Genomic DNA, 72,089 nt, shown 5'->3' with positions numbered 1-72,089 from the left:
CCATTGCAAAGCCGATTACTCAGTTGACCCAGAAGAATGCACCGTTTGTTTGGTCCGAACAGTGTAAGGCTAGTTTCATTGAGCTGAAGAAGAGATTGACCAGCGCTCCGATCTTGTCTATTCCATCAGGTACTGGAGGTTTCTCTGTGTACTGCGATGCTTCTCACTGTGGTCTTGGATGCATTCTCATGCAGAGGAAGCACGTCATAGCTTATGATTTGAGGCAGCTGAAGGCTCACGAGACTCGTTATCCGATCCATGATCTCGAGCTAGCTGCAATCATGTTTGCTTTGAAGACTTGGCGCCATTACCTGTATGGCGAGTCGTTTGAGATATTTTATGACCACAAGAGCCTGAAATACTTGTTTTCCCAGTCCGAGCTGAATATGAGACAGAGGAGATGGATGGATTTGCTAAAGGACTTCGACTGCGAGATCAAGTATTATCCTGGAAAGTCGAATGCAGCTGCAGATGCTCTTAGTCGGAAGCTTTGTTCTTTGTCTCTTGCTACTATGGGTGTCTCTCAATTGATTGAAGACTGTTGTATTTTTGGTTTGGAGTTTGAGACCGATAGGAGATCTATCAGAGTTTTTGCGGTTCAGGCCGAGCCAGAGTTGTTTCAGTTGATCAGAGAGGCACAGAGGTCCGATCCGAGCATTCAGAGTTCGATAGAGAAGGTCAGATCAGGTCACCAGTCAGAGTTTCAGGTCAGGGATGATGTGTTATTTGTGAATAGCCATATTGTTGTGCCCGATGTTTCTGAGTTGAGACAGCGCATTCTTCGAGAGGTGCATTGCAGTCGGTTCAGTGTTCATCCAGGAGGCCGAAAGATGTATAATTACTTGAAGACTCAGTTCTGGTGGAAACAGTTGAAAGGAGACGTCACGAGGTTTGTATCCCGTTGTCTGAACTGTCAACAGGTGAAAGTTGAGAAGAAGAAGCCCGGGGGATTATTGCACAGTTTGCCTGTCCCAGAATGGAAATGGGATCATATCTCAATGGATTTTGTCACGAAGCTACTGCGTTCAGTCAGAGGTTGTGATGCGATTTGGGTTGTGATTGACCGGTTGACGAAATCTGCTTGTTTCATTCCTTACCATATGACATACCGTCATGATCAGATGGCCGAGTTGTATGTCAGAGAGGTTGTGAGATTGCACGGCGTGCCAAAGTCGATAGTATCAGACAGAGATCCGAGATTCACTTCTCACTTTTGGCACAGTTTGCAGGAGGCATTGGGTACTCATTTGCACTTGAGCACAGCGTATCACCCTCAGATCGACGGTCAGTCCGAGCGTACGATCCAGACTTTGGAGGATATGCTTCGCGCTGTAGTGCTTGATTTTGGATCAGATTGGCAGGAGTCCTTGCCTCGAGTGGAGTTTTTGTATAATAACAGCTTCCAGGCGAGTATTGGAATGACACCTTTTGAAGCTTTGTACGGAAAGAAGTGCAGATCCCCGTTATTTTGGGATGAGATTTCAGAATCACCTGAGTTGGGTCCAGATATGACTCGTGATATGGCAGAGCAGGTGAAGCTGATTTGTGAAACCTCGGTTCTAAACAACAATTAAAGGAGTAATTCAATAAGTAATCAATTAAAAGCCAAGAGCATTTTTTTTAAAGGGAGGCGCGGGTGCACATGGCATCCTGCCCAATCCCTCGCGCGGGCGCGCCACCCGAGGCCCGGGCGCGCCTGAAGCTCTGCCCAAAACTTTTGAAACGAAGTGCGGGACGCGCGGGCGCTTCACCCGAGGCGCGGGCGCGCATGGCCTGCTGAATTGGCTCAAAACAAGCCTCCAAAAGTGCAATAACATAACCAAAAGAACTCTAACATGATCCAACTAATATATATCCAACAACATAGCATTTAAATACATAAAAGTGAAGAACACGCATCGACGCTAGCTATTACAAGCCGAATACAGAATATAAGAGTTCTAACCACAATCAAGACCACTTCCAATCCAAGTTCCAGTTCTTAACATGCTTCAAAACATAAACTAGATTGTCAAGCTAACAAGACTTCTAAACCGAGTCTCACTTCTACATCATTCCCTCAAAGCTAACCATGCCTCTTCTGAATTGATCCTGCCCCACCTGTTGCCAAGTACACATACAAAACAAAGCAACAGCCGGATAACCGGTGAGAATGATAATCCCAGTAAAAGCAATATACAAGTAATACAACAACAAACATGCTTTCAAAATAACAACGAAATCAATAACAACGTAATGAAATGCATGTCTTTAAACCGGGATATCAAATCTGATAAACGAGGGATTTCTGCTGTGCTTTTGGGATCCCGAGGATGAGATCACGTAACCACTCACCGACTCTCCCAATCGAGGTGGTGCCACGTATCCCACTCCTCTAGAATTTGAGCAACTATAATGAGTATGCTAGCACTAGGCGAAATGACTACGACCTAGGCCACTCGATTATAGTTCCCAAACGTCTAAACAAAAAGGGCTATTCTGCCCGCTGAAATCAAAGTTGGCTCAAGATGAATGCATAACAGAATATCAAACATAGCCATATAATAAAAGCTCAAGCAATTCAACAAGACACAAGTTCCTCATGCTAGAACAAGTGTAGATGCAAGTATGTGCTTTTAAGGGAAACTCGAGAACCAACTGTCCCGAGTATGCTATCCCGCTATCGATGAATGCTTTTACCTTTCAAGGCAGTAGTTCCAACTTCTGGGAAGCTACAACAAAAGATTGTATCAAAGTCTAACCAATCTAAACAACAACAAGGCTCAAGGTAATTATCTATACCGTTCTTCGTCCAAATCTCTGAAACGAATAAATGCTGTTAACCCTGGGCTTGACAAACTCCAAACGAATCTATTCAGATACAAATCAAAGATCAATAACCATGATCAACTTACAAGCCAAGTTCAACAACTCAAAAACGGTTCGAAATCCCGAAACTCAAACCGGCGGCATAACGGCTATAAACTGAACAAACCGAAAACGCAGACAGCATTTCAATACCGATATAATCTCATAACAATGCTAATACAACAACAACAAGGCAATCCCAACAAATCTCAAAACTCAAACTTTCGAAAATGGCTTCCAAAAATCACAACAAATCCGAACATCGCTCTAATTCAAAACCGACAGATAATAAACGATCAGAACTCTGCCAAGAAAAACATACTAGAATCTAGATCGATTCTAACAACCTCCGAAAAACAAAACATAACTAATCGGAGAAATACTTACGGTATAACGGAGCTCTCACTGCAGTGATCACTAATCTGCCTTCAGAAATAAATTCCAACGGCCGGATCGAGCTCGGACTGAAATCAGAAATCTTGGAAGCTCAATGGGGCGTCTTCAATGGAGGATGCGTGTAAGGGGAAGGAGAGGGAGAGAATGTACCAAGTCAAACTAGACAAGATAATATATAAAATCTATTAATTGTGTTTTAGTCCCTGAAAAATCCAATTTTTGCAAAAAGGACCCTGATCAAAATCAAGTCGGCTCGCGAACTCTGCAATCTCTGATTAACTCAAATAAACTCATTTAAGATAAAAACGGGGCGTTAAAATTCTTCCCCACTAAGAAGAGATTTCGTCCTCGAAATCAACGCGAACCACAACTCATAAGATAGAATAAAGAACTAAAGACAGTAAGAAGAACTCACGTCATCCGAATAACTCCGGAAATCGCTGTCTCATGTCAGACTCTGTCTCCCAAGTCGCTTCCTCGACGCCGTGATGGCTCCACTGCACTTTCACCAACAGAATCGACTTGGTCCTAAGTTGTTTCTCCTTCCGATCAAGGATCTAAATCGGTCGCTCAAAGTAGCTCCGAGTCTCGTCTAACTCGGTTTCGTCAGGCTGAAGGATATGAGAAGGATCTAGATGATACTTTTGCAGCATAGAGACGTGAAAAACGTCATGAATACCAGATAAAGACGGAGAAAGTGCCAGCCTGTAGGCAAGATCTCCTATCTTCTCGAGAATCTCGTACGGCCCGATGAATCTCGGAGATAATTTCCCTCTCTTACCAAATCTGACAGTGCCTCTGAACGGAGAAATCTTCAGAAAGACTCGGTCTCCCTGATCAAAACTCAGAGGTCTACGCCTGACATTCGCATACTTTGCCTGTCTATCTTGAGCTGACTTCATTCTGGTCTGAATGATCTTAACCTGCTCTGCCATATCTCTAAGCATATTCGGTCCCAAATCTGGTGACTCGGACAAGTCATCCCAAAACAATGGAGATCGGCATTTCTTACCGTACAATGCCTCAAAAGGCGCAATACCGATACTCGCTGGAAGCTGTTGTTGTAAGAAAACTCGACAAGAGGCAAAGAATCCTGCCAACTAGTGCCAAAGTCTAGCACTACCGCTCGCAGCATATCCTCTAACGTCTGGAAGTCCGCTCTGACTGTCCATCGGTCTGAGGATGATAAGCTGTACTCAGATGCAATCGAGTACCAAGTGCCCCCTGAAGACTGTGCCAGAAGTGAGAAGTGAATCTAGGATCTCTGTCTGAAACGATCGACTTCGGCACACCATGCAATCTCACAACATTGCTAACATACAACTCAGCCATCTGATCATGACGATACGTCATCCTGTACGGAATAAAACACGCAGACTTCGTCAATCGGTCGATCACTACCCAAATGGCATCGCATCCTCGAACGGATCGTGGTAGCTTCGTGATGAAATCCATGGAAATGTGATCCCACTTCCATTCAGGAACAAATAGAGTGTGCAACAGACCTCTTGGTTGGTTCCGTTCTACTTTCACCTGTTGACAATTCAAACACCGAGATACAAACCTCGCTACATCGCTCTTCATTCTCTTCCACTAGAACTGGTTCTTCAGATCGTTGTACATCTTACGACCTCCAGGATGAATACTAAACCGACTGCAATGAGCCTCTCGGAGAATACGCTGTCTCAACTCCGAAATATCAGGCACAACAATACGGTTATTCACGAACAAAACATCATCTCTAACCTGGAATTCAGACTAATGACCCGATCTGACTTTCTCTACTAAAATCTGGATGCTCGGCTCAGACTTCTGTGCTTCTCTGATTGCAACAAACAACTCTGGCTCGGCTTGAATAGCAAACACTCTGATAGTCTCCCTATCTGTTTCAAACTCTAAACCAGAAGTGCAACAATCATCGATCAACTGAGAAACACCGATAGTAGAAAGAGATAAAGAACAAAGCTTTCGGCTCAAGGCATCTGCAACTGCATTAGACTTCCCTGGATAGTACTTGATTTCACAGTCAAAATCCTTCAACAGATCTAACCATCTTCTCTGTCTCATATTTAGCTCTGCCTGTGAAAACAAGTACTTAAGGCTCTTATGGTCAGAAAAGATCTCGAAAGACTCACCATAAAGATAGTGACGCCAGATCTTCAGAGCAAAGACGATCGCATCTAGTTCAAGATCATGGACCGGATAACGAGTCTCGTGCGGTTTTAGCTGCCTCGATGCATACGCTATCACATGCTTATGCTGCATAAGAACACAACCCAAGCCTCGGTTAGAAGCATCACAATAGACTGTGAAACCTCCAGTACCCTTCGGAATAAAAAGAATTGGAGCACTGGTCAGTCTCCTCTTCAGATCAACAAAGCTAGCCTCACAATCTGGAGTCCAAACAAAAGGCGCATTCTTCTGAGTCAGCTGGGTAATAGGCTTGGCAATAGACGAGAAACCCTCGATGAAGCGACGGTAATAACCAGCTAAACCCATGAAGCTTCGGATCTCCGGCACTGAAGTAGGTCTAGGGAAATTCATAACCGCTTCAATCTTGCTGGGATCGACAGCAATCCCATCTTTTGAAATAATATGACCGAGAAAGACAACTCGATCTAACCAAAATTCGCATTTCGACAGCTTGGCAAACAACTGCTCAACTCGCAAAATCTGCAATACGGTCCTCAAGTGCTCTGCATGGTCAGTACGGTTCTTCGAGTAGATAAGAATATCATCGATAAAGATAATGACGAACTCATCTAAATAACGCTGAAAGATACGGTTCATCAAACTCATAAAAACTGCTGGGGCGTTAGTCAAACCGAACGGCATGACTATAAACTCAAAATGACCATACCTTGTTCTGAATGCGGTCTTAGGAACGTCTTCCTCTCGCTCTCTCAACTGGTGATAACCTGACCTCAGATCAATCTTAGAGTAGACAGAAGAACCCTGGAGTTGATCAAACAAGTCATCTATTCAGGGTAAACGATACCTGTTCTTAACTGTAGCCTGATTCAATTGACGGTAGTCGATACAGAGCCGCATAGAACCATCCTTCTTCCGAACGAATAGAACAGGAGCACCCCAATGCGATACACTAGGTCTGATGTATCCCTTGGCAATCAGATCCTCAAGCTGCTCCTTCAACTCTCTCAATTCAACAAGTGCCATACGATAAGGAGCTTTTGAAATAGGTTGAGTACCTGACACTAAGTCAATGCTGAATTCGATTTCTCGAATAGGTGGCAAACCAGGAACATCTTCCGGGAACACATCAACAAATTCTCTAACCACCGGTAAATCTACCAAAGCTGGGCTAGATTTCAGTACATCAACCGCATAAACCAAAAATCCTTCTGCACCTCTCTGTAGCAAACGGGTCATAGATAACACTGAAATCAAAGGAATTCTAGATCGAGAACCCTTAACAAAGAATTTCCACTTGTCTGCCATTTCAGGTCTGAACCTGACAACTTTCTGGAAACAATCGACTGTCGCCCTGTACTTGGTTAAAGCATCTATCCCGACAATACAATCAAAATCTGACAGTCCAAGTACAATACAGTCGAATTCTAACAAATTTCCTTCAAAACACAGTTCACAGTTCCTGACTAATCTGACAGAAAAAATTCCTCCACCCAAAGGTGAAGTAACAGCTACTACTGTAGGCAACAATTCAGTTGGCAAAGCATGCAATAATACCAATTTCTCAGAGATAAAAGAATGGGAAGCACCTGTATCTATCAAGACATGAGCAGAATAACCAAAAATTGAACAGTTACCTGCTATAACATCGTCAGGTGCTGCTTGATCCTGATCCTCTGTCAGAGCAAAGACTCGTGCTTGCTGTCTCGGAGGCTGATTTGCACTGGTACTACCTCCCTGTCTGTTCTGCTGCTGAGGCTGGAAAGAGTGCACTGCAGAAGACTGCCTCTCATGCTGAGCTGCAGGTCTAGACGAACTCCCACTCTAAGCTCTATCTCTATTACGCTGAGGGCACACCTTAGAGAAGTGTCCCGGTTGATGACATGTGTTACAATTGCCGAAGACTCCCACACACTAATCCGGTGAGTGTCTTCCTCCACACTTGCTGTAGTACAAGGATGATGACCCAGAACTCGGTCCTGAACCGAATTGCTTCGAACCACTGGAACTGGACGAACTGTTCCCCTGCCTCTTGAACTGTTTACCTCTTGCCTTGTACTGATCCTTTCTGTTTCCCCCACTGTTACCACCTTCATACCTCTGCTGCTGGTTCTGATGCTGAGGTGGCTGATTCTGATACTGAGATGGTTGGTTCTGATACTGCCTCTGCTGCTGAGGTGCTACCTGATTACCTCTTTGCCTCCACAAGCCTGCTTCTGCTCCCTTTGCGTGATTCATGGAATCCGCAAAGTTGTTTGGCCTAGCCGTGTTTATCAAAGTGAAGATGTCAGGATTCAAGCCATTTATGAAGTGATCTGCCTTAGCTTCTTCATCTCCGGCAATTAGTGGTGCAAAACGCAACAGACTATCAAACTTGGCAACGTACTCTTCGATGTTCAGATTTCCTTGTCTCAAATTGGCAAATTCTGCTCCCTTGTCCTTACGGTACGAGATAGGGAAAAACCGCTTATAGAATTCAGATTTAAAAAGAGTCCAAGTAACTTCCGTACCTCTATTCTCTATTGCTTTCTTTGTCATGATCCACCAGCTCTTAGCAACCCCGCGTAGCTGATGAATGACTAACCTGATTCTGCGGTCATCTGTGTAATCAATGGAATCGAATAGCTGATCAATATCATCCAACCAACTCTCGCAGTCAACTGGATTTTCTGAACCCATCAATAATGGCGGATTGAACGACTGAAACCTCTTCAACAAGGTTTCCATAGGCGTTGCTGAAGCATCCAACTGATCAACTTCAGTGCTAGCTTGCTCAGTCGCAGGGATAACTGGCGGTGTGTTTATGTTTATCACTCGACGAGGACCCATCTGATAATCAAAGGTTAGGACACGAGATATCTCAATCGCTACAATCAGTGCCCTTACAACAGCTTGGAATACCGGATACCAGTCGATAACAGAAACATTTATATCTCAAGTAGATCATGCTTTATAAATTAAATCACATAACCATGTAATTCAATAATTCTCAATAATAAAGCATGCTCTCATGGAATTAAGTACACAGTTAAAATAATTCAAACACATGCGAGGAGCCAATACACGCAGAATCGATCTACCCGCTCACTCTAGTTCGACCAAGAATCTTAACTCTCTGATACCACTTAATAAGAGACCTCGGTTCTAAACAACAATTAAAGGAGTAATTCAATAAGTAAGCAATTAAAATCCAAGAGCATTTTTTTTTAAAAAGGACGCGCGGGCGCGCTGTTTAAGGCGCGGGCGCACATGGCATCCTGCCCAAGCCCTCGCGCGGGCGCGCCACCCGAGGCACGGGCGCGCCTGAAGCTCTGCCCAAAACTTCCGAAACAAAGTGTGGGATGCGCGGGCACTCCACCCGAGGCGCGGGCGCGCATGGCCTGCTGAATTGGCTCAAAACAAGCCTCCAAAAGTGCAATAACATAACCAAAATAACTCTAACATGATCCAACTAATATATATCCAACAACATAGCATTTAAATATATAAAAGTGAAGAACACGCATCGACGCTATCTATTACAAGCCGAATACAGAATACAAGAGTTCTAACCACAAGCAAGACCACTTCCAATCCAAGTTCCAGTTCTTAACATGCTTCAAAACATAAACTAGATTGTCATGCTAACAAGACTTCTAAACCGAGTCTCACTTCTACATCATTCCCTCAAAGCTAACCATGCCTCTTCTGACTTGATCCTGCCCCACCTGTTGCCAAGTACACATACAAAACAAAGCAACAGCCGGATAACCGGTGAGAATGATAATCCCAGTAAAAGCAACATACAAGTAATACAACAACAAACATGCTTTCAAAACAACAACGAAATCAATAACAACGTAATGAAATGCATGTCTTTAAACCGGGATATCAAATCTGATAAACGAGGGATTTCTGCTGTGCTTTTGGGATCCCGAGGATGAGATCACGTAACCACTCACCGACTCTCCCAATCGAGGTGGTGCCACGTATCCCCTCCTCTAGACTTTGAGCAACTATAATGAGTATGCTAGCACTAGGCGAAATGACTACGACCTAGGCCACTCGATTATAGTTCCCAAACGTCTAAACAAAAAGGGCTATTCTGCCCGCTGAAATCAAAGTTGGCTCAAGATGAATGCATAACAGAATATCAAACATAGCCATATAATAAAAGCTCAAGCAATTCAACAAGACACAAGTTCCTCATGCTAGAACAAGTGTAGATGCAAGTATGTGCTTTTAAGGGAAACTCGAGAACCAACTGTCCCGAGTATGCTATCCCGCTATCGATGACTGCTTTTACCTTTCAAGGCAGTAGTTCCAACTTCTGGGAAGCTACAACAAAAGATTGTATCAAAGTCTAACCAATCTAAACAACAACATGGCTCAAGGTAATTATCTATACCGTTCTTCGTCCAAATCTCTGAAACGAACAAATGCTGTTAACCCTGGGCTTGACAAACTCCAAACGAATCTGTTCAGATACAAATCAAAGATCAATAACCATGATCAACTTACAAGCCAAGTTCAACAACTAAAAAACGGTTCGAAATCCCGAAACTCAAACCGACGGCATAACGGCTAAAAACTGAACAAACCGGAAACGCAGACAGCAGTTCAATACCGATATAATCTCATAACAATGCTAATACAACAACAACAAGGCAATCCCAACAAATCTCAAAACTCAAACTTTCGAAAATGGCTTCCAAAAATCACAACAAATCTGAACGTCGCTCTAATTCAAAACCGACAGATAATAAACGATCAGAACTCTGCCAAGAAACATACTAGAATCTAGATCGATTCTAACAACCTCCGAAAAACAAAACATAACTGATCGGAGAAATACTTACGGTATAACGGAGCTCTCACTGCAGTGATCACTAATCTGCCTTCAGAAATAAATTCCAACGGCCGGATCGAGCTCGGACTGAAATCAGAAAGCTTGGAAGCTCAATGGGGCGTCTTCAATGGAGGATGCGTGTAAGGGGAAGGAGAGGGAGAGAATGGACCAAGTCAAACTAGACAAGATAATATATAAAATCCATTAATTGCGTTTTAGTCCCTGAAAAATCCAATTTTTGCAAAAAGGACCCTGATCAAAATCAAGTCAGCTTGCGAACTCTGCAATCTCCGATTAACTCAAATAAACTCATTTAAGATAAAAACGGGGCGTTACATGATTAGAGTCAGAATGAAGACAGCCCAAAATCGACAGGCCAAGTATGCGAATGTCCGACGCAGACCACTGTCTTTTGATCAGGGAGACCGCGTGTTTTTGAAGATTTCTCCTTTCCGAGGCACTGCCAGATTTGGGAAGAGAGGAAAATTGTCTCCGAGGTTCATTGGTCCGTATGAAATTCTGCAGAAGATAGGTGATCTTGCCTATAGAATTGCTCTTCCTCCGTCTCTTTCAGGCATCCACGATGTGTTTCACGTTTCGATGCTTCGTAAGTACCATCCGGATCCGTCTCACGTTCTTCAGCCGAACGAGGCCGAACTTGATGAGACTTTGAGTTACTTCGAGCGACCGATTCAGATTCTTGACAGAAAAGAGAAGCAGCTCAGAAACAAGTCGATTCCGTTGGTGAATATTCAGTGGAGTCGTCACGGAGTTGAAGAAGCGATTTGGGAGACCGAATCCGATATGAGGCAGCGATTTCCAGAGTTGTTCGATTGAGGTGAGTTCGTCTTCAGTATGGTTCTTTCTTGTTTCAACCTGTGATCCGTTAGATTTCGAGGACGAAATCGAATCTTAGAGGGGGAGAATTGTAATGCCCCGATTTTATTATAATTGAGTTTAATCGAGATAATCAGGGTTTTCAGTAATTGAGGATTGTTTTGTTATTTAGCAGGGGGTTACTTTGCAAGATTGGAGAAATAAAGGACTGAGATGCAAAAAAATGGGATTTTTATATATTATCCTTGCAAGTTGCCATCCCCCCATCACTTCACTCAATTCCTCTCCACCCTCCTCCTCCCATTTCGTACGTACTGAAGCAAGCCATGGGAGACGCCATTTTGAGCTTTTCATCCGTTCGATTCGCTCGATCCGACCGTTAGATTTTATTTCCGAGTTGAGATTCACGATCACCGCGACGAGGGCTCCGTTTAGACGTAATTTTTGCTTCGATCTCTTGAACTTCGATTTTGTTGAGTTGTTAGATTTTGATAATACTCGAGTATGTTGAGATTAGAAGTCGGTATATCGTGTATTCGAAGTCGGTTCGGAGTTTGGAAGTCGTTTGAATTTGTTATGATTTTTGGAGGTGAAATTCGAAGATGGTGATTTTGGTTGAGGTTGAAATTGAGTTGTTTGGATGAGTTGTTATGATTGTTGTTGATGATTTGAGTTTTTTTGGATAGTCGATTTATTGCCGTTATGCCATCGAAATCGATTTTGGACTACCGGTTTTGTTATTCGGTTTGATTTCGAATTATTCGAATTATTGAGTTTGTTTTGAATCCGCATCCGATGTTTTGACAGTTGATTAGAGATTGGAATTGGAGGACTTGGAGATCGGTTACCAATCAAAGAGTTGGAAGACGGTATAGATTGTTTGATTTATCGACTTTGAGTTTCGAATTGTTTAGAGTTTGAATCGAGTTGTCTCTTGTTTGATAGGATTAATTGAATCTTCGAGAAAAGGTAAAAGTCGACATTGAAATGAATGGGAAAGAACACTCGAGATCGACTTATTCTCGAGTTCTCGAAAATCACATACTACATGTTTATTTGCTTGAGTGAATTTGATTGTTATTCTATTTTCACTTGCATTCATATTGAGCCGACTTTCGATTCGTTTTGAAATTAAACGTTTTAGGGAGTTATATTGAAGTGGCTTTGGATTTCGAGTTTTTCCAATTGCCAGAATACTTCTTATAGTTGCTCTGAAGTCTAGGGGATCGAGTTGATTGACTTTCACCCCGAAAGGGTGCATTGGTGAGTTGTCGTGAAGACTTGACCCCGGGATCCCAACCGAGTACCGATCGATTTTATGATTATCTGACTTGATAATCTCGACTTTTAAACTCATGCATTCATTCAATATCATTTCGATGTTATGATTTATGTTGACATATTTCGATTGAAGTGTTTACTTGATATTGCATGCCTGTCTCTTTTACTTAGAAATTATATTTCTAACCGGTTTATCCGGCTGTTGTCTTTGTTTGTATGTGTACTTGGCAAAAGGAGGATCAGGAGCTGGACCAAGTCGTTTGGGTTAGCTCGGGGTGTGATGATAGAAGTGAGACACCGTGTATCTTAGGGTTGTACCTTTTGGAGTTTTACTGTTTTGTTTAGTCGAACGAACCCTTACCGTCAAACTTGTACTGTTAAACATCGTTTTGTTGGTGTTTCAACTCCTTAGATCTCATGTATTTATGATGCTTGAACCTTGGTTGCTTGAGTTTTTGAGTTTAGTTTGTTAGATTTTTCTTTTTTGCCCTGGAGTTCAGCAGTTCAAGAGGGCGGCGCGGGCGCGCTGTTCTTGGCGCGGACACGCTGTTGATTTTCGAAGTGAGGGCGCGGGCGCGCTGTTCTTGGCGCGGGCGCATTGTTGATTTTCGAAGAAAGGGCGCGGGTGCTTGGTTCTTGGCGCGGGCGCGCCGTTGTTTTGCGAAGGCTCGGCGCGGGCGCGCAGTGCTTTTAAAAAAAAAAATTGATTCGTTTTCCGCGATTTATTGTGTCCGATTATATTTAATTATTCGATAATAGAGGATTAGAAACGGGGTCTCACACATCCCATTCAGAATCTTGTTGGTTGCAAATGGGTCTTTCACATCAAACGCAACCCTGATGGGCCAGTGGACCACTTCAAGGATCGTATAGTTGCTAAAGGGTTTCATCAACATCCTGGCATTTACTACAATGATTTCTTTAGCCCTGTCATCAAGCCTATATTGAGTCTGGCCGTACAACAGAGCATGTCATTGCGCCAACTTGATGTTAACAATGCCTTTTTGCAGGGCTCCTTAGATGAAGAGGTTTTCATGGCTCAACCCCACGGGTTCTGTGACAGGAATTTTCCTACTCATGTCTGAAAACGCCTGAAAGCCATCTATGGGCATAAACAGGCATCTCGCACTTGGTATCATGCCCTGCGCACATTCCTCCTGGGTCTTGGCCTCTCCAATTCCCTGTCTGATGCATCACTGTTTATTCTTCGCCGCCAGTCTGACACACTTTATTTCTTGGTATATGTTGATTATTTGATTGTTACAGGTAATTCTGCGTCACTTGTTGATGAAGTGATCATCAAACTGGCCGCCCAGTTCTCTCTCAAGGACCTGGACTCGTTAACCTATTTTTTGGGCGTTGAGGTTATTCCCAGGTCTCGTTCTTTCTCAGCGAAAGTATATTGTTGATCTCCTTGCTCGCTTCAATATGGAGAATGCAAAGTCAGTCCAAACACCGTTGTCTTCGGGCACCACACTCTCTCCACGATGGTGCTCCCTCCACTGATGCTTCTCGCTATAGACAGGTTGTTGGCAGTTTACAGTATATTCTCCAAACACAGGTTGTCTTCGGGCACCAAACTCAGTTCATGCACTCTCCTTCCGAACATCATTGGGGTACCGTCAAATGCTTATTTCGTTATCTCAATGGCACTCTTAACTATGGTCTTCATATCCAGAAGGATACCGTCTTATCCTTACATGGCTTCACTTATGCCGATTGGGCTGGTAATCCTGATGATCTTCGCTCTAATGCCGCCTATGTCATTTTCTTGGGATCCAATCCGATCTCATGGAGCTCCAAGAAGCAACGCTCGCTCGCTTGCTCATCTATTGAAGCCGAATATAGAGCTATTGCCTCGGGTGCATCCAAACTTGGATCAGCTCGCTTCTTCGTCAGCTTGGTGTCTCCCTTCCTTCTGTGCCGATCTTGTATAGTGATAATATTGTGGCAACTTATCTCTGTGCTAATCCTATCTTCCACTCTCGTATGAAACACATTGCGTTGGACTATCACTTTGTTCGAGAGTTGATTCAATGATCGCAATTGCGGATCTTTCATGTTTCATCTCAGGATCAGCTCGCCGATGCGCTCACAAAGCCTTTATCTTATACTCGGCTCTGTGATAAGTGCATTTTGTGCACTTAATTTGTATTGATATTATTGGATAATTGTTTGGTTTCGAGCAGAATTACGTGAAATTTGTTGTTGTTTGTGTTGGATGTAGAAAATAAAGAAAATACTGAATTTATGATGGGTGGAGTCAAGAAAGAGGTAAAACAAGCAACGAAGGTACAAGATTTTGAAGGAAAAATAAAGAAGGACTCGAGCAGTACGCGCGCCCGCGCTTCATGAAGTGTTTTTAGAGTGTTGAAACAGAAAGCTATGCGCGCCCATGCCGGAAATTACGCGTGCCCGCGCGTGTTCGAGATATTTGGAGTTGTGGAACATAGTGTTATGCACGGCCGCGTGACTTATGAAGAGCGCCCGCGCGTCGCGAGATTTCTGCCGAAGTGTTTTTGTAATTATGGAAACTTTGGGATATCTTTGGGCTTATTTTGGACGATTATTAGGGAGTATAAAAGGGAGTTTTTCAGACCTAATAGAGATCATTTAGCCGCCATACACACAACACTTTTGAGAGTTTTATTGGGTGAGATTTTGGATCGTGATTTGAAGAATACTTGGAACAAAGACGGAGCGTTTCAACCGGACACGGAAGAAAGACGACGACTTTTTTATTTCTTCTTTATTTATTTCTTTTGATTGTGGAATTATGTTTAAATTATTAAACATGATTTGGGTTGCTTTGAATTTTGTTATGAACTAAACTTTTTATGTCTAGATGTTGATGTAGCCTGGTCAAGACATGTTTATGAATTTTTGATTTTATTGAATTGAGTTCTTCCAAATTAATTGTGATTCTAGTTTTGAAAGTTTTTTCAATTTACTGGCCATAAATTTATTTGTCATATTTATTTAGAATCTGGCACTCGGGAGAGGGGATTTAGAATAGGATTGATAGAATTCACACTATTAATTATTTATATGACTTGGGAGAGCTTATAACTTTAATAAAACCTAGAAAGAACATTGTATTACACCTATCATTACAAGTAGATTCTTAATAGGGATATTATAATTGATCTGTAATTGATACATTCTATTTGATACTCGGGAGAGGAAAATAGTATAATTTATGTGTTCTTGGTTATTAATTGAAATAAACTCATGAAAATAGATTAATTAGGAATGAATATTGTCGAGACCAGGTGAAATCAAAACCTCTAGAGTATTTCTCTTTGATTGATAATCTCTTAAGGATTGTGTGTGTGCGCGTTTTACAAATTTATTTATTTATTTAATTTGTCAGGAAATCTCTAAAGTTTAATTTTCTAAATAAAATTAAGACTATTTTAATTAAAAGTATTGAATATTTCATTTTAATCCTCGTGGTATCGACACTTTCTTTAACACTATATTAAAATTTGACACTCGTACGCTTGCGAGTATTTTTCACAACAAGTTTTTGGCGCCGTTGCCGGGAAGTAATTTTTGATTTTGTTTAGACTTGTTACCAATTAGTCTAAATTTTAATTCAGATCTTTTATTTATTTTATATTAAGTTACTAATTGAATTCTATTGTTCTTGAATGCAGTTTATGCAAAGATCTCAAAGTGAGAATTCTCTAATTTTTGATCCGGAGATCGAGAGAACTGCACGTGATTTGAGAAAAGCAAGAAGAGAAGAAATTGATAGAATGACTGAAGAGAATGTAAATCAAGCTCCCCTGGTGCCAATTAGAGATCACTTCCGGCCGACGATCCAGGCTCACTATTTTGGAATCGCTCAAGGGACCATTAACGCCAACAATTTTGAACTGAAGCCGGCCTTGATCAACATGGTTTAACAGAACAAATTTCATGGAAGCACCATTGCTGATCCTCACCTACACCTACGCACTTTCTTAGAGATAACCGATACGGTAAAAATTAATGGTGTTTCTGAGGATATTATACTCTTACGCTTGTTTTCATTTTCTCTCAGGGATCAGGCTAGAAGTTGGCTACAATCACTACCGCTGGGTAGTATTACTACATGAGAGGAATTGGCGGTCAAGTTTCTTGGGAAATATTTTCCACCAGTCAAATCCACTCAATTGAAGATTGAGATTAGTACTTCCAGGAAGATGGAATCTGAACAACTGTATAAAGCTTTGGAAAGGTATAAAGATTTGCTTAGACGTTGTCCTAACCACAATTTTTCAGATTACCAGCAGATAGAATGGTTTTACAATGGTCTGAACACACAAACGAGGATGACAGTAGATTCCACCGCTGGAGGGACAATCTTTGCAAAGGATCCAGCTCAAGCATATGATATTCTGAAACAGATGACCATTAACAGCTTTCAATGGCCATCTGAGCGAATGGGAGTGAAGAAAATAGTGTATACAGTGGATCCTCTCACATCAATCACTGCATAGTTATCTGCATTAACCACACAGGTTGCTGCGCTAAACAAGGAGAATGTAGCAGAACCTGCTGGTGTGTCCGTCGCTATCGAGGAATCTTATCCACATAAGGAAGCTCAATATATCAATCCAAGAGGCTATGGAAATTATCGAGGTAACCCTCCACCCAATACTTATCATCTTGGCTTACGTAACCATGAAAATTTTTCCTATGCAAACAATAAAAATGTGTTAAATCCCCCTCCGGGATTCAATACAAACCAAGGTGAAGGGAAAGCATCTTTGGAGGATGTCGTGTCTACATTTGTCACTGAATCTAACAAGAGGATTTCAAGGACTGAAAATCGAATGGACAACATGGAGACACATATGTGCAGTTTGGGGGCTATGATAAAATCCATGTAAAAACAGATTGGGAAACTTTCTACTACTTTGAAGGATCAGAATCGAGGGCAATTTCCCAGCAATACTGAAGTGAATCCAAAAGAGCAGTGCAAGGCGGTGGAGTTACGAAGTGGTAAGAAATTAGAGGTTGAAGAGAGGAGATGATAAGAAAAAAAGACAAATAAGCTGAAAAACCAGTGGTAGAGGAAATTGTTGAGGAGAAAAAGAAAGAATCTGAATCAAAATCGATGTACAAACCACAGCTTCCCTATCCACAGCGGTTCAAGAAGAAAGCACTTGATGAGCAGTTTTTTAAGTTCCTAGACATCTTCAAGAAAATACACATCAACATTTCATTTGCAGATGTCTTGGAACAAATGCTCAATTATATACCAAGTTCATCAAAGATGTAATGTCCAAGAAGAGGAGACTGCAAGGCAATGAAGTGGTGAATTTGAAAGAAGAGTGCAGCGCAATCCTGCAGAAAAATTTGCCACAAAAGCTCAAGGATCCAGGGAGTTTTACTATCCCTTGTTTTATTAGTGGTTCTAAGGTAAACAGAACTTTATGTGATTTAGGAACAAGTATAAATTTAATGTCTTTTTCTGTATACAGGACCTTGGAGCTTGGAGAAGTCAGGGCGACCACCATCACGTTACAACTGGCCGATCGAAGTATCACATACCTACGCGGTATTGTGGAGGATGTTTTAGTGAAAGTTGGCAAGTTAATATTTCCAGCAGACTTCGTGATTTTAGACATGGATGAGGATGAAGAAACTCCCTTGATTTTTGGGAGACCCTTTTTAGCCACTGCACGCGCGCTGATCGACGTCCATAAGGGAGAGCTCACACTTTGAGTTGGTGGTGAAGCTGTGATTTTTAATATTTATCACACCATGAGGGGACCAAACGAGGTAAGTACATGTAAGAGTATTAAAGTTATTGATTCTCAAAATTATTTTTCATGTGCAGGAATTACTGACCCACTAGAAAGATGTCTGGTGGCGGAAGAGGAATTTGATAAGGAAGAAGATTGGGAGCACCATGAACAAAAGGCATTCCTTGAGGGAACTCCAAAAGAAAAAGTGGTGAGTACTAAGGAATTTAAAGCATTGGAACATAGTGCAGCAGAGGTATCTGCTGAAACCTGATCTTAAAGAATCACCTGCACATCTATGTTATGCATTCCTTTATGAGAATTCTACTTGTCCTGTTATTATTTCTTCTCATCTGCCTGCGGTCGAAAAGGATAAGTTGTTGAGAGTCTTGAGAAATTTTAAAACTGCCTTAGGATGGTCAATTTATGATATTAAGGGTATTAGTCCAACAATCTACATGCATAAAATTTTGATGGAAAAGTTTTATACTCCTTATGTTGATCATCAGAGGCGGTTGAATCCCGCCATGAAAGAGGTAGTTAAAAAAGAAGTTTTAAAGTTGTTGAATGCGGGTGTGATTTATGCTATTTCTGACAGTAGTTGGGTATTTCCTGTTCAAGTGGTGCCTAAGAAAGGTGGGATTACTGTGGTTAAAAATGAAAATAATGAGTTAATCTCCACGCGCACAGTAACTGGCTGGCGAGTCTGTATAGATTATCAGAAGTTGAACAAAGCTACTCGTAAGGATCATTTTTCACTTCCTTTCATTGATCAAAAGCTTGATAGACTTGCTGGTTATTGTTATTAATGTTTCTTAGATGGTTATTCAGGGTATAATCAAATTTCTATTGCACCGGAGGATCAGGACAAAACTACTTTTACATGTTCCTATGACACGTTTGCTTTCAGGAGAATGCTTTTTGGCCTGTGTAATGCACCGAAAAATTTTCAGCGAAGTATGATGGATATTTTTGCAGATATGGTGGAGGACGTGATGAAAGTTTTTATGGATGATTTTTCAGTATTTGGTTCCTTTTTTGATCATTTCTTGCATAATCTGTCTCTTATTTTGCAGAGGTGCCAAGAAAAGAATTTAGTTCTTAATTGGGAGAAATGTCACTTTATGGTCCAAGAGGGCATTGTCCTTGGACATAAAGTGTCATCAAATGGGTTAGAGGTGGATCGAGCCAAAGTGGTTGCGATTGAAAAGCTTTCACCTCCGAAAAATATCAAGGGCATTAGAAGCTTCTTAGGCCATGCGGGGTTCTATAGGCGATTCATCAAGGATTTTTCTAAAATTACTCAACCCCTTTGTAATTTGCTTGAAAAAAGATTCTACATTCATATTTGATGATGATTGTTTGCAGGCCTTTGAGAAGATCAAGACGGCATTAATCACAACTCCCATCATGATTGTATCGGATTGGAAGGAGCCCTTTGAGCTGATGTGCGATGCTAGTGACTATGCTGTAGTAGCCCATAACCAAAATCAGTAATTAAGGAATTAATCATAATTACTTGAATAGAGTTCGGAAGCTCCAAAGGTAGGTTCGGAAGTTCCGAACAGGATCGGAAGCTCCGATGCAAGATCAGAAGCTCCGATCATATTACGTCAGGCATGACGATTGGCTAGATCGGAAGCTCCGATAAGGATCGGAAGCTCCGATCACCCCTATCCAAAGTCAACAAGTGATATTTTGACACGTGGCAGATCAGGATCTTCGGAAGCTCCAATGGCAGGATCGGACGTTCCGATCGAGGTTCGGACATTCCAATCGAGGATCGAAAGTTCCGATCATTGTCTATAAATAGAGGGCCGGGGCTTCATTCCTTCCTAGGCTTGACCCGGTGGTCGGCGACCCATTGCTTCGCGATGTTTGTCAAATAATGATCCTGGCAAGGGCTTAGTAAGTGGATCAGCGATATTATCTGCAGAGGCCACTCTTTCGACAGTGATGTCTCCTCTTTCCACAATCTCCCGGATGATGTGGTATTTCCTCAGTACGTGTTTGGATCTTTGATGAGACCTTGGTTCCTTTGCCTGAGCAATGGCACCCATGTTGTCACAGTACACCGGGACTGGACCAACAACTTCAGGAATGACGCCCAACTCTTGGACGAAATTCCTCATCCAAACGGCCTCTTTAGCAGCAGCTGATGCTGCAATGTATTCTGCCTCAGTGGTGGAATCCGCTGTGGTGTCCTGCTTGGAACTCTTCCAAGAGACAGCACCGCCATTGAGCATGAACACAAATCCAGAGGTTGACTTCGAGTCATCCACGTCACTTTGGAAGCTAGAGTCGGTATAGCCTTCCAATTTTAGTTCTCTTCCTCCATATACCATGAACATATTCTTAGTCCTTCGTAAGTACTTAAGAATGTCCTTCACGGCTTTCCAATGCATTTGACCGGGATTAGCTTGATATCTGCTCGTGACACTCAGAGCAAATGCTACATCCGGTCTGGTAGATATCATCCCATACATGATACTACCTATGGCTGACGCATATGGTACATGTGTCATTTTCTCTATCTCTTCATCCATCTTGGGACACATAGACTTGGATAGAGAAACTCCATGACACATGGGTAGATGTCCTCTCTTGGACCCATCCATTGAAAACCGTTTCAATATGGTGTCGATATAGGTTGATTGAGTGAGTCCTATCATTCTCTTAGATCTATCTCTATAGATCTGTATCCCTAGAATATAGGATGCCTCACCCAAATCCTTCATCGAGAATCTACCTGATAACCATATCTTTGTTGACTGCAACATCCCTACGTCATTCCCAATGAGTAGGATGTCATCAACATAAAGTACTAAGAATGTCACAGCATCCTTAACTACTTTCTTGTATACGCATGTTTCCTCCGGGTTCTTGATGAAACCAAAATCCTTTATTGTTTCATCAAATTTCTGGTTCCAACTTCTTGATGCTTGTTTTAGACCATAAATTGATCTCTGAAGCTTGCATACCTTATGCTCGCTTCCCATGGATGTGTACCCCTCAGGCTGCTTCATATAGATTTCTTCCTTAATGTCTCCATTAAGAAAAGCAGTCTTCACATCCATTTGCCATATCTCATAGTCATACCAAGCAGCTATGGCAATAAGGATTCTTATGGACTTGAACATTGCAACCGGTGAAAAGGTTTCATCATAGTCAACTCCTTGTCTTTGAGTATAACCTTTTGCCACCAATCGCGCCTTGTAGGTCAATACCTTACCATCAGGCCCAAGCTTTCTCTTGTCGATCCATTTACACCCTATTGGAACAATTCCGTCGGGAGGATCTACTAAAGACCAAACTTGGTTTGTAAGCATCGAATCTATTTCCGACTGCATAGCTTCAAGCCATAAATTTGAATCCGTATCAAAAATTGCTTCCTTGAAGTTTCTTGGATCACATCCAACATCGGGTTCATCTTGATCCCCTTCAAGAAGAAGACCATATCGAATAGGAGGTCTAGAAGTCCTCTCGGATCTTCTAGGTACAGGCGTGTCTATCAATGATTCCTGAGGTGTAGGATCGTTATTTTGTATTTCAGGTTCTTCTCGAATTTCTTCGAGTTCCATCATCTCGCCTTTCTTATCCAATAAGAACTCCTTCTCCAAGAAGGTGGCATTCCTTGAAACAAACAACTTTGTTTCAGCAGGATAATAGAAATAATATCCGATTGAATTCTTCGGATACCCTACAAAATAACATAAGGTGGATCGACTATCCAACTTATCTCCCACTGTCTGCTTCACGTAAGCAGGACATCCCCAAATCCTCAAGTATGAATACTTAGGAGCTTTGCCATTCCATAACTCGTATGGTGTTTTGTCCACTGCTTTGGTGTGGACGTTGTTCAACAACAACACTGCCGTTTCAAGCGCGTAGCCCCAAAACAAAGGTGGAAGCTCAGTGAAGCTCATCATGGATCGAACCATGTCCAACAAAGTTCGATTACGACGCTCCGATACACCATTCAGCTGAGGTGTCATAGGAGGAGTCCACTGAGAGAGAATCCCATTCTCTTTCAGATAGTCCAAAAACTCGGTACTTAAGTTTTCTCCACCTCGATCCGATCGAAGTGCTTTAATACTTTTACCTAGCTTGTTTTCTACTTCAGACTTGAATTCTTTGAACTTTTCAAATGCTTCAGACTTATATTTCATTAAATATAAATACCCATACCTAGAATAATCATCAGTAAAGGTAATGAAGTAGGTGTGGCCATATTGAGTACCAACTCTAAATGGACCACAAACATCTGTATGGATCAAATCCAACAGATTTTGACTACGCTCAGGTTTCCCCTTAAAAGGAGATTTAGTCATTTTTCCTTTCAGGCAGGATTCACAAGTAGGTAGAGAGTTAATATCAGACATATCAAACATGCCCTCTCCCACTAGCTTGTTCATCCTCCTTAAGGAAATATGACCTAACCTAGCATGCCAAAGGTTTGCCGGGTTTTGGCTATCGATTTTCCTTTTGTTTGTTGTTGCCGGTTTATCAACATAATTTATTGGAACGTCTTTTAGTTTTAAGTTATATAGATCATTTTCAAGTTGTCCATTTCCAATCAAACATTCATTCTTGTAAATATTGCAAATCCCATTCACAAAATTGCAAGAAAAACCATCTCTATCAAGCATAGAAACAGAAATAATTTTTTTAATCAAATCCGGAACAAATAAAACATCTCTCAAAAGTAACTTAAAACCGTTCTGCAAAATTAAATAAATATCTCCCACAGCTTTAGCTTCTACTCTGGAACCATTTCCGAGCCTCAGCTGGGTCTCACCCATTCTAAGCCTGCGACTTCTTGTCATCACCTGCAAATCATTGCAAATGTGAGATCCACATCCGGTATCCAATACCCAAGAAGTAGTATTAAGTGAAACATTTATTTCAATATAGAACATACCCTTCGCAGTTCGCAACTGCTCGAGGTATTCCTTGCAGTTACGTTTCCAATGACCGGGTTTCTTGCAGTGATGGCAAACTTGTTTAGACTTGTCCAATTTTGTATGTAACATTAGGCCTTGAGATCATGGTCCAACCATTTCTCTAGTTCGTCCAACCTTTCGGCAGTTACATCAGCCGGGGCTATTTTCGGAGAAGCCTTTTCTAACACTTAGAAAATCTTTTCCGAACTCAGGACATTCTTAACTTTGTGGAACCATTCCGTATAGTTGCGCCAGAAAGTTTGTTTTGTTCGAGAACATGTGGATTACGAATTCATTGTAATGAAATACTAAGTTGAAACAGACAATAATCGATGATTGTTTAATGAATTTATTAAGACATAAAATAGGCGAAATTTATTTTATGAATCTCACTCCCACTATTTTACCGATTTCACTACCCTCTAGTGAAAACGGGAAACTGTTTTCCTTAGTGAGAACATGGAGTCCAATTGACAAACTATGGTCCCGAATAATATCAGCCAACCATAATTTTCAAAAGGTAGAGCCCAATTGCTTCCAAAGCAACCTCCACGTTTTTTATCTCATGTCCAATAAGGGCCCAATAATATGACGCCGTTTATTGTGACATGTCAAGATGACCCATCAATATTAAGTTGTGATGGACGGTCGCCATGTGGATCCCCAATAATATGAGCCGATCCCATGGGAGTTCCACCCAACTTACAACATGTGTCGATCCAATGTACAGCTTTTCGACGAACGGGCCCCCCCAATAATATGAGTCGGACCGTATCCGCGGGTAGCATCTCATACATTGATCGTTGATGGAAGGTAGGAACATTTAAACAAATTTAAATTTTTTTTATTTATCTTGATATCAATTTTAAATCATATTTAAAATGAGGGATTTTAATTTTGAAAATTTGTCTCATCATTTTTAAAATTTTGTATGCTTGCCGGATTCACACAATTTTGTCTAAAACATGCATACAACAATAATATCACATATTATATAGGATGATCGATTCCATTTCTAATCGACCCGTGGTTGCCAATCACGAGTCTTAGTCCAATCCTAGGTAATATGCAGTATGCAATGCAATCCTATTACATTGTGCTTTCAATTTACATTTCTTCTATCTTTATTGTCTGCTGGGCCCACCTCCGTCTTCAAATCTTCATCTCCCACTAAATCTAATGTATTTACAATAAATAACAATGACAAGTAGGGGATACATTTTTAAGGGGTGGGAACGGGCCATAAACCAAGCCCACTTTTATTACATATGACAATTCATATTGGGCCATAAACCAGGCCCATTAATAAATCCAACAACAATAAAAACAAATGTAAATTCCTAACATACACCTACAAAATTGGTCATGGCAATCGATCATCCTTATCCAATAACATTTAATTCAAAATTAATTTATTGGATAACATGCAATGGCAATTTAAATTTAAAAGGATAAAATCATATTTCATATATAAAATCTTATTTTACATACAAAATCATATTTTATCTTTTTATCAAATAAAATCATATTTTATCTATAAAATCCAATTTTATACATAAAATCATATTTTACTCAATATATCAATAAGATCATATCTTATATCAATTGTACCAAAAATAATTAATTTCAAAATTCAATTTAACGGATAAAATATTTAAATTTTCAAAAAATTCAAATTTATCCAAAAATCAATTTTAAAATTTTCGGACTCGAACAATTCGATCCGACGCCTCGTGGACCAATCAAAAACAATTTTCGATCGGACCAAAAATAGAATTTTAACATATTAAAATTTTAATTTAAAAAATTAAAAATAATTTTTCGCGGGCCGCCCGGGACACTCCCGGGCTGCCCGCGCCCCAAAGGGGCTCGGGCCGGGCAGCCCGGCTGCCCCTAGGGCAGCGACGATCGCTGCCCTGGGCAGCGCCGTGCGCCGCCCTGGCGCTGCGCTGGGCAGCGACCATCGCTGCCCCGCCCCCCCGGGCAGCGATCCAATCGCTGCCCGGGTTTTGCCCGAAAAAAAATTTTTATTTTTAAAATATTTATTTTGTTTCAAAAAACCGAGGCTTAAAAATTTTTGTACAATCGATTAATTTAATCGCTTGATCTGAGCAACCTGTCTCTGATACCACTGTAGGAGAACAGCGATCAGATCAATCAGAATTGATACCCGGTGCAGCGAAAGTTTAAAAAATTTTATATGGAACGATTCCATAATGGGTATCAAAACTTTTACGATTAAATTGTGTGTGTAAAAATTAAATAACAATTATAAATTTTTACCTCCAATCTCGAATCGAGATTATGGACACCAACAGATTGCTCTGCTCTTGTTGTATGTCCCTGGAACTGATGGACGAACTGTTCTTCAATCAGGTCCACGAACAGAGATTTAATCCCTCTGATAGATTGCACTAGAAAATCTATCAGAAGTTTCTACGAAGAGAATTAACGAATTTGATCCGTTAAACCAGACTGTAATTCAAAATTCACAAGCTGGATTTTCCTGAGCAGAGGGGAGGGGGGCGGCCACTGTTAGAGAAAAATACTAGGGTTTTCAAAAATTGTGACCTGTTGTATCTAATTTCTGTACTGCAATAACTTATTTATAATGTAGGCCGCTAACAGCTTAGGGCCCATTAGTCATAAGTTCAAGCCCGACAAGCAAAGCCCGCATGTTCAGAAATTAATATAAAATTCATCATGACTCCGATTGATAAACCGATTTCACCAATGTGTACAGAAACCATTTCTGCACCTTTTAAAGTCAAGATAAATTTTTTTGAATTCGAATTCAGTGGTTTCCAAAAATGCCCATCCCTATGTCATTTTAGGAAATCTTACTCCTCTACTCTTAAATAAGAAGTCCAACTTCTTTGTTCATTAAATTTAACTCTTTAAATTTAACTATCTCAACGGAGATTAAAAATCCATTACTCTGTGTGACCCTCAATGGTTCAGGGATACAGCTAGCCGTGGGCTCACAACTCCTTGTGACTCGGAACAACAATTTCCGACTTTCCCATCGAATCATGGTAAGAGCGCCTAGCAACATCGCCCCATGATTCCCTAGGTATCACTGATAGTGCCTGCAAGAACCAATAGATTTTGGTTAGCGTACAGTACGGTCCCTTCATCCATATATCCCGATCGAATCAACAACCATTGGTAAATCGAGAGTCGTTCGAGATTCGATAACTATGCAATACATCTTGAAGATCAAATAGTGACATCGCATGTGTTACTAAGAAACCATTTCTTAAAACACATCATGTACTCTGGCCAGAGATTCGTCACACTAATATCTCCTCAGATCGCATAGGATATCCACACTCGCAAGTATGTGGTGAATCCTTGACAACAAAGCATCGACTCCTATATGTGTTGTAACTGTACCCAATCCCGACACCTGATGACCCCAATAGAGTCGGTAAACGAGTCAAAGCACAGTACTAGCATATAGAGTCTCAATGATGTTTCAAGTAGTAAGGACTAATGGTGTACAACCAAAACCGCGGACTTTATCCACTCGATAAGTGATAACCACTTGGAAAGTCCAGATAGGGTAGTTCGATCATTCATCGTATGAATATCCATTTGCATGCTTCAAACATCTCTATGTTCCTTACCAATGAAACGTGGTAATCTGCATCGCAAATGCTAGTCTCAAACTCGAGCGATCCTTATCCTTATTATCGGATGGCTCAATCGACTAGGAACAGTTTAGAATACACAGTGACTATAAGATGTGTTTCATGATAGACATCTCCATGTTCTACCACATCTTACATACACTATAGTATATTCAAGGTCTTTATCAAAACAATAATAGTATATCACAATATAACAATATGAAGAAAGATAAAGTCATTGCCATTAATAAAAGTGTAAATTATATTAAACAAAAGATTGTTTATACAAAGAGTCATCAAAGCCCTTAGCCACAAGTTGGCTCACCGGGCACCTACTCTTTCACAACCTTTGGTGCTTCAGACCCTAACCATGATGTTGATGGTGATGCGGGCGGTGACCACTGACTGTCGTCGTCTGAGGTACATGTCCTGTATTATTTCTTTATTAATTCATTGAGGAAAATGAATGTACCAAGTTTGGGGGGGGGGGGGGTGGTTTGTTTAAATCATGTTGGAAATTGTTACTAAATTTTTATTCTTGTTTTTGTTTGTTTTCTTTTAGTATTGTGTTTGTTTTTTTAGGTTTTTCTGTGTTGTGTCGGTAGTTGGATGGCTTACTTTGAAACAAGAATAGTGTTTTGTGTTAGTAAATTGAGAATTGTTGTGTGGATGTGGGATGATTTTGAGTTAAGTTCAAAAACCATGAAAGAAATGAAAAAAATTGGCCAATGATGCAAACTTTTTGCTTTTATCTCAACTCCATGATTGTAACCTACTTAAAAGAATTTTTGTGTTGGTGAATCAATTCGATGAATGAATTCATATATATTTGTGATGTGTGCTTAAGTTTGAGTTAAAACATACAAACATAGAAATGAATGAGGCATTTTTGGATCATTGGGCCTAATTTTCGTTGGAACTTATTATTAGTTGCCCTTTGAGCTTTCACGAGATATATGAGTACTTTAGGTACATGTTCTGAATTTTGTTGAATATCATCGTTTACTGCTGATTATTGATTTTTTTCTGCACTGGTGAAAATTTATGTGATTTACTTGTGAATTGAGATTGTCTAGAACTAGTTCGGACATCCTTTGAGGCGCAATACGGGCATAACTGTGATTAGGGATGATTTAGGAAATTTTTCTTAAAATGTTTGTGACTTTCAAGCTACCTACTGATTCAATTATCCCTAGTACCTTGTTTGAGCTTAATTGAAAAACGAATGACATGCGTGCAAACGTGTGAAAAAATCCCCATTCGGCATCTTTTCAAGGTTTTACATTTACTACCTGATAAATAGCTTATACACTAATTCCTACTTCGAGAGAGTAAGTAATGCATGAAAGTTTTGTATGATCCTAATTTTAGTTTGAATGACGGAATGGTGTAGTGGAAAAAAATTGCAAAAGATGAAGGTAGTAATGAAAAAAAACAAAGAAAAAAAAGAAGAAAATAAGTGATGAAAAAGGGATTGACAAGTTGAGAAAAAAGGAATGAATGAAAAATTAATGGGAGTGTGAAATGTGAATGAAAATGAGTGGAAATTAGAGATTGAACATCACTTACTCTCTCTTTTGAATTCTTAATTCTTCGTTTGTAGCCATGAGCCAGACCTTACGTTACAAGCGAATTAATTCCTATTGACCGAGTCACAATTAATTACTAGTGGAGAAGGGTTGCGAGAATCTAGCCTATGGATGATTGATTGACACTTTTAATGAATATGAATTTTTGGCCGAAACACGCACATACTTTTCTTTTGTTAAAAAACTTGATTGTGAGTGTTTGCAATTGAAGTTTATCCTATTAATTGATCATTTATACCCTATAAAGTCCTCATCATCTATGAATGTTTGAATTGACTTGGATAAGAGTATTTTGAACATGAGTATTTGTAAGTCTTTGAGGTTCACTAGCATTTGTTTGTTTGAAGATAAAGATCGATAGTTTCGATATGATTGGATGAAAAATATTTTTCTGAATGTATTGCTGAGGCCATTGATTCAAATTATTTCTTGGTTGGTCTTGATTTATTTGAGTGAGTAGTCTGTGTTTTGATTTTGATTCTTGTTTGGTTTTTTCTCGGGACTAGCAAACATTTAAGTTTGGAGGAATTTGATAAGTGCATTTTGTGCACTTAATTTGTATTGATATTATTGGATAATTGTTTGGTTTCAAGCGGAATTACGTGAAATTTGTTTTTGTTTGTGTTGGATGTAGGAAATAAAAAAAATATTGAATTTATGATAGGTGGAGTCAAGATAGAGGTAAAATGAGCAACGACGGTCCAAGATTTTGAAAGAAAAATGAAGAAGGACTCGAGAACTACGCACGCCCGCGCTTCCTGAAGTGTTTTTAGAGTGTTGAAACAGAAATTTATGCGCGCCCGCGCGTGTTCGAGATTTTTGGAGTTGTGGAACAGAGTGTTATGCACAGCCACGTGACTTATGAGGAGCGCCTGCGCGTCGCGAGATTTCTGCCGAAGTGTTTTTAATTATGGAAACTTTGGGATATCTTTGAGCTTATTTTGGACGATTCTTAGGGAGTATAAAAGGGAGTTTTTCAGACCTAATAGAGATCATCTAGCCGCCATACACACAACACTTTTGAGAGTATTATTGGGTGAGATTTTGGATCGTGATTTGAAGAATACTTGGAACAAAGATGGAGCGTTTCAACTGGACACGGAAGAAAGACGACGGCTTTGTTATTTCTTCTTTATTTATTTCTTTTGATTGTGGAATTATGTTTGAATTATTAATCATGATTTGGGTTGCTTTGAATTTTGTTATGAACTAAACTTTTTATGTCTAGAGGTTGATGTAGCCTGGTCAAGACATGTTTATGAATTTTTGATCTTATTGAATTAAGTTCTTCGAAATTAATTGTGATTCTAGTTTTGAAATTCTTTTCAATTTACTAGACAAAAATTGATTTGTCATATTTATTTAGAATCCGGCACTCGGGAGAGGGTATTTAGAATAGGATTGATAGAACTCACACTATTAATTGTTTATATGACTTAAGAGAGATTATAACTTTAATAGAGCCAAGAAAGAACATTGTTTTACACCTATCATTACAACTAGATTCTTAATAGGGATATTAGAATTGATCTGTACTTGATACATTCTATTTGATACTCGGGAGAGAAAAATAGTATAATTTATGTGTTTGCGGTATTGTGGAGGATGTTTTAGTGAAAGTTGACAAGTTAATATTTCCAGCAGACTTCGTGATTTTAGACATGGATGAGGATGAAGAAACTCCCTTGATTTTTGGGAGACCTTTTTTAGCCACTGCACGCGCGCTAATCGACGTCCATAAAGGAGAGCTCACACTTCGAGTTGGTGGTGAAGCTGTGATTTTTAATATTTATCACACCATGAGGGGACCAAACGAGGTAAGTACCTGTAAGAGTATTGAAGTTATTGATTCTAAAAATTCTTTTTCATGTGCGGGAATTACTGACCCACTAGAACGATGTCTGGTGGTGGAAGAGGCATTTGATAAGGAAGAAGATTGGCAGCGCCATGAATAAAAAGCATTCCTTGAGGGAACTCCAAAAGAAAAAGTGGTGAGTACTAAGGAATCTAAAGCATTGAAACATAGTGCACCAGAGGTATCTGCTAAAACCCATGATCTTAAAGAATTACCTGCACATCTATGTTATGCATTCCTTGGTGAGAATTCTACTTGTCCTATTATTATTTCTGCTCATCTGTCTGTGGTCGAAAAGGATAAGTTGTTGAGAGTCTTGAGAAATTTTAAAACTGCCTTAGGATGGTCAATTTATGATATTAAGGGTATTAGTCCAACAATCTACATGCATAAAATTTTGATGGAAGAGTCTTATACTCCTTATGTTGATCATCAGAGGCGGTTGAATCCCGCCATGAAAGAGGTAGTTAAGAAAGAAGTTTTAAAGTTGTTGAATACGGGTGTGATTTATGCTATTTCTGATAGTAGTTGGGTATCTCCTGTTCAAATGGTGCCTAAGAAAGGTGGGATTACTGTGGTTAAAAATGAAAATAATGAGTTAATCTCCACGCGCACAGTAACTGGCTAGCGAGTCTGTATAGATTATAGGAAGTTGAACAAAGCTACTCGTAAGGATCATTTTCCACTTCCTTTCATTGATCAAATGCTTGATAGACTTGCTGGTTATTGTTATTACTGTTTCTTAGATGGTTATTCAGGGTATAATCAAATTGCTATTGCACCGAAGGATCAGGAAAAAACTACTTTTACATATCCCTATGACACGTTTGCTTTCAGGAGAATGCCTTTTGGCCTGTGTAATGCACCGGCAACTTTTCAGCGGAGTATGATGGAGATTTTTGCAGATATGGTGGAGGACGTGATGGAAGTTTTTATGGATGATTTTTCAGTATTTGGTTCTTCTTTTGATCATTGCTTGCATAATCTGTCTCTTGTTTTGCAGAGGTGCCAAGAAAAGAATTTAGTTCTTAATTGGGAGAAATGTCACTTTATGGTCCAAGACGGCATTGTACTTGGACATAAAGTGTCATCAAATGGGTTATAGGTGGATCGAGCCAAAGTGGTTTCCATTGAGAAGCTTCCACCTCCGAAAAATATCAAGGGCATTAGAAGCTTCTTAGGCCATGCGGGGTTCTATAGGCGATTCATCAAGGATTTTTCTAAAATTACTAAACCCCTTTGTAATTTGCTTGAAAAAGATTTTACAGTCATATTTGATGATGATTGTTTGCAGGCCTTTGAGAAGATCAAGACGGCATTAATCACAGCTCCCATCATGATTGTACCGGATTGAAAGGAGCCCTTTGAGCTGATGTGCGATGCTAGTGACTATGCAGTGGGGGCTGTATTAGGCCAGATGAGAGATAAAATGTTTCGAGTCATCTATTATGCGAGTCGCACCATGGATGCCGCACAGCAAAACTACACTACTACAAAAAAGGAGATGCTTGCAGTAGTTTTTGCTTTTGATAAGTTTCGTCCCTATTTAATTGGCACTAAAGTAGTTGTTTACACTGGCCATGCAACAATTAGATACTTATTTGCCAAGAAGGATGCTAAGCCACGCTTGATAAGGTGGATTCTACTTTTACAAGAGTTTGATTTTGACATCAAGGATAATAAGGGTAGTGAAAATCAAGTTGCTGACCACTTGTCGAGATTGGAGTTAGAAGATGTTGAGGAGGACGAGAGCATAAAAGAGTTGTTTTCGGATGAAAAAATCTTGCAAGTCAGTTCACATCTACCATGGTTTGCGGATATTGCTAATTTTTTTTCGTGTGCTACTATGCCTCCAGATTTGAACAGACATCAGAAAAAGAAATTTTTCCATGACGTTAAGTTCTACTTGTGGGATGATCCCTATGTCTTCAAGCGTTGTGACGATCAAGTAATTAGGCGATGTGTGGCGGGCCAAGAAGAACAAGAAATCCTAGAGCAATGTCATTCCTCACCCTATGGAGGTCACTTTGGAGAAACAAGAACTGTGGCTAAGGTACTAAAATTGAAAGAGTGGGTGCCCAGTGAGCCAACTTGTGGCTAAGGGCTTTGATGACTCTTTGTATAAACAATCTTTTGTTTAATATTATTTACACTTTTATTTATGGCAATGACTTTATCTTTCTTCATATTGTTATATTGTGATATACTATTGTTGTTTTGATAAAGACCTTGAATATACTATAGTGTATGTAAGATGTGGTAGAACATGGGGATGTCTATCATGAAACACATCTTATGGTCACTGTATATTCTAAACTGTTCCTAGTCGATTGAGCCGTCCGATAATAAGGATAAGGATCGCTCGAGTGTGAAACTAGCATTTGCGATGCAGAGTACCACGTTTCATTGGTAAGGAACATAGAGATGTTCAAAGCATGCAAATGGATATTCATATGATGAATGATCGAACTACCCTATCCGGACTTTCCAAGTGGTTATCATTTATCGAGTGGATATAGTCCGCGGTTTTGGTTGTACACCATTAGTCCTTACTACTTGAAACATCATTGAGACTCTATATGCTAGTACTGTGCTTTGACTCGTTTACCGACTCTATTGGGGTCATCAGGTGTCGGGATTGGGTACAGTTACAACACATATAGGAGTCGATGCTTTGTTGTCAAGGATTCACCACATACTTGCGAGTGTGGATATCCTATGCGATCTGAGGAGATATTAGTGTGACGAATATCTGGCCAGAGTACATGATGTGATTTAAGAAATGGTTTCTTAGTAGCACATGCGATGTCACTATTTGATCTTCAAGATGCATTGCATAGTTATCAAATCTCGAGCGACTCTCGATATACCAATGGTTGTTGATTCGATCGGGATATATGGATGAAGGGACCGTACTGTACGCTAACCAAAATCTATATGGTTCTTGCAGGCACTATCAGTGATACCTAGGGAATCATGGGGCGATGTTGCTAGGCGCTCTACCATGATTCGATGGGTAAGTCGGAAATTGTTGTTCCGAGTCACAAGGAGTTGTGAGCCCACGGCTAGCTGTATCCCTGAACCATTGAGGGTCACACAGTGTAATGGATTTTTAATCCCCGTTGAGATAGTTAAATTTAAAGAGTTAAATTTAATGAACAAAGAAGTTGGACTTCTTATTTAAGAGTAGAGGAGTAGGATTTCCTAAAATGACATAGTGATGGGCATTTTTGGAAACCACTGAATTCGGATTCAGAAAAATTTATCTTGACTTTAAAATGTGCAGAAATGGTTTCTGTGCACATTGGTGAAATCGGTTTATCAATCGGAGTCACGATGAATTTTATATTAATTTCTGAACATGCGGGCTTTGCTTGTCGGGCCTGAACTTATGACTAATGGGCCCTAAGCTGTTAGTGGCCTACATTATAAATAAGTTATTGCAGTACAGAAATTACACATAACAAGGCACAAAATTTTCGAAAACCCTAAGCTATTTTCTTAAAAGTGGCCGCCCCCTCTCCCTCTCTCTACTCGAGAAAATTCCAGCCTGTGATTTTGAATTACAGTCTGGTTTAACGGATCAAATTCGTTAACTCTCTTCGTAGAAAAACTTCTGATAGATTTTCTAGTGCAATCTATCAGAGGGATTAAATCTCTATTCGTGGACCTGATTGAAGAACTGTTCGTCCATCGGTTCCAGGGAGATACAACAAGAGCAGAGAAATCTGTTGGTGTCCAGAATCTCGATTCGAGATTAAAGGTAAAAATTTTATAATCGTTATTTAAATTTTTACACACACAATTTAATCGTAAAGAATTGATACCCAATATGGAATCGTTCCATATAATAAAAATTTTAAACTTCCGCTGCACCGGGTATCAATCTTATTTGATCTGAACGCCGCGTTCTCCAACAGTGGTATCAGAGCCAGGTTGCTCAGGTCAAGCGATTAAATTAATCGATTGTACAAAAAATTTTTAAGCCTCGGTTTTTGAAACAAAAATAAATATTTAAAAATAAAAATATTTTTTTCGGGAAAAAACCCGGGCAGCGATTGGATCGCTGCCCGGGGCAAGGGGCAGCGATCGGCGCTGCCCTGTGCGGCGCCGGGCGCTGCACAGGGCGGCGCACGGCGCTGCCCAGGGCAGCGATCGCCGCTGCCCTAGGGGCAGCCGGGCTGCCCGGCCCGGGAACCTCCCGGGCGGCCCGCGGGAAAAATTATTTTAATTTTTTAAATTAAATTTTAATATGTTAAAATTCTATTTTTGGTCCGATCGAAAATGTTTTGATTGGTCCACGAGGCATCGGATCGAATTGTTCGAGTCCAAAAATTTTAAAATTGATTTTTGGATAAAATTGAATTTTTTGAAAATTTAAATATTTTATCCGTTAAATTGAATTTTGAAATTAATTATTTTTGGTACAATTGATGATAAGATATGATCTTATGGATATATTAAGTAAAATATGATTTTATGTATAAAATTGGATTTTATAGATAAAATATGATTTTATTTGATAAAAAGATAAAATATGATTTTGTATGTAAAATAAGATTTTATGTATGAAATATGATTTTATCCTTTTAAATTTAAATTGCCATTGCATGTTATCCAATAAATTAATTTTGAATTAAATGTTATTGGATAAGGATGATCGATTGCCATGACCAATTTTGTAGGTGTATGTTAGGAATTTACATTTGTTTTTATTGTTGTTGGTTTTTTTAATGGCCTGGTTTATGGCCCAATATGAATGTCATATGTAATAAAAGTGGGCTTGGTTTATGGCCCGTTCCCACCCCTTAAAATGTATCCCCTACTTGTCATTGTTATTTATTGTAAATACATTAGATTTAGTGGGAGATCAAGATTTGAAGATGGAGGTGGGCCCAGCAGACAATAAAGACAGAAGAAATGTAAATTGGAAGCAAATGTAATAGGATTGCATTGCATACTGCATATTACCTAGGATTGGACTAAGACTCGTGATTGGCAACCACGGGTCGATTAGAAATGGAATCGATCATCCTATATAATATGTGATATTATAGTTGTATGCATGTTTTATACTAAATTGTGTGAATCCGACAAGCATACAAAATTTGAAAAATGATGAGACAAATTTTTATATAATTAAAAATCCCTCATTTTAAATATGATTTAAAATTGATATCAAGATAAATAAAGGAAATTTAAATTTGTTTAAATGTTCCTACCTTCCATCAACGATCAATGTATGAGATGCTACCCGCGGATACGGTCCGGCTCATATTATTGGGGGGGCCCGTTCGTCGGAAAGCTGTACATTGGATCGACACATGTTGTAAGTTGGGTGGAACTCCCATGGGATCGGCTCATATTATTGGGGGATCCACATGGTGACCGTCCATCACAACTTAATATTGATGGGTCATCTTGACATGTCACAATAAACGGCGTCATATTATTGGGCCCTTATTGGACATGAGGTAAATACATGGAGGTTGCTTTGGAAGCAATTGGGCTCTACCTTTTGAAAATTATGGTTGGCTGATATTATTCGGGACCATAAGTTTGTCAATTGGACTCCATGTTCTCACTAAGGAAAACAGTTTCCCGTTTTCACTAGAGGGTAGTGAAATCGTTAAAATAGTGGGAGTGAGATTCATAAAATAAATATCGCCTATTTTATGTCTTAGTAAATTTCTTAAACAATCACTGATATTTGTCTGTTTCTTTTTAGTATTTCATACAATGAATTCGCGTAATCCACTTTTCTCGATCCTCGAACAAAATAAGTTGACTGGCGCCAACTATACGGAATGGTTCCGCAAGTTGAAGATTGTCTTGACTTCGGAGAAGATGCTCTACGTGTTAGAAAAATCTCCTCCGAAGGAAGCACCAGCTGACGTAAGTCCGGAGGAGTTAGCCAAGCTTGATACATGGTGGGACCATGATATCAAGACCAAATGCTATATGCAAGCCTCGATGTCTGATGAACTCCAGAGGCGATTTGAGGACACCATGAATGCTGCTGACATTCACGTTCAACTCAAGGAACTTTTTGGGGCTCAATCGAGGGCTGAAAGGTTCGCTACTGTAAAGGAGCTAATGACGTGTCGCATGCGTGAAGGGACTTCGGTCCGTGATCATGGGGTACGAGTGATTTGGCTCATACAGAAGTTGGTAACCCTAGATTTGGTGTTGGAGCATGAACTCAACGTGGACTTACTACTTCTGTCTCTTCCTTCTTCGTTTGACGGATTTGTGGTAAATTTCAATATGAACAAGATAGAGGCCTCCCTTGAAGAGATGGTCAATATGCTTGTGACATATGAATCCACATTAAAGAAGGATAAACCGGCTTTCTTGGTGGGCTCCTCTTCTTCTGCTAGGAAGGGGCCAAGTACAAAGGGCAAGAAACGTTCTGCCCCACCCAAGAAAGTCGAACCCGAGAAGAAGTACAAGACAAAGGCTTCAAACAATGAAAAATCCAAGGATGTTTGTCATTACTGCAAGAAGCCCGGTCATTGGAAGCGTAACTGCAAGGAATATCTAGAGCAGTTGCGAACTGCGAAGGGTATGTTCTATATTGAAATAAATGTTTCACTTAATACTACTTCTTGGGTATTGGATACCGGATGTGGATCTCACATTTGCAATGATTTGCAGGTGATGACAAGAAGTCGCAGGCTTAGGATGGGTGAGACCCAGCTGAGGCTCGGAAATGGTTCCAGAGTTGAAGCAAAAGCCGTGGGAGATGTTTATTTAATTTTGCAGAATGGTTTTAAGTTACTTTTAAGAGATGTTTTATTTGTTCCGGATTTGATTAAAAACATTATTTCTGTTTCTATGCTTGATAGAGATGGTTATTCTTGCAATTTTGTGAATGAGATTTGCAATATTTACAAGAATGAATGTTTAATTGGAAATGGACAACTTGAAAACGATCTATACAACTTAAAACTAAAAGACGTTCCAATAAATTATGTTGATAAACCGGCAACAACAAACAAAAGGAAAATCGATAGCCAAAACCCGGCAAACCTTTGGCACGCTAGGCTAGGTCATATTTCCTCAAGGAGGATGAACAAGCTAGTGGGAGAGGGCATGTTTGATATGTCTGATATTAACTCTCTACCTACTTATTAATCCTGCCTAAAAGGAAAAATGACTAAATCTCCTTTTAAGGGGAAACCTGAACGTAGTCAAAATCTGTTGGATTTGATCCATACAGATGTTTGTGGTCCATTTAGAGTTGGGACTCAATATGGCCACACCTACTTCATTACCTTTACTGATGATTATTCTAGGTATGGGTATTTATATTTAATGAAATATAAGTCTGAAGCATTTGAAAAGTTCAAAGAATTCAAGGCTGAAGTAGAAAACAAGCTAGGTAAAAGTATTAAAGCACTTCGATCGGATCGAGGTGGAGAATACTTAAGTACCGAGTTTTTGGACTATCTAAAAGAGAATGGGATTCTCTCTCAGTGGACTCCTCCTATGACACCACAGCTTAATGGTGTATCGGAGCGTCGTAATCGAACTTTGTTGGACATGGTTCGATCCATGATGAGCTTCACTGAGCTTCCACCTTCGTTTTGGGGCTATGCGCTTGAAACGGCGGTATTGTTGTTGAACAACGTCCACACTAAAGCAGTGGACAAAACACCATACAAGTTATGGAATGGCAAAGCTCCTAAGTATTCGTATTTGAGGATTTGGGGATGTCCAGCTTACGTGAAGCGGACAGTGGGAGATAAGTTGGATAGTCGATCCAGCTTATGTTATTTTGTAGGGTATCCGAAGAATTCAATCGGATATTATTTCTATTATCCTGCTGAAACAAAGGTGTTTGTTTCAAGGAATGCCACCTTCTTGGAGAAGGAGTTCTTATTGGATAAGAAAGGCGAGATGATGGAACTCGAAGAAATTCGAGAAGAACCCGAAATACAAAATAACGATCCTACACCTCAGGAACCATTGCTATACACGCCTGTACCTAGGAGATCCGAGAGGACTTCTAGACCTCCTATTCGATATGGTCTTCTTCTTGAAGGGGATCAAGATGAACCCGATATTGGATGTGATCCAAGAAACTTCAAGGAAGCAATTTCTGATGCGGATTCAAATTTATGGCTTGAAGCTATGCAATCGGAAATAGATTCGATGCATACAAACCAAGTTTGGTCTTTAGTAGATCCTCCCGATGGAATTGTTCCAATAGGGTGTAAATGGATCTACAAGAGAAAGCTTGGGCCTGATGGTAAGGTATTGACCTACAAGGCGCGATTGGTGGCAAAAGGTTATACTCAAAGACAAGGAGTTGACTATGATGAAACCTTTTCACCAGTTACAATGTTCAAGTCCATAAGAATCCTTATTGCCATAGCTGCATGGTATGACTATGAGATATGGCAAATGGATGTGAAGACTGCTTTTCTTAATGGAGACATTAAAGAAGAAATCTATATGAAGCAGCCTGAGGGGTTCACATCCATGGGAAGCGAGCATAAGGTATGCAAGCTTCAGAGATCAATTTATGGTCTAAAACAAGCATCAAGAAGTTGGAACCAGAAATTTGATGAAACAATAAAGGATTTTGGTTTCATCAAGAACCCGGAGGAACCATGCGTGTACAAGAAAGTAGTTAAGGATGCTGTGACATTCTTAGTACTTTATGTTGATGACATCCTACTCATTGGGAATGATGTAGGGATGTTGCAGTCAACAAAGATATGGTTATCAGGTAGATTCTCGATGAAGGATTTGGGTGAGGCATCCTATATTCTAGGGATACAGATCTATAGAGATAGATCTAAGAGAATGATAGGACTCACTCAATCAACCTACATCGATACCATATTGAAACGGTTTTCAATGGATGGGTCCAAGAGAGGACATCTACCCATGTGTCATGGAGTTTCTCTATCCAAGTCTATGTGTCCCAAGACGGATGAAGAGATAGAGAAAATGACACATGTACCATATGCGTCAGCCATAGGTAGTATCATGTATGGGATGATATCTACCAGACCGGATGTAGCATTTGCTCTGAGTGTCACGAGCAGATATCAAGCTAATCCCGGTCAAATGCATTGGAAAGCCGTGAAGGACATTCTTAAGTACTTGCGAAGGACTAAGAATATGTTCATGGTATATGGAGGAAGAGAACTAAAATTGGAAGGCTATACCGACTCTAGCTTCCAAAGTGACGTGGATGACTCGAAGTCAACCTCTGGATTTGTGTTCATGCTCAATGGCGGTGCTGTCTCTTGGAAGAGTTCCAAGCAGGACACCATAGCGGATTCCACCACTGAGGCAGAATACATTGCAGCATCAGCTGCTGCTAAAGAGGCCATTTGGATGAGGAATTTCGTCCAAGAGTTGGGCGTCATTCCTGAAGTTGTTGGTCCAGTCCCGGTGTACTGTGACAACACGGGTGTCGTTGCTCAGGCAAAGGAACCAAGGTCTCATCAAAGATCCAAACACGTACTGAGGAAATACCACATCATCCGGGAGATTGTGGAAAGAGGAGTCATCACTGTCGAAAGAGTGGCCTCTGCAGACAATATCGCTGATCCACTTACTAAGCCCTTGCCAGGACCATTATTTGACAAACATCGCGAAGCAATGGTTCTATGTAGTATGACTAGTTGGCTATAGGGCAAGTGGGAGATTGAAAGAGTGGGTGCCCAGTGAGCCAACTTGTGGCTAAGGGCTTTGATGACTCTTTGTATAAACAATCTTTTGTTTAATATTATTTACACTTTTATTTATGGCAATGACTTTATCTTTCTTCATATTGTTATATTGTGATATACTATTGTTGTTTTGATAAAGACCTTGAATATACTATAGTGTATGTAAGATGTGGTAGAACATGGGGATGTCTATCATGAAACACATCTTATGGTCACTGTATATTCTAAACTGTTCCTAGTCGATTGAGCCGTCCGATAATAAGGATAAGGATCGCTCGAGTGTGAGACTAGCATTTGCGATGCAGAGTACCACGTTTCATTGGTAAGGAACATAGAGATGTTCAAAGCATGCAAATGGATATTCATATGATGAATGATTGAACTACCCTATCCGGACTTTCCAAGTGGTTATCATTTATCGAGTGGATATAGTCCGCGGTTTTGGTTGTACACCATTAGTCCTTACTACTTGAAACATCATTGAGACTCTATATGCTAGTACTGTGCTTTGACTCGTTTACCGACTCTATTGGGGTCATCAGGTGTCGGGATTGGGTATAGTTACAACACATATAGGAGTCGATGCTTTGTTGTCAAGGATTCACCACATACTTGCGAGTGTGGATATCCTATGCGATCTGAGGAGATATTAGTGTGACGAATCTCTGGCCAGAGTACATGATGTGATTTAAGAAATGGTTTCTTAGTAGCACATGCGATGTCACTATTTGATCTTCAAGATGCATTGCATAGTTATCGAATCTCGAGCGACTCTCGATATACCAATGGTTGTTGATTCGATCGGGATATATGGATGAAGGGACCGTACTGTACGCTAACCAAAATCTATATGGTTCTTGCAGGCACTATCAGTGATACCTAGGGAATCATGGGGCGATGTTGCTAGGCGCTCTACCATGATTCGATGGGTAAGTCGGAAATTGTTGTTCCGAGTCACAAGGAGTTGTGAGCCCACGGCTAGCTGTATCCCTGAACCATTAAGGGTCACACAGTGTAATGGATTTTTAATCCCCGTTGAGATAGTTAAATTTAAAGAGTTAAATTTAATGAACAAAGAAGTTGGACTTCTTATTTAAGAGTAGAGGAGTAGGATTTCCTAAAATGACATAGTAATGGGCATTTTTGGAAACCACTGAATTCGGATTCAGAAAAATTTATCTTGACTTTAAAACGTGCAGAAATGGTTTCTGTGCACATTGGTGAAATCAGTTTATCAATCGGAGTCACGATGAATTTTATATTAATTTCTGAACATGCAGGCTTTGCTTGTCGGGCCTGAACTTATGACTAATGGGCCCTAAGCTGTTAGTGGCCTACATTATAAATAAGTTATTGCAGTACAGAAATTACACATAACAAGGAACAAAATTTTCGAAAACCCTAAGCTATTTTCTTAAAAGTGGCCGCCCCCTCTCCCTCTCTCTACTCGAGAAAATTCCAGCCTGTGATTTTGAATTACAGTCTGGTTTAACGGATCAAATTCGTTAACTCTCTTCGTAGAAAAACTTCTGATAGATTTTCTAGTGCAATCTATCAGAGGGATTAAATCTCTATTCGTGGACCTGATTGAAGAACTGTTCGTCCATCGGTTCCAGGGAGATACAACAAGAGCAGAGAAATCTGTTGGTGTCCAGAATCTCGATTCGAGATTAAAGGTAAAAATTTTATAATCGTTATTTAAATTTTTACACACACAATTTAATCGTAAAGAATTGATACCCAATATGGAATCGTTCCATATAATAAAAATTTTAAACTTCCGCTGCACCGGGTATCAATCTTGTTTGATCTGAACGCCGCGTTCTCCAACAAAAATCTGGTTTTTATTGGCCTACTCTGTTTCGAGATAGTTACACCTTAGTGAAATCATGCGATAAGTGTCAGAGAACGGGGACTATATCTAGAAAGCATGAATTACCTCTCACAAATATTTTAGAAGTGGAGTTATTTGATGTGAGGGGTATTGATTTTATGGGTCCCTTTCCCCCTTATTTTGGGTACACTTATATCTTATTGGGAGTCGATTATGTGTCGAAATGGGTGGAAACAATTGCCACATCTAGTAATGATTCTCGTGTTGTAGTAAAGTTTTTACAAAAGAACATTTTTACAAGGTTTGGAACACCACGAGCAATAATCAGTGATGAAGGTACGCATTTTTGCAATAAGATTTTTAATACCTTGCTCACTAAGTATGGTGTCAGACATAAGGTGGCGTGTGCATATCATCCCTAAACAAACGGTCAGGCAGAGGTCTCTAACCGAGAAATCAAGCAAATATTGGAAAAAACGGTTAAGACGAATCAGAAAGATTGGGCAATCAAGCTGGATGACGCTCTATGGGCCTATCGCAATGCTTAATTTTAAAACACCTATTGGGATGTTGCCCTATTGGTTAATGTTTGGTAAGGCATGTCATTCACCATTGGAGTTAAAGCACAAAGCGTTTTGGGCTGTCAAGAAAGCTGAACATGGATCTCGAAGTATCCGGGGAGTTGCGCAAATTATAGTTGAATGAACTGAAAGAGTTTCAAAGTGAATCATATGAGAATGCCAAGATCTATAAGGAGCAAACAAACAAGTGGCATGACAAAAACATTGTACCTCAGGAATTCGAATCAGGTCAGAAATTATTATTGTTTAACTCCCGTCTGAAATTTTTTCCAGGGAAATTGAAGTCCCGATCGTCTGGGCCATTTACTGTGGATACAGTGTATCCGCACGGGGCAATTGAGCTTCGATGTACAGATGAAAGGGTATTCAAGGTGAACGGGCAAAGGGTTAAACACTATTTTGGTAACGAAGTACAAAGTACAGAGAGCACTTTGCTAAAAGACCCGGCCTAAATCTGGTGAAAGTCCGGCTGAGGACTATAAACCAAGCGCTATTTGGGAGGCAACACAAATTTTCTTTTCGTTTTTTCTTAATTTTCGTTGTTCTTTGCGTTAATTTGTTTTTCGTAATTTCATTTGTCTGTCCGTTTTGCTTATTATTGTTTTTTTTTCAGGAACGAATTTCCAGCAGCGTATGCGCGCCCGCCTTCCTCTTTGGCGCGCCCGTGCCTCATGAAATTTAAAAAACAAAGGAATGGAATAAAATTTTATGCACGCCCGCTCAGATCTAAGGCGCGCCCGTGCTTGAAATTTAAGCACGCCAGAAGCAGAAGAAAGATTTATGCGCGGCCGCCTCTCATGTATGCGCGCCCGCTCTTCCCCTGTGCACAAAAAATTACTCGGCCCCCGAGACCTATGCGCGCCCGCCCCATCTGTTTTAAAACCCAATTTTTTTCCATTCTTCTCCTATCTTTATCCCGATTTTCTCTTCTTTTTACAACCCTTCACACTTTCCTTCTCCCAAATCGCCGATTACACTCACGATTCCATCTTTCGGTCCTTCTCCCTCTCCAATATCGTTTCTTTTTCCCCTCTTCTTTATCCATCGTCTACTTCTCTTCTCATCCGCGGGCGCCCATCGATCTACTTGTCAGGAAGTTCTTGTTGGGGGTTATTGCTGCGATTTCCCAAGATTGAGTGGTAAGTTTTTCTGATTACGGGGTTGCAAATTCTCACCTTTATTGGTTAGCCGATATAGTTCAAGGTGGTGGCGTGGACTTGTGTTCAACTTGTGGGATTACTTGAGTTAGGTATTGTTGTTGGTGATTGTGTGATGTTTGCGTGAGGAGTGTGTTTGTTGCTTTGGTTGATAAGTTTGGGGGAGTGACGGCAGCTGCTTGTTATTTTGAATTTTGGCTTGTGTAATTCGCTCTCTAAGTATTTGCAATATGACCCTAAAGAAAAAAATGAAGTTTGGTGCATCCTCTTCTTCAGCCCCGGCTTTTGATACTCATCGTTTCTGGGATGAAAATGCTGAAGATAATTATCACAAGTTGTTATCAAAGAGCATTCTACCTGAGCGGGGGTTTGAAACTTCCATTGGATTTGATCCGACTGAGATTATTAGGTGCAATGTAGGTGATGAAGTCATAGAGCTTCAGTGGAATCAATTTGTTAAACAACCACAAGAAGCAGTGGTGTCCTTGGTTAAGGAATTTTATGCAAATTTGCAAGTTAAACACATCAAGTTCAAGGTGTTGGTAAGGGGCAAGATGGTGCCTTTTGACTCTGTTTCGATTAATGCTTTGTTTCAAATCCCGCCAGTGGAATTTAATGAATAAGTTGCGTATAAGTTTGGGGATATTGATTATGATGATATAATTCAAACCATCTGTGTCGCGGGCACTGAATGGAGGCTGGGCAGTGATCACAAGCCATCAAAGCTGCGGAAGACCGACTTGACTAGTGACGCCAAGAGGTGGTACAATCTTGTTTGCGCTAGACTTAAGCCTACTGACCACGACCATGAGGTCACCAAAGAGAGGGCGATTCTTGTGTACTGCATTGTCAGGGGAAAGGCTATAGATTTAGGCCAGATCTGCCAAGAAACTATTCAGAATGTTTTTACTGGTCGTTCGAGGGGGGCTTTCTTTGACTTCTATTATTACTTATTTATGTGAAGCAGTTGGAGTTGAATGGAGCCCTACTGAAGAATTGATGAAGCCCATGGCTCTTATACCCGATGGTGGTTCTTCTTCTCGTCATCCATCTGAAAGTGAATTGAGAGAACGCGAGGCCCGTCGAGCATACAATGCTAGAGCAGCAACCCAAAGAGTTCCAGTGCCACAGCCTGAGGCGCCTCCTTCTATGGACGCCCGTGTTACATCGATTGAGGAGGATCTTCGCCAGCATCGCCAAGAGTTCCATCACTTTCAGTAGACGACTGGAGTTTTCATGGATTATATGATGGGATTCGCTGATGCCTTGAGCCATCAGATCCCTCACGCTGCAAGCTCGGATCATCCTTTTCCACCCTATTCCCAGTGGCCACCTACATTTGGTGCTTCGGACCCTAACCATGATACTGATAGTGATGCAGGCGGTGACCACTGACGGTCGTCGTCTAAAGTACATGTACTGTATTATTTCTTGATTAATTCATTGAGGACAATGAATGTACCTAGTTTGGGAGGGGTTTGTTTAAATCATGTTGGAAATTGTTGTTGAATTTTTATTCTTGTTTTTGTTTGTTTTCTTTTAGTGTTGTGTTTGTTTTTTTAGGTTTTTCTGTGTTGTGTCGGTAGTTGGATGGCTTACTTTGAAACAAGAATAGTGTTTTGTGTTGGTAAATTGAGAATTGTTGTGTGGATGTGGGATGGTTTTGAGTTAAGTTCAAGAAACCATGAAAGAAATGAAAAAAATTGGCCAATGATGCAAACTTTTTGTTTTTATCTCAACTCCATGATTGTAACCTACTTAAAAGAATTTTTTTGTTGGTGAATCAATTCGATGAATGAATTCCTATATATTTGTGATGTGTGCTTAAGTTTGAGTTAAAACATATAAACATAGAAATAAATGAGGCATTTTTTGGATCTTGGGCCTAATTTTTGTTGGAACTTATCATTAGTTGCCCTTTGAGCTTTCACGAGATATATGAGTACTTTAGATACATGTTCTGAATTTTGTTGAAGATCATCGTTTACTGCTGATTATTGCTTCTTTTCTGCACTGGTGAAAATTTATGTGATTTACTTGTGAATTGAGATTGTCTAGAACTAGTTCGGACACCCTTTGCGGCGCAATACGGGCATAACTGTGATTAGGGATGATTTAGGCAATTTTTCTAAAATCTTTTGTGCCTTTCAAGCTACCTACTGATTCAATTATCCATAGTACCTTGTTTGAGCTTAATTTAAAAACGAATGGCATGCGTGCAAACGTGTGACAAAACCCCCATTCGGCATCTTTTCAAGGTCCTACATTCACTATCTGATGAATAGCATATACACTAATTTCTACCTAGAGAGAGTAAGTAATGCATGAAAGTTTTTATGTTCCTAATTTTATTTTGAATGACGGAATTGTGTGGTGGAAAAGAATTGCAAAAGATGAAGGTAGTAATGAAAAGAAACAAAGAAAAAAAAAAGAAAATAAGTGATGAAAAAGGGATTGACAAGTTGAGAAAAAAAAGGAATGAATGAAAAGTTAATGGGAATGTGAAATGTGAATGAAAAGGAGTGGAAATTAGAGATTGAATATCACTTACTCCCTCTTTTTAATTCTTAATCCTTCGTTTGTAGCCATGAACCAGGCCTTACGTTACAAGCCAATTAAGTCCTATTGACCGAGTCACAGTTGCCTAATATACTAGTGGAGAAGGGTTGCGAGAATCTAGCCTATGGATGATTGATTGACACTTTTAATGAATATGAATTTTTGGCCGAAACACGCACACACTTTTCTTTTGTTAAATAACCTGATTGTGAGAGTTTGCAATTGAATTTTATCATATTAATTGATCCTTTATACCCTATAAAGTTCTCATGATCTATGAATGTTTGAATTGACTTGGATAAGAGTATTTTGAACATGAGTATTTGTAAGTCTTTGAGGTTCACTAGCCTTTGTTTGTTTGAAGATAAAGATCGATAGGTTCGATATGATTGGATGAAAAATATTTTTCTGAATGTATTGCTGAGACCATTGATTCAAAGTATTTCTTGGTTGGTCTTGATTTGTTTGAGTGAATAGTCTATGTTTTGATTTTGAGTCTTGTTTGGTTTTTTCTCGGAACTAGCAAACATTTAAGTTTGAAGGAATTTGATAAATGCATTTTGTGCACTTAATTTGTATTGATATTATTGGATAATTGTTTGGTTTCGAGCGAAATTACTTGAAATTTGTTGTTGTTTGTGTTGGATATAGGAAATAAAGCAAATACTGAATTTATGATGGGTGGAGTCAAGATAAAGGTAAAACGAGCAACGATGGTCCAAGATTTTTAAGGAAAAATGAAGAAGGACTCGAGCAATACGCGCGCCCGCGCCACCCATCACGCGCGCCCGCGCTTCCTGAAGTGTTTTTAGAGTGTTGAAACAGAAAGTTATGCGCGCTCGCGCTAGAAATCACGCGCGCCCGCGCGTGTTTGGGATTTTTGGAGTTGTGGAACAGAGTGTTATGCGTGGCCACGTGACTTATGAGGAGCGCCCGTGCGTCGCGAGATTTCTGCCGAAGTGTTTTTGTAATTATGGAAACTTTGGGATATCTTTGGACTTATTTTAAACGATTCTTATGGTGTATAAAAGGGAGTTTTTCAGACCTAATAGAGATCATCTAGCCGCCATACACACAATATTTTTGAGAGTATTATTGGGTGAGATTTTGGATCGTGATTTGAAGAATACTTGGAACAAAGACAGCGCGTTTGAACCGGACACAGAAGAAAGACGACGGCTTTGTTATTTCTTCTTTATTTATTTCTTTTGATTGTGGAATTATGTTTGAATTATTAAACATGATTTGGGTTGTTTTGAATTTTGTTATGAACTAAACTTTTTATGTCTAGAGGTTGATGTAGCCTGGTCAAGACATGTTTATGAATTTTTGATTTTATTGAATTGAGTTCTTTCAAATTAATTGTGATTCTAGTTTTGAAAGTATTTTCAATTTACTGGCCATAAATTGATTTGTCATATTTATTTAGAATCCGACACTCGAGTGAGAGGATTTAGAATAGGATTTATAGAATTCATACTATTACAGTTGAGATCAATAAAATCATCACGTTCCATAAACTCTATATTATAAATATATAAGGATATTATGAGCGGAAACAAATTAACAAACAAACAAACTTTGAACGAACTAACTTTTAAAGTTTGGACTCAATTTCAAGAACAAATTTTGTTCTCCAAATCCTGAATGAATTGCTCCAAATTTCTGTCAGAGGATCCATTCACTTCTACTGCATTGTGCAATATTATCTTTGCTTTGTCTACTTCCTGCCTCAGCCTCAATCTAACAGCTTCACTCATCACATTCTTGATCTTTTCCGCAACTTCTTCCCTATGAACCGAAATTCCATCTGAAAGATCAAACCCAAACTTAAAATCTTCAACTATCAACTTCCTATTCGTAGGTTGATCGAATATAAACGGATGACAAATCATGGGAACGCCGCACCAAATGCTCTCGACTACCGAATTCCAGCCACAATGACTCAAGAACACCCCAACTGCGGGATTCGAAAGAACTTTAATCTGATCACACCATGGAACAAGCCACCCTTTATCTTTAGCATCATCTTCGAATCCATCCGGTAGAGCATGCGTTCCGTCGAAGCTCACGATGTCGGCTCGAATTATCCATATGAAGTTTACTTCACTAAGTAGAAGCCCGTATGCTATTTCTTGAATCTCTTGCTTACTGATCTGAGCCAGGCTGCCGAATGAGACGTACAGAACCGAGCCCGGACGCTTGGATTCGAGCCATTTTTCGCAGTCGGATTCGGCCCATAAACTCTTGGTGATTGTAAGTGGTGTAGAATCTGGGATAAAATTTACAGGGCCGATTGCATAAGAAGGTTGTTTCTGGTTGAGAGCTGAGAGAGCTTGAAATTGGAGTTCTTCCACTGTGTTGAGTAAGATAAAATCTGACTTCTTGAGCTCTTCAAATGCTTTGATTGAAATTATTTGCGCTTGTGTTGCTGTTTCCGATTCTTTTAGATTAGCCATCAAGTCTTTTGTGGTTATTGCCTCAATTCCAGGTAGGTACCTTATTTCTTCCTTAACATTGTCTAATATATATATATATACACCATGAAAAAACTACTTCAATAATAATGGGACATATATATTTTGACTATTTGTGATTTCAAAAAATGATTAATTAAAATGTAAAAATATTTCACATAGAGCACGAGAGTGGATTTGAATCAACGTTTTTTTGGCATAAAATCACTTGTCATCCCACGGAAAATTGAAGTTTTATTATGCGTTTTTGCAATATTTTTGATTTTCTATGTTATTGAAATTGAATCTCAGTCATGTATCTCTCTATTTTTACCACATCACCATATCCAAGAATGAGGACCAAGCTTGAGAAATGAAGATGACTTACTTAGACATACAAAAATCTCAAAGCGACAATTAAATATGATATGCTTACTAACAACCTCAAATAGTCGCAATTGAACATGCTTATTTTGAATTTTAATGTGATATATATTTTAATTGTTAAATAAGTTGGTTAAACTAAACTTTTGATCCTCTATTTAGTATGGATCCTATATATGTTTCTTTTATACCAATTTGTTATTGAAGTATTGACATGTAAACATCGTTATATATATCAGTAATATCCTGCATCTTATATATCGATCATTGGAAAAATTACATAGAAAATTGCGTACCTTTAGTTGGAAAGTGGCCATTTTGAGACAGCAGATCAAGGTGATACAGAATGGAAAGAGCCAAAGCTGTTTGTGTCCAAAACGAAACATTTACAAGTCCATTGTTTTTGGCCACCGCCGCAGACCACGAGAAGAAAGTGTCAACAACCAAGAAAAACTTCGAATATGGATCGACCCGAATCATATTCCCTACAAATTCGTCCACCCGACCCGGGAAATCTCGCAAGAAGGACTCCCAGAACTCTTCGAAATGAAGGCCCCGATCGAAATCCACCGGGAACCCATCGCTGATCGTGCTGTAACGTATGTCCAGCCCGGATTTTCGCGCTTCCGAGAAGAAATCGACTTCCGTGTTATGATGATGCAGGGTCTTAGCAAGCGTGTGGTGGATATATTGAGTGTGGATGAAGGTTACTGTGATGCTTTTTGAAGCAAGTTTGATTGCGAAATTGATGGCTGGATTTATATGTCCTTGATACGGAAGTGGGATTACAATAGCATGAAGTGCTTTGCGAGTTGGCTTCGCCATGTTTTTTTCATTCACAAGAGAGGATAATTCAGAGCTAGGATATGATATATATATATACACATATAATTTAAGATTTTTGTATCATTTTTTTTCTCAAAACATTTTTCATTTCCAAATCTATTATTATTTTTAATATTAAAAATATTAATTTTCATGGACTGAGTTTACTTGTTTACAGATCATTTTAATTATATAAATCTATTAAATCATGGTATAAGAAGACCTACTCTTATAAAATATATTATAGCTAGACATGTATATAGTTTTTGCAATTTTTATTTCATGTTCTTTAATTTTATATGAGTTTTTTGATTCGGTTCCGTGTCATAACTCACAATTCAATTGTTCAACAAAGTACGGGTGTGACTTTCGATAATTCATATAAGGTTTGCGTGTGCTCGACGAGGTCCAAATAATAATATTTAATCTTATAATATAATATTAAATAAAATTACAATTGCTATTATTTATCTAGCATCATTGTACGATTATTCGACGAAAACTTTGGTGCGATGTTGTTACGAATAGTTTTGCACATGGAGGGATTTTTTTAATTATTTTTTTATGTTAAAATTAATTTTTTTTATTGAATCAATCGACATATTTCAAGTTTATATATTTTGGACTGTTTCAAAGGAGAGTTACCTAATTATTATTTTTTTTTTATCAAAAATAAAGTAGAAATAGTGATTGTTGCCGTGATAATTCATATTATTTATATATTTCAAAATCGAATCGACTGAAAAAATCAAAATTTTATTAAATTAATAATTTTATTTATATATTTGTTTATATTATATATTTTATGAGATGATATCTAGTAAATAAATAATTTTTAGTTTATTGTTGTTTATTTAAGTTATATAGACTTTGAATTTAAAAATTTTCCAGAAAAATCATTTAAAAGATAATATATTATATTTTAAAATATATTTATAATATTAATTAAAATAATTATATCAAAGCCGAAATAATCAAGCCGAAAAAAAATGATTCGGAATCAAATTATATATTTTTAAAATCGAAAACCGGAAAAACTAAAATAAAACACCGAAAACCGAACTGGCCGATTAACATCCCTAGAATATGCTGAAACATTGTCCAAACATTCCCATAAATACATGTTATGTCCGAAACCAAAAAATACAGTTCATTAAAATCTATATACCAAATTTCCGAAAGAACCTGCATCAGACGTGAATATAAATTTATAAAAATGCAACTGAATTAATATAAAGTGAATTAATCTTCTCAGATGCCATACAGTAATAAATAAAAGTCATTAAAAACTATCATGAACACTTAACCATCGAAAATTGAAATTTAACTTCAAATAAAATTAACTCCAATAAACATAATTTACTGTGCGGAAACAAAAAAATCTTGGTCAAGTGTCCTACTCTGGACGGCCATCCTCGCCAACAAACACCACGTTGGCCCTCCAATTCAAACAAAAAAAAAACAAATAAATAAATAAATCTAGGTTGATTTCGTACGATATACCAATCTTTTTTAAAGGAATTTTAATTACTTATAATTCTTGACCTTGAGAATATTGAATATTAGATTTGGTAAATATTCCTTGAATAATTCGAAATTTATAAGAAATATATTTACCGTGTTAAGAACAACTCGAAGATTTATTGGCCAAGGGTTACATCAGACCTAGTGTTTTACCTTGGGGCACTCCAGTTCTGTTTGTGAGAAAGAAAGATGGATCCATGTGACTGTGTATCGAATACCGTCTATTGAACAAAGCTACGGTAAAGAACAAATATCCGTTGCCTCGAATAGATGATCTTTTTGACCAATTGCAGGGTTCATTTGTTTATTCAAAGATTGATTTGAGATCAGGATATCATCAACTGAGAGTTCGAGAGAAAGATATTCCTAAGACTGCATTCAAAACGAGGTATGACCATTATGAATTTATATTCATGTCGTTTGGATTGACAAATACTCCAGCAGTATTTATGGGTCTTATGAATGGAGTTTTTTAGAAGTATTTGGATGAATTCGTGATTATTTTTATTGATGATATTCTTATCTATTCCAAGAATCGTACTGATCATGCAGAGCACTTGAGAATCGTTGTGCAGACTTTGAGGGCCAAATAGTTGTATGCTAAACTGTCGAAGTGTGAATTCTGGTTAAATCGAGTTGTCTTTTTCGGTCATATTATATCAGAAGATGGAATTTCTATTGATCCTAGCAAGATAGAGGCAGTAATGAATTAGCCTAGACCGACATCTGTTCAAAATTTTCCAAGTTTTATGGGTTTAGCTGGTTACTATCGCAGATTTATCGAAGGATTCTCTAGCATTGCGAAGCCGATTACTCATCTAACTCAGAAGAATACGCTTTTTGTCTGGACAGAAGCATGTGAAGCCAGTTTTGTTGAGCCGAAGAAGAGATTGACCAGTGCACCGATGTTAACTATTACTACAGGTACTGGTAACTATCTATTGTAATGCTTCTCATAGAGGTTTGGGATGTGTTCTGATGCAGAGAAAGCAAGTGATAGTGTATGTTTCGAGACAGCTGAAGCTTCACGAGACTAGATATCCTATTCATGATCTTGAACTCGCAGCTATCGTGTTTGCTTTGAAGATCTGGCGTCACTACTTGTATGGTGAGACTTTTGAAATCTTTTCTGACCATAAAATCTTGAAGTATTTGTTTTCATAGGCTGAATTGAATATGAGACAGAGACGATAGATCTGTTGAAGGATTTTGATTGTGAAATCAAGTATTATTTGGGAAAATCGAATGCAGCTGCTGATGCTTTGAGTCGAAAGATTTGTTCTCTATCTTTATCTATGATTGGTGTTTCTCATTTGATTGATGATTGTTGTACTTCTGGTTTAGGGTTTGAGACAGATATGCGATCTATCAGAGTTTTTGCTATTCAAGCCGAACCAGAGTTGTTGGTGAAGATCAAAGAAGCACAGAAATCTGATCTGAGTATTCAGAGTTCGATAGAGAAATTCAAGTTAGGATACCAGTCCGAATTTCAGGTCAGTGATGATGCTTTATTTGTGAATAATCGTATTGTTGTGCCCGATATTTCAGAATTGAGACAACGAATCTTGCGAGAGGCACATTGCATTCGATTTAGCATTCATCCACGTGGTCGAAAGATGTACAACGATTTGACAAATTAATTCTAATGAAAAAAGATTAAAACTAATGTTACGAAGTTTGTGTCCCGATGCTCGAACTGTCAACAGGTGAAAGCAGAGAGAAAGAGACCAGGTGGTCTATTGCACAGTTTATCTGTTCCAAAGTGGAAATGAGATCATATCTCGATGGATTTCGTCACGAAGCTACCACGATCAGTCAGAGGTTGCGATGCTATTTGGGTAGTGATTGACAGATTGACGAAATCTGCTTGTTTTATTCTGTATAGGATGATTTTCAGACATGATCAGATGGCTGATATCTATGTTAGAGGTGTGGTAAGATTGCATGGTGTGCCTAAATCTATCGTTTCAGATCAAGACCCGAGGTTTACTTTTCACTTTTGGCACAGTCTTCAAGAGGCACTTGGTACTCAATTGCACTTGAGTACAACATATCATCCTCATACTGACGGACAGTCCGAGCGGACAATTCAGACTTTAGAGGATATGCTACGAGCCGTAGTGTTGGATTTTGGCACTAGTTGACAAGATTCTTTACCCCTTGTTGAATTTTCTTACAACAGCAGCTATCAGACGAGTATCGGGATGGCTCCTTTCGAAGCGTTACACGGAAAGAAGTGCATATCTCCTTTGTATTTGGATAATATTTATGAGTCACCAGATGTTGGACCAGATATGATTCGAGATATGGCAGAGCAAGTGAAGTTGAGAATGAAGACAACTCAAGATCGACATGCCAAGTATGTGAATGTGATGCGATCGTGGATATATAGCTCGCATGTGTATCAGGTTGCAAAGAGAGTTCGAGATCCATTGGAGTTACCACATTGACCAATAACGAGGAGTCGAGCTAACAAGTTCAAGACAACACTTCAAATGTTGATGCTAAGTTATCAAGATGGAGTTGAGCACTTGAATATCAGTTTGAAAGTTTTCTATGCGTCATTGACGTGTTGGAAATAACTCGAAGAAAGTTACTCTACCTCGAAAACCTTTCTCTGATACCAGTTGTTGGGGATATCAGGGACTAGCGTAAATTTGAGGCAACATCGCAACGAAATATTACAAGTAAATAATCAACAACTTGAACAAGATGGACACCGATATTTATAGTGGTTCACCCAATTGGGCTACGTCCACTCAACAATCAAAGAGATCACTTCTTTATTAATGACAAAGAAGACAAGAGAATTGAGATTACAAACTCACTTTCTCACAACTAATCATATTCCTTCCAAGGATAAACACTCTTTAAGAAATATCACACTAAATCCTCTTGAACACTTCTATACTTTGAGTTTATAGAAGAGAGGATTTTGTGTTTTGGTGTGATTGAGAAATGAAGAATGGATGGGTATTTATAGGTGAAGTTTGGGATAGAAAACAAAACAAATACATCATTGTTTACATAATAAACTCAATAATGATGTTCAAATCAACCATGCATGTGTTGATCAATTGTCAAGCATTCTGAAATATTGTATAATGTGGCTTGATTCCTTGCACTTTCACTCAACTCTCACACTCACGCTTCAATCGCAAATCTCGGCTTTCACTCTTCAGCCACAACTCCAACCTCTTCCTTCTTCGGTGAATCTCACACTCACGCTTCAATTGCAAATGCTCCACCGTACGTACAACACTCCGCCATGACCCGAAGCCCTAAATCCAAAATTGAAAGTGTTTATGAAGAAGTCACCCTCAAATCGGTTCGTGGGACGTTGATGTTAATTTTATTTGTTTGCTCTTTTATTTGTTTTTTGTTTTCGGACGTTATGTTTGATTTTGGTTCTTTCTTTGCTTGGTGTTTAAGATTAATTTATTGTTTCGGGTATTTTACTAATAATAGGTTGTGTATTCTTTGTAAGTTTGTATTGTGGAGCTCAAATCTTTGTTGAATTTAATTTCAAGATTTTTTCCAGTTTGTTTCTTAAATTGGTGCTTGAAATTATGACTTTTTAATGTTTTAATCGTGTCGTTGTGTTTAAGTGGGTGCCCTTTTCCACCTTAATATTGGATCTATTGATGAACTTAGGTTAGGTTAAACAGGTTGAAAGAGCAGAAAAGGGTTTTCAATAAGCGAAATTGTGTCACTTCCAAGTGTATTCTTCCTCGGTTTCTGTTGATGCGCGCACACCATGTTTTTTTTTTTTTCAGTTACTCATTTCTTGATTCTTTTTTTTAGTCCTTTTTTTTGTTTTTGGAGAACTTTCACGAAAAGTTTCGATCTATAATTATTCACTGTTGTGGGATCGTATCTTTAGAGGTATTAAATTTAAAATATGGAGAAACTTTTGGTGTTGGCTGTTTTAGGTGTGCGGAACAATTTATCGGGCTGAAAATAAGTGGGAATGAGAGGGAAGAAAGGGGTGGTTTTGAGTTTGCACTGGTGGTTCCTAAATGGGGTGAGAACAAAGGAGAAGACATCGATGATTGTGTTGAGATTCTTGCTGACGAGCTCAGGAAGAGAGGGCTGATTATTGAAAGAGTATCTAGCCTTCGAAATTAATTCATCAAGGTATATAGTATGTCATTGTTTTATCCCACTTTTGAGGTGCCCTGTTGTGTTTTTTCTGTAAATGTTTTCTGGTATTTAGTATGTCATTTCCAGCTTGGGAAGGAATTCGAGATAGAGTAACTTTCTTCTAGTTATTTCCAGATTCGTGAGCAGCCCTTCTCCGACAATGCGAACCACCACGTGACTACCATTGGCAACTTAATTTATGTCCCAGCTTAACTTTGCTTCTATTATTGATGTTTAGCTTGTTTCAAGATCGATTTCCAGCCCTTACTTCACATTTCACGGGCTGTTCGGAAGTGAGAATTTATTTATTCGATTTGAAATTGTTTTTGTCTCAATTATTGCACTATCTGACTACCTTAAAATTTTGGTCCTTTGGATATTTTCTAAATGGGTGATGCTATATGTACACGGAGGGCTACACGTTGGGTTACACGTTATATTTGACATTACATAAATATCATTGATGTATTTTGGAAAGAATTTTTTCAAATAAAATAGAGGGATAATTTTGTAATTTCATGTGGAGTGTGTAACCCAACATGTAACCTTCTATGTACATGTAGCATTTTCCTTTCTAAATTGTGTATCATTGCTATAATTTTTATTTTGTGCTAACAAATTTAGTTGAGAAGTTTTTGGCTTTTGTGTTAAAAAATTTAGTTGAGAAATTTTTGGCTTTTGTGCTGTGTGTAGAGAGGTACATTTTTTTTCCAATTTGCAAAGACAATCCCAGTCTCGGTCTTCTTCAAACCTCTCGCGGAGAGGATCTCAAGGTCATGCTTCTACACTAGGAAGGATGCAGAGGGGTCGTTTCCTGCACAACCACCTTTCTTGCCGTCAAGAAGAAGAACTTCACTTCTCTCCCACAGGGGCATAGGCGAGTTGGTATGGCCTTAGGTGACGTGGGAAGAAATTCCCCAGCGTTGCGGGTTCGATCCTCGTGTGGAGCATATTCTTTGCTGAAATATTGTGGGGGTATGCTCTGGGGGTTGGGCCATGTTTTCCCTCCTTCAGATCCGTGCCGCTCGTGCACATCCCTTGATTTAACCTCCGCATGAGCCAATGAGCCTCTGACTCATGTGAAATGGGGTCCCCTGAGGGTCAACCCTTTTAAAAGAAGAAGAACTTCTCTAATCCCTGCAAACGTGGATGTTGAAATGGTAGGTTAGACTTGTGTGTTTTGTTTTCCATTTGATTTTGGACAATCAGTCATTTAATATATTGTGCCTGAATGTTAAACTATACTGGTTTGGATATTACTTGGAGAGGTTTGATTAGCTAATTATTTCAATTAGCACTCTCCTTGGATAGATATATATATGTAGAGCTGTCAAACGGACCAACCCATGGCGGGACGGGCCGGCCCACAAAAAACCCACCTTTTGGCGGGTCAAGGGCGGGCCGACCCACCATCCTGGCAGGCTGAAAATCCTCAACCCAACCCAATCCAAGGTAGGTTGCGGGTTAGGCGGGCCGGCCCGCGGGTTGGCTTACGACAAATAAAAATAAATAATTAAATGTTATATATAATTAATTATAAATATTATTTCATAAATAAATATTAATAAAAATTTTAATTATTGATTTCATGTATGTAAATTTTATATAAAGTAATTAACACAAAAAAATTTCACAACTTTTATTAAAACATACATATATCACAATAAAAATAAAAATAATTAACTAATTCTCCATGCCCGCGGGCCAACCCAGGCCCGCGGAGAGCCAACCCACTCGGGTCGCGGGCCAAGTCGGGTTGGCCCATATAGGCCCACCTTTTGTTGAGTTGAAAAAATTTCAACCCAACACACTTAAATAAGCTGGCGGGATGGGTCGATCCGACGGGCCTAACCCAAATTGACGGCTCTATATATATGACTTAGCATATATATATATATATATATATATATACATAGCTGTAACTTTCGTTTTTATTCGTGCTCAAACCCTGCTTCCGTGTATCACTGTAATTCCATACAATTTTCATCTCTTTCGGATTGGCTCATTTTCTTTGCTGGCCATTATTTGTCCTAAGCACTGGCCTATATGTATATATATCACACATCTACGTACCTACTACATGTACATATTCACAAAGAATCCATGGTATTCATGTGGTGACGTTCTTGAAATTATAGGTCTAATTAATTTCAGATTGTTAAATAGATATATCTTAATTTAGTTTACAGTATCAATTTCACAAGCATTAGCTAAGTATATAATTTTTGTCCAAGTACTGGATAATCTTGAAATGTAGGAAAAAATTAGAGCAATTAATAAATTAGTTTGAAATTAATTAAAGACTGAAAAGTTGAAGGCTTGCTAGCGTGTGCATGTAATATAAAACGTGAATTTATATATGTAGTACTGTTATTGCATCAGTACTAGCTGGATTAACTAATATTTTAATCTTAATGAGCCAAAACTATACTTGCGTTGCATCCTTGTAACTAACATGCTTACAGGTTGATATAAACACAGCTCACTAGCTAGAACCTGAAGCTACTCGCAGATTAGCTGAAATAGATTTGGTTTCTATTAATGAAATACAATAAAATTGTAAAACTTTCTTAACTGTGAATGTAATAACATTGGATTCCTTATTTCATAAACTGAAAAAAAGTTTCTACGATTCGGCAGGGCTAGAATCTTTTGGAAACATTCAGTTGAACCCGGAGAGATGTGGTGGCCGAATAATTTAGTCCAAGTTTCACTCTTCAGGTATTTATGGCTTTAAAATTTTTTACAAGTTCTGTACGCTGTTTTATCTTGATCCGCTCTCTTATGAACATTCTTTACAAATGAGTAATTCCACGTGTTCTTCTTAAAGGGCTTTTCATGACAAGTTCCACCAGTAGAACACAATATTTTCTGATAGTTTTAGCCTGCAGCTTTTGCTACTACCTTTTCGCGGGGTATTTCTTTACGATGTTGACATTTTTTTCTTGGGTTTGTTTGTTTTTGCCCAAGTCCGTCTTTGTGCAACAACTAGGCTCGGGTTTAGAAGTTCTTGGAATTTGGTTATGTCTTTTTATCCAGGTTTGCTATTGATTATGTTAACATATATATTTTTTTTATATCTTTCTTCCCAGGTTGATGTACATAATAAGATTGAATGAAGTGCAGGCCAACCCTTGGGAGAAGAAGTTGCTAAATCATCAGAAAAGATGATAGTTAGTGTTTTTTCTCGAATTGTATATTAAATTTTTTTTGGTATTTTGAATTTCATGAATATTTTTTTGTATATTGTAAAATTGTATTTTATATTTATTTTGAATATTGAATTATTTATAATATCAGAAAGTTTTATATTAAATTTAATTTTTTTTTGTTTTTTCCTGAAAAAAGACGACGGTTTTTTCTCGTTGTCTTTGCCATAAAAACTGTTGTTAAAGCTCATGTTGTTAAAAAACACATTCAAAGACAACAATTAAACCGTTGTCTTTGCATTCAAAGACAACGGTTTTTAACTGTTGTCTTTGAGAGGCCCCTTTAACAACACTGCTTTTAACAACAGTTTTTTAGGGTCTACGACAACGGTTTTTCACCGTTGTTAATGAGAGTTTTTCTTGTAGTGATTCGCATTCTTCTTGGTCAAAGATGTCAAGGGCACTTAAATAGAAGAGAAACCCTTTATGAATTTCAGATAATAAAATGTTAGATCCATGAAGCTGCGAATCTCTGATGCTTTCCTTGGAATCCCTCAACTCTGAAAGGCCTTAAATTTAGATGGATCAACTGCTATTCCGTCTCTAGAAATCATGTGGCCTAGAAACGCTACGTGATCTAGCTCACACTTACTGAACTTGGCATACAACTGTCGCTCTCTTAGAATCTGTAAAGCGATCTGCAAGTGTTGTCTATGCTCCTCTACGCTACTCGAGTAGATCAAGATGTCGTCAACAAAGACAATAATGAACTGATCAAGATACGGCTAGAAGACATGGTTCAGGAGATCAATGAAAACCTTTGGAGAGTTTGTCAAGCCGAACGACATTACTATAAATTCATAATGGCCATAACGTGTCCAAAATGCAGTCTTGGACACATCCTCCTCTCTGACCCTCAATTGATGGTACGCAGATCGCATATCAATCTTGGAAAATACCGAATCTCCCTACAATTGATCAAATAGATCATCTATCCTTGGTAGTTGATATTTTTTCTTCACTATAACACGATTAATCTCTCGGTAATCAATGCATAGTCTCATACTGCTATCCTTCTTCTTCACGAATAGAACTGGCGCACCCCAAGGTAAGAAAATAGGATGAAGCAACTCCTGAATCTGCTCTTTCAGCTTTTTCATCTCGATGAGAGCAAGACTATATGGTTCCTTAGAGATAGTCGTAGTACCAGGTAGTAACTCAATGCTAAACTCAACCTCTCGAACTGGTGGAATTCCGGCTACATCATTCGAAATGACATTTGAGAAGTTGCGTACGATTTCTACATCCTCAATAGAATGAGTAGATGGCTCTACCACTGCAACCAAAGTAGCAAAAAACCCATGATAACCCCTGTTTTTGCTGTCATGTTGTCCCTGTGGCCTCTACTGCTGCTGTCTCATAGGAATTGGGCCTTTAGAAGGCCCAAAAAATGGCTTCTTTGCTGGCTACTACGAAGACTGTCCTCTAAGTGGCTGCTGAGCCTGTCTCTTCCTCTGGCAATTAGCTTGCATCTCATTCCTCCCCTTCTCAGATCGATAAGCTCTGTTCACTGCTGCTTTATAAGTAATCACGTCCACCATTTACACATCATGCTTGATCTTGGACCTCAAGCCATCGGTAAAATGTCGCAGCCTCTCTTTCTCCACTAAAGAAATCATATGCACAAATTGACACCCATGCTCAAACTGCCTCACATACTCTTCCACGGTCTTGTCTCTCTGCCTTAGACTCATTAAGTCACGTATCAACTAGATACATGCATCCTCCATGAAGTACTTCTCTAAAATTGTTGTCTTGAAATCCTCCCATAACATCCTAGACAGATTCTGACCAATCAGTGCACTCTCCCACCAAAAAGCTACATCATCCTTCAACATGTAGATGGCACATCTAAACTTATCAGCATCCTGAATCCCCATGTATGCAAAAATAGTCTCCAACGAACGAATCCACTTCTCAACAATGAGTGGATCTGTATTTCCCTTAAACTCCTTTGGTCCCTGCTTGCGGAACCTCTCAGTAATGTCCTCCTCATGAGACCTCTTAGGCTGCCCAGTCTGCTGCTCGAGTAGCCTAGTAATACCAGCTAGCATGTCCACTCTGGCTCTTTCAAATGTTGTGAGTGATGGATGTGGAGGTGGTACCCAACAAGCTCCATCTCATCCAGCATCCTCCCGCCTAGTGTCCTTGCAGTCATCCTGTCGTCCACCACGTGTGACACTTCTCATAAGCATACTGGAATTTTCATAAATCCCTCACGTAATCCGCTATGCATAACTATGTATCTTAACTTAAAGTTCTTATGACATAAATCAGTGAAACGAAATTCATGTGTCTCATATATGTATATATGTATATATATTTGTGTGTGTATATATATATATATATATATTAAAAGCAATTAAAACTCACAGACTGGTAGTGTGACTTCTGAACTACACGTAGCAGGCTAGTCAACTCTAGTAGGACCATGCTCTGATACCAACTGAAACGACTCTTAACAAAAAAAATTATATACTTTAAAATAGTGATGATACAAATACGCCAATACATATATGTATTAATACTTAAAATAAATTTTCATGAGATATAATACATAAGATAAATATTCACATGCAAATAAATTTAAATACTCAAGCATAACTTAAATTCCCATGAAAGCCTTAAACGTAAATAAGAAAGTCATATTCCATGCATACGTCCAAAATCTCAAAACCACGAAAAATAGTGAAATATAGTATTCATGTGCGGAAATAACTAATGTTTAACAATCCCATAATAAATATTATCATGTACATACGATGGTCATAGGTGCTAGCTAGCCAGGGATACTCATACATTCTCACCACCAGTTGGGACCACATCATCAACTAAAATGTCATACTTACCTGCACCATTTAAATCTAATGAGCCTAGAGACTCAGCATGCTCTATCCAGTACTAAAAAATAACATATAATAAGATCGCATGCAAGCGCGTATCATATAAAAATATCATAAGTGTGTCTTATGCATGCATGAATGTAAAAATATGCATACTGCTAAATCATAAACATAATCATAATCATAATACATAACATAAATACGGCATGTCGTAATCGTAAAATCATCAGTGTGAGTCATATCCGTGATCTGTGGACCGTAAACATAAGCGATTGATCAATCTATAAACCAACGTATGCGCGGTGGGTTCACCAGCTCTTACCACTGGAACCCCTCCACTTCTGTGCTGCCACTTCATCAGCCCTTACCACTGCATCAATAAGATCATAAACATAAGTAGAAAGGTCATCGTGTCTGGTATCTTGACCTCCAATCACACTACAAGAATTCTTACCTTTTGCAACGCATGACACGGGCCACATCGCCAAATGTTATCTTTTGGTGACGCGCATCCTACGCCGTGTCGCTAAAATTGTACGTTCCCCGACTGTCATAAATGTGTCGCCATATGAAAGATTTTTCCGACGCAACTATTACTTGCATCGCTGTATGAAACCATTCCGCGACGCACACAAAAAACACGTCGCTGAAACGAAGCGGGAAATTTTCCCACCCCCGCGCTCCATCATTTGGCAACATGACTCAATCATTTGGCAACACAACTCAGTTATGCGTCGCAAAAAGACAAAGAGGAAGCGTCGCCAAAGACATATAACATTCCACGACGCATTTAAAGCGTCGCCAAAAAGCTTTTAAAAAAACCAAAATTAATTTCACTTTCCTTATTCCATTAATAAGGAGCAAATTTCCAGTCTAGATTTCGAATTATGTATGTTGAAAACAAATTGATTGGAAAGATCAAATTTTAATTATATTATTGATTTTGTTTTATTTTTATATTGATTATACATATTACATAAAATAATATTTTGAAATTATGTATCATTTTTGTAATTTTTAGTGGAATAATTTTATTTAATTCACTTTTGTTATGTAAACGTATATTAAATTTTGGTGATTACATAAGATATGTACACAAGCAAATCATAATGAAATATGAGCATACAAATCATATGAAAAGGACTTATAATAAAACAAACATTTCATAAAATTTAATTGATCCAAAAACCAATAGACCTGATAAGATAACTTAATTAATTTGATCTACATAAAGAATTTGATCATACAATTTCAAGTCTATTAGAAATTGTTGATAACGTACTCTATCTAAAATTGTTCTTAATATAGAGTGCTTTTTTAGACTAAGTTGCTAAAAGTTGTATTCGAGAGTCGATTGAATCCGTTTTGTACAAGGAGTATTATAAATCAAAGTCTTCCAATCAAAATTCTTTAAGAAACAAAAGAAGGAGAAAATATAAATAAGCTTAGTAAATCAACTCAACTTTGCATTGCAAAATATTTTTCAGCAATGATCAGATCAGTTATTACATCAACTTATTGTTAAGAAAAAATGGTGATTATCACATACGGGCCATAGTGTAAAAATGGTTTGTTAGAACCTAATGGGGGGGGGGGGTGGATTTAGATTCTATTGGCAACTTTAGCAATTTAAAGCGATTATGCAAATACGCAAGCGGAAGACTTAAAGCAATCAAAAATAAATGCGTAAAAGAAATAAAGCGATAAATGAGATAGGATATGTTTATGGAAGTTCGACGATAAATCGTCTACGTCTCCCCTTCTTGGTTAAGATCGATTAACCAAGTATTCACTAGCACTTCAACTTCTTGGCCTTGATGGCTCCAAGGATAGCCGTAAAACTTGACACGATCACCGCGTCGATACAACTCGATACTCTTGGCCTTAAGGGCTCCAAGGATAGCCTCAACACAAACACTTGGCTTCACACTCAAGTGATTACAACGATAGCACAACACACTTGGCTTCACACTCAAGTGTTTACAACAATAGCACAACCAACTCACAAACTATTTTTACAAACACTCTCAAATATATCACACAAACACTTTGATAGTGAGAAATTGCTTGCAAAGGAGAGAAGAGATGAGTTGGGATGTCTCCAAATGAACTTGGATGGCCTCTATTTATAGTTGGCAAAGATTTGAATCTGATTTGAGTGCTTGGAGCGTGTGTTAAGAAGTCAAGGAGTGACAAAAAGTATTCGGCGCCGCTGCCTACTTTTTCCCAGCACTGAGCGGATTTTGTGGAAAAATCATATCTTCCACTCTAACCGTTGGATTGATCTGAAATTTGAACTCAAGCTTTAAAACATCTGAATATTCATTCGGAATGGTTAAGATATGATTTTAACGAGTCAAACATTTCCAGTAATTTTCGGAAGTCACTTCATCAAGTTTTCGAACTTGTTCTATGCAACAAATTTGAAAAATTTATATCTCCATATATATCCGTTGGATTAATCTGAATTTTGGACAAAGGTTGTAAAACATCTTAATTTTGAATCTGATTGGTGGAGATTTGATTTGGATGTCTCAAACAATCCCAGTTAATTTCTAAAGTTGAATCTTCATCATTTGCTTCATGTTCTGCAGAAATAGGTACTGTGCAACCTTTGTGAAAAAATCATAACTCCATATCTAGCCGTTGGATTGATATGAAATTTTGATATAAGTTTTAAAACATCCTGATATTGATTTTGATTGGTGGATATTTGATTTGGATGTCTCAAGCACGTCCAGTAATTTTCAGAAGTTGATTCTTCATCCTTCACTTCAAGTTCTGCAGAAATAGGTATTGCACAACTTTTGTGGAAAAATCATAACTTCATATCTAGCCGTTGGATTGCTCTCAAATTTGGACAGAACATGTAAAACTTCCTCATCACGATTATGACTGGTGAAGATCGGATTTCAATGCTTAGAAAATTCCCAGTAATTTTCAGAAGTTGCTGATCCATACTTTGGCTTCTTCTTGTCTTTTTCTTCATATCTCTTAACAATGTTTCATCCATTCAATGAGCAATACAAGACTTTATAAATACATGTATAGCTTCAAAATAGCTTCCAAAAATTTAATCATCAATAAATCTAATCTGTAAAATCTCGCTTTAAATGGTTAGTAACAATTAACCGAGTTTTGTAATCATCAAAACATAATATTATGAGACTTGTTAATGCATTAAAAACATTAATCTCATAACACGAGATTTGTATGCGTTTAAGGCGTAACAATCTCCCCATTTTTGATGATCACAAAACTTGGTTAAATAGGAGAATTAAATGTACAATATTAAATAAAAAATTTAAATTTGTAAAATATAATTGCATGAATAAAACTCCCCCTAATTTAAACAATTAGTTAAGAAGAGAATTAAAAATTTGTTTATCAAATAACCAGTTTTATTCTCCATGCATTTAACCAAACTAACACTCCCCCTTAGTTAAAGTATTTAACCAAACTAATTCTTCCCTTTTTTGTGATAATCAAAAAGACTGGAAAAGTAAATGCAAAAACATGAGAATTGAAATATGATTTCTAAAATGCAACACATAAATTTCACATAAATAACAAAATATGAGCGTATAATATTGAATAAATACAATTAATTTGTATTATCCAACATTAAATTGCTCTAATTTAATATTAAGCTCCCCCTTAATATGGCATTATCTTTAGAATATGTCAACAAGTGATTACAACTCAATCATGTCAAGTTCACCACGCAAACGAATAAAAGTATTTTCATCTAGTGGTTTTGTAAAAATATCGGCAATTTGATTTGACGTGTCAACATATTGAAGTTCAACTTCATTTCGTTCGATGTGGTCACGAATAAAATGATGACGAATGTCAATATGTTTGGTGCGCGAATGTTGAATCGGATTCTTTGTAAGACATATGGCGCTAGTGTTATCACAAAAAATAGGGATTTTTGAAAAAGAAACTCCATAGTCGAGCAATTGATGCTTCATCCAAAGAATTTGCGCACAACAACTACCAGTAGCCATATATTCGGCTTCGGTTGTTGATAATGCAACACAATTTTGCTTTTTCGAAAACCAAGAAACTAAACAGTTTTCTAAAAAGAAACAAGTTCCACTAGTGCTTTTTCTGTCCACCTTATATCCACCAAATTCGGCATCACAATATGATTTTAAATCAAAGAAAGGATTTTTCGAATACCACAAGCCGAGATTTGGAGTATTTGAAAGATATTTGAAAATGCGTTTTAAGACGAACAAATGTGATTCCTTTAGACATGATTGAAATCGTGCACACAAGCAAATACTAAACATAATGTCAGGTCTACTAGCATTAGTATAAAGTAAGGAGCCAATCATACTATGAAAGGAAGATTGATCTACATATTTACCATTTTCATCCTTGTCGAGTCTGATTGCTATGCTCATCGGTGTGGATGATGATTTTGTGTTCTCCATCCCAAACTTCTTTAGAATCTCCTTGATGTATTTGCTTTGGTTCACAAAGAACCCATCCTTGCACTGTTTGATTTGCAATCCGAGGAAATAGTTAAGTTCCCCCATCATGCTCATCTCAAAGTGTTCCTGCATAAGCTTGGAGAAATCTTGACAGAGAGTTTCGTTAGTAGAACCAAAAATTATGTCATCAACATAAATTTGCACAATCAATAAATCATCTTTGACATTTTTGGTAAATAAAGTAATGTCAATCTTTCCTCTCGAAAAACCATTTGAAAGAAGGAAAGTTGATAGTTTTTCATACCAAGCTCGAGGAGCTTGTTTCAAACCATACAAAGCTTTGTTTAGTCTATACACATGATCAGGCAATAATGCATCAACAAAGCCATCGGGTTGTTCAATATAAACTTCTTCTTTCAATTCACCATTAAGAAAGACACTCTTAACATCCATTTGAAATAACTTGAAATTTCTAGAACAGGCAAAAGCAAGCAACATGCGAATAGATTCAAGTCGGGCAACAGGAGCATATGTCTCATCATAATCAATGTCTTCTTCTTGACTATATCCTTTAGCTATAAGCCTAGCTTTATTTCTAGTGATAGTACCATGCTCGTCAAGTTTATTCCTAAAGACCCATTTAGAACCAATAATAGATCTATCATGCGGCCTAGGAACAAGATTCCAAACATCATTGCGCTTGAATTCATTTAATTCATCTTGCATAGCAATAATCCATGAATCATCTAATAAAGCATCATCAATACACTTAGGTTCAACATGCGAAACAAAAGCAAGATGATTGCAAATATTATTAAGAGAAGAGCGAGTGGTTACTCCCTTTGAAGGACTTCCAATGATAAGATCCATAGGATGATCTTTGTGAAGCGTCCAATCCTTCGAAAGTGGTGTTTCCTCAACAGAAACATCTATATCATTTAAGCTTGATGAAACCATCTCTTCTTCGAGAAGTTCTACATCATCGTTAGTATTACGAGAAACTACAGACATAGATTCATCAAATATAACATGCATAGATTTTTTAACAAGTAAAGTGCGTTTATTAAATACTCTAAAAGCTTTACTCGTAGTAGAATACCCGAGAAAGATACCTTTGTCGGATTTGGCATCAAATTTTCCAAGGTTGTCCTTACCATTATTATGAATGTAGCATTTTGATCCAAAAGCCCGAAAGTATGAAATGTTAGGCTTTCTCTCTCTCCATAATTCATATGGAGTTTTCTTGATAATTGACCTTATTGATATACGATTGATAATGTAGCAGGCAGTGTTTATTGCTTCAGCCCAAAAATATTTTGGTAGAGAATGCTCACATATCATGGTCCTCGCAATCTCCACAAGTGTCCTATTTTTCCTTTCAACGACCCCATTTTATTGAGGAGTCCTAGGACAAGAAAAATTGTGACCGATGCCTTTCTCTTCACAAAAATTTGTAAAACTCTCATTTTGAAATTCAGTTCCGTGGTCACTACGGATCTGTTTGATAGAAAGATTTTTTTCATTCTCAACACGTTTGACAAAAGTTTTAAAATAATCAAAGGCATCATTTTTGTGGGCTAAAAACAATGTCCATGTGTAACGTGAGAAATCATCCACAATAACAAATGCATAAAGCTTCCATCCTAGGCTAGCGTTCCTCGAGGGACCACATAGATCTAGGTGAAAAAGTTCAAGGGGCATAGAAGTTGATACAAAATTTGCTTTTAAAAGATTCCCTTGTGTGTTTGCCAAGTTGACATGCATCACAAATAGAATTTAATTTTAAATTGAGTTTTGGCATACCAACAACTAAATCAAGTTTAAAAAGTTTTTTTATGGTACTAGGACCAACATGACCTAGTCGTCTATGCCAAAGAATGTTGTCATCAACATTCAAGGATACAAAGCTTTTGATATTTGATAAAAATAAATTATTTAAAGAAACCTTGTATACATTTTCACTTCTATATCCTTTGAAATTTATGGATTTGTCAGATGTGAGTGATATAGTCCAGTGTTGGGGAGTGAATTTAACTTCATAACCTCTATCGCACAATTGACTTATGCTTAGTAGATTATGCTTAAGTCCTTTCACTAGGAGTACATCATCAATTAAACAGGATTTAGATATACCTATTGAGCCGATTCCTTCGATAACTCCTTTGCTGTTGTCTCCAAAGGTGACAGATCCCTTCTCCTTTGGTTTGATCGATTGGAGTAGATCTTTGTTACCAGTCATATGTCTAGAACAACCACTGTCTAGATACCATATGCTAGGAAGAACAGTTTTCCTATTTCACTGCAAGAATTGATTTTGGTACCCTTTAGTTCTTTTGGGTCCACAGTGTTAGAAAAGAGAGATACAAAATGGACTTCTAAGAGTTCAGTCTCTCATAGCAACATCATCGCCACTTTCCAAGAGTGCTCCCAGTAGTACATAGGGCTATGGCCTCTTTAAAAACCTATTTTCTTGGACAGAGCAGCGTTCATCAGGAAGACCAGTCGCAAGTCAAGTTAGTTTAAACCGGTCTATAATGAACTCCCTTAGATCATGATCTCATAATGCCGACTGATGAGTTGTTCAGTACTCTTAGGCCTCCATTTCATATAGCTCTTTTGATCATATTGAAATCTTAAAGATCTACATTTATATCTAGCATGACCAATTTTACAACAATAAGAGCATGTAGGGGGTGATCTCATTTTGGCTTTAGCAATAAGGCTAGTAAAATCTATTGATTTCTTACCATACCCTATTCCACCCTTATCAAAGCTACATTTTTGCATGCTTAGTAAATTATTCAACTTGTTACTACTAACATTGAATTTATAAAATGATTTTTCTAAGGTAGCTATGTCATCCTTTAATCTTAGGTTTTCATGCTCCTTAGATTCTAATTCATTTTTTAGGTTTCTATTTTCTTTTCTAAGTGATTTATCCATGTCAAACATAAGCTTATAAGCTTGTAGTAATTCATCGTAAGATGGTACCTCATCATCATCGTCGGAGGCGATGTCATCATCCTTGGCCATGAGACATATGTTGGCTTCCTCCTCATCGCTATCTTCATAGGCTTCCATCTCAAATGTCTCATGTTTGAGCTCTAGGAGGTCAATCTTTGTTTCCTTGACCTGGTTGGTTCCCTCGTGGCATATCTCCAATTTATCCCATATTTCTTTAGCGGAGGAGCACATTGATATTTGGTTGTACTCGTTCATATCTAAAGAACAATGCAAAATATTCATAGCTTTAGCATTTTGAGAAATTAATTGCATGTCCTCCTTGGTAAAATCATCCATTCCCTTAGGAATTTTAATCCCTTCAACCTCTTTCATTGGTTTGTAGGGACCTTTTACCGTAACTTTCCAAAGATCATAATCTAAAGATTGAATATATATGGACATTCGATTTTTCCAATATCCGTAGTTTATGCCGTTGAAAAGAGGAGGGCGATTGATAGATTGCCCTTGAGCATAATCGCTAGCTAGATTTGTCATAGAGCCTTTTTGAAAATATTTTTGTAAAAAGGTGGCTCTGATACCACTTGTTAGAACCTAATGGGGGGGGAGGGGGATTTAGGTTCTATTGGCAACTTTAGCAATTTAAAGCGATTATTCAAATACGCAAGCGGAAGACTTAAAGCAATCAAAAATAAATGCGGTAAATAAATGCGTAAAAGAAATAAAGCGATAAATGAGATAGGATATATTTATGGAAGTTCGACGATAAATCGTCTACGTCTCCCCTTCTTGGTTAAGATCGATTAACCAAGTATTCACTAGCACTTCAACTTCTTGGCCTTGATGGCTCCAAGGATAGCCGTAAAACTTGACACGATCACCGCGCCGATACAACTCGATACTCTTGGCCTTAAGGGCTCCAAGGATAGCCTCAACACAAACACTTGGCTTCACACTCAAGTGATTACAACGATAGCACAACACACTTGGCTTCACACTCAAGTGTTTACAACAATAGCACAACCAACTCACAAACTATTTTTACAAACACTCTCAAATATATCACACAAACACTTTGATAGTGAGAAATTGCTTAAAAATGAGAGAAGAGATGAGTTGGGATGTCTCCAAATGAACTTGGATGGCCTCTATTTATAGTTGGCAAAGATTTGAATCTTATTTGAGTGCTTGGAGTGTGTGTTAAGAAGTCAAGGAGTGACAAAAAGTGTTCGGCGCCGCTGCCTACTTTTTTCCAGCACTGAGCGGAGTTTGTGGAAAAATCATATCTTCCAATCTAACCGTTGGATTGATCTGAAATTTGAACTGAAGCTTTATAACATCCGGATCTTCATTCGGAACGGTGAAGATTTGATTTTAACGAGTCAAACATTTTCAGTAATATTCGGAAGTCACTTCATCACGTTTTCAAACTTGTTCTGTGCAACAGATTTGAAAAATTTATATCTCCATATCCATCCGTTGGATTGATCTGAATTTTGGACAAAGGTTGTAAAACATCCTATATTTGAATCTGATTGGTGGAGATTTGATTTGAGTGTTCAAACAATACTAGCTAATTTCTGAAATTGAATCTTCATCATTTACTTCATGTTCTGCAGAAATAGGTACTGTGCAACCTTTGTGGAAAAATCATAACTCCATATATAGCCGTTGGATTGATATGAAATTTTGATATAAATTTTAAAACATCCTGATATTGATATTGATCGGTGGAGATTTGATTTGGATTTCTCAAGCACGTCCAGTAATTTTCAGAAGTTGATTCTTCATCCTTCACTTCAAGTTCTGCAGAAATAGGTACTGCACAACTTTTGTGGAAAAATCATAACTTCATATCTAGCCGTTGGATTGCTCTCAAATTTGGACAGCACATGTAAAACCTCCTCATCACAATTATTACTGGTGAAGATCGGATTTCAATGCTTAGAAAATTCCCAGTAATTTTCGGAAGTTGCTGCTCCATACTTTGGCTTCTTCTTGTCTTTTTCTTCATATCCCTTAACAATGTTTCATCCATTCAATGAGCAATACAAGACTTTATAAATACATGTATAGCTTCAAAATAGCTTCCAAGAATTTAATCATCAATAAATCTAATCTGTAAAATCTCACTTTAAATGGTTAGTAACAATTAACCGAGTTTTGTAATCATCAAAACATAATATTATGAGACTTGTTAATGCATTAAAAACATTAATCTCGTAACACGAGATTTGTATGCGTTTAAGGCATAACATGGTTTATGTAGCATTTCTGTTGCAAAGATTCAAAACAAGGTGTCTGCAAATGAATTTTCTTTGTATTATAAAAATAGATAAAGTGAGTCTAGATGATCGAGAACTCAGATTTTAATTTTCTTTCCTATTTGACAATTAGATTACAAATAGGAGAAGTGGAAGGTATTATTTTGGTTAATGAGATTTTTTGCACCTTATTTCTTAATATTCATATCTAGTAAATGAACGTAAAAGAATTTATAAAAAGGTGAGAATGTTTACATACTAATAATGTATTTTATTTTTAAGGCTGAAATGGTGGAAGTTCGATCGACTCAGCCAGAAGGTGAAGCATCCGACTCTACTGTCAATAATGTGCATCAGCCCAAAGATGTTGATATCATGACACAAGTCTTAGGCTCACGTTCTCGTTACGTCAAGGTTTTAGGTCCACTACCTAAACTATCTATTGTAGGTGGTCTTAGAGCCACAAACATGAACTTAAAGCATAATCATGGTGATGAAAAGATTATGGCTATGCAACAAATGATCGATGAGCAAAAGCAGATTATAGATGAGCAGCAACAGACTATAGGTAAACATGAAGAAAGATTTGATGCATTATTGCAAAAATTGCAACAGGTCATTCTTGGTTTCTCTTTCTAACCTTCACCGACAGGCTCTACTTGATCTCCTCCACCACTTCCTTCTCGTATGACATAAACTATGTAGTTTCGTTTTTTTTTCAACATTATCTAATTAGTGTTTGAATTTCAATGTGTTGAGACATTATTTGAATTGTTTGTTTATTTTGGAAAATATTGTCGGTTGAATACTGAATTCCACATTTATTAAATTTTTTTTGATTAATTGTGTTTAGTCAAGTTATTTGATATTCGTATTTTGTAGGAAAAAAACATTAATGACATTTTGATGATGCTTTTATAGTTTCAAAAAAAATATATAAAAATTAGAAATGTTCGAACTATGTCGCCAAATGTCTAATATATTTGGCGACGAGATTTTTGCGTCACCAAATAATTACAATAATTTCCAAAAAATGAATTGAAAAATTCATTTAACGACGAAAGAATGACGTCGCCAAAAGATACTATATTTTTGGCGACGAGATTTTCACGTCACCA

General features: G+C 38.3%; 1 protein-coding gene and 1 long non-coding RNA gene across 2 annotated transcripts; one reads left to right on the top strand and one right to left on the bottom strand.

Annotated features, from left to right (window-relative positions):
• Positions 1–47,414: 47,414 nt before the first annotated feature.
• LOC140890975 (UDP-glycosyltransferase 86A1-like) lies at positions 47,415–49,621 on the bottom strand. The gene is made up of 2 exons (XM_073299170.1): positions 49,057–49,621; positions 47,415–48,441 (listed from the first exon to the last, which is right to left on the bottom strand). The coding sequence occupies exons 1-2, from the start codon at positions 49,583–49,585 to the stop codon at positions 47,537–47,539; spliced, it is 1,434 nt and encodes a 477-aa protein (XP_073155271.1). The 5' UTR covers positions 49,586–49,621; the 3' UTR covers positions 47,415–47,536.
• A 4,583-nt stretch (positions 49,622–54,204) lies between these two features.
• On the top strand, positions 54,205–58,517 carry LOC140891970 (uncharacterized). The gene is made up of 6 exons (XR_012152682.1): positions 54,205–54,437; positions 55,042–55,246; positions 55,388–55,545; positions 55,946–56,412; positions 57,893–57,973; positions 58,345–58,517. It is a non-coding gene; the product is annotated as an uncharacterized lncRNA (long non-coding RNA).
• Positions 58,518–72,089: the final 13,572 nt, after the last annotated feature.

The sequence above is a fragment of the Henckelia pumila genome, chromosome 3 (assembly GCF_033568475.1).
Source record: "Henckelia pumila isolate YLH828 chromosome 3, ASM3356847v2, whole genome shotgun sequence".
Taxonomy (NCBI): Eukaryota; Viridiplantae; Streptophyta; class Magnoliopsida; order Lamiales; family Gesneriaceae; genus Henckelia; species Henckelia pumila.
Note: the sequence above shows the minus strand (reverse complement) of the source record. Positions and strands in the feature narration are given on the sequence as shown.

Excerpts from the sequence above, each read along its gene's own strand:
- LOC140890975 (XM_073299170.1), bottom strand. The coding sequence starts at position 49,585 with ATGGCGAAGCCAACTCGCAAAGCACTTCATGCTATTGTAATCCCACTT. Across the intron at positions 48,442-49,056 it reads TGGCCACTTTCCAACTAAAG|ACAATGTTAAGGAAGAAATA; the intron begins GTACGCAATTTT and ends TATATATATTAG.